This window comes from Gossypium raimondii, chromosome 8, assembly GCF_025698545.1.
Source record: "Gossypium raimondii isolate GPD5lz chromosome 8, ASM2569854v1, whole genome shotgun sequence".
Taxonomy (NCBI): domain Eukaryota; kingdom Viridiplantae; phylum Streptophyta; class Magnoliopsida; order Malvales; family Malvaceae; genus Gossypium; species Gossypium raimondii.
Window position 1 is genome coordinate 31527120 of NC_068572.1, and position 72089 is coordinate 31599208.

Genomic DNA, 72089 nt, shown 5'->3' on the forward strand with positions numbered 1-72089 from the left:
CCTTAAAAAAATTCTGAAAAATATATTTAATATTTCACAATTTAACTTATTTACTATGATAAAATGGTTTATTTTTATTTTCGGGCTTTAAAATAGCTCAAAAAAAAAACCCATTCTCCCAATCATTTTTAACTACAAATGAATCATTTCTCATTTTCATTTCAATTTCCATTTTCAGAAAACCACATTCATTTCCAAATGATTCCATTTCTCCATCTCAAATAAAACCATAATCATTCTTGAATGTTTCTCATTTCTCTATTTCTATTCATTTCGTTCATTTCAATTCAAACACGTAATTCATTTTTGGTTTCAACGAGCTAGTGGAGGGACTAATTGGACATATGCAATTAGGGCTTAAATAATTTATAATTAAGTTCCAGCTTTTCGCCTATTAATTCTAAACTTATTCAGTCACGAAGTCATTCCACTATAGTAGCATGAATGAGCTCTTCCTAATGACATACCATTACGAAAGCATCTATTTAGCACTCGTCCAATGACCTTTTCATAAGTGTGTTACGTTCATAGGATATCCTTAATCTCTTTAGGATAATATCCACTCCCCTAATAAGATCCTATTTTATCTTATGGTAACCGTTACATCTTCCTTCATGAAAAGTCAATTACTATCAAATAGTAATTAAAGTCATTCTCACAAAGACGAATGACTTGTGGTCACATTTACTTTTCATCAACCATGTAATGCCAATGAGAGGATATCATTTACCCACATCTCAGGTTATAAATTCCACTATTGTGAATGACGCTACATACTGTAGAAGTCGTACACCCAACGCACCAACTATCGGTTCCTTAACTATTCGAACTCAAGCTTTTACTTACATTAAAGTTTACGAGTCACACATACATATGTGACCTCATCAGAATGTTTGAAGTATAAAATGTGCAGAGGACCTCATTGATATAAACCCAATTATAATCTCATACTCTAATTCAATCACATGGCATACCAACTATACCCGACTCTACTCGAGATTGTTAATAGGGTAAGCAATATTTCAAACACATATATATTCATGATCTCATATTATAGTTCAATACAATATTGATTTATATCATGCTCAATCCAATTCAATTCATTTCATATCATCATATCTTTCACAAGTTACCAACCATGTAATACTTACCAAATTCACGAGACAAGTGGAGGCATTACTTCAATCAAGCTAGTTTGTAGCAAGTCATATGAATATATGTACATGTATTGAATTCAAATCATCAAAGCATAAACTGTATTAGCTACTCATCTACAACTTTTGGCTTTCCTTTCTCCCGAGACGACTCAATGTCGTCGTTAACTACATTTGATAATTCAATTATAAAAAATATAATTTTATTCATTTTGGTCCTTATATCCAAAATATTTATATTTTTCGATATTTAACATCATATCAAAATCCATTTTCATATCCTTTCATTAGTGACCTTGTACATTTAATCTATAACATAATTTCCTAATAATTTTCACTTTATTCAGCTTTTGTCCATAGTGTCAAAAACAACTTTAAAACTTAGTTAAATTTCTAATTAAATTACAACATTTTCCTTTACATTTCAACTTAATCCTAACATGCCCAAGTTCATACTGCTAATTCTCATCCAAATAAAGTCTAATTTCACATAATCATACCAATAGTAACTTAGCATGTACTTAACACTATATGGTACTCACCGTCGTGAGGTTTTCCCTTCATCGTATGGTACTCACCCAACCATCCTTTCCATATTCCATATGATGCCATGGCCCAACCATGGTCTTACACTATATGGTCTTCAGAGTGCCATGGCCATGGACTTGTCCTTATCAAAGATTCATGTTTTTAGTTCCGATGGACCCCTTTAGATGACTTCGGAGATAGACACATGCTCATCATGCAGACACATACTTGATAGTCTTACTCTTTTCAGACTTCTTCATGACAGATGCATTCATGCTTCAGATGCAATGCACTCCACATCAAACTCATTCAAAAAAGGACTAACTCATGATAGACATATTAATGCTTTTTGATATATATGCATGCATATCGTTCCTTTCCTTATCAGAGTCATCGATTCATGCTTTAGTCACTTAGCACGGAAATATCTATACTACAACATACATGTAAGAGTTAGTTTGGAGACTCACCTGTCAACCTTAATAGTAGCTTGGGCTCCAATTTCACATATCCACATGCGGACTTTTGAAGTTCATTTTTTGTAAGACATAGGAATACTATTAAAACTTTATTCGCATAACTCTTATTTTCATCTAAAACCTAAACAAACTCTATGCAAGACCTTACTTCTACATCTTTCTATTTACACTTAAGTAAGCTCACTTTCGCAGGAGAAACTCATGTGAGTCTAGAATACTTACCCTAGGTGAACAAACAACCTTATACATGAACTCAGATCCTTAGTTTCACCGTAGTAGGAAAATCCCCTAATTAACAACTATAGGAAGGTAGCAATTGTGCTCTTTTAAATAGAAGGGAGAGGATAAGTTTCCTTCCTTCAAAAGCTTTCTTAGTAAAAATCCTTGCTTTTCACCGTAAGACTTGAAATGTTTCGCTCAACTTTCAAATCTACCCTCATTGGTGGTGTAACACCTCTAACCTATATTAGTCGCCAGAATAGGGTTACAGAGCATTACTGGAATAAACAGATCAAATACAGAATTTTCATATTATTTAACATTCATGTTAGATATTATTCATAAAATCCCTTATATGAGCCCTCGAGACTCAATACATGCATTAGAATCAAGTTGTGACTAAACCCAGTACTCAGAGAATTTTTCGTAAAATTTCAAAATTTTCCAAGGTGCAGGGGACACACGCCCGTGTGGCCAGGCCATGTGATTCACACGGCCAAGAGACAGCATGTGTCTCAGGCCGTGTGGGCATTCAGAATAGGGCACACGGTCATGTCCCGACCCGTGTCTATCTCATGTAACTCTCTGACTTGGGTCACATGGCGAAGCCACACGCCCGTGTGCCAGGTCGTGTGATAATTTCTAAACACTCTATTTTAAAATTTTAGAGATGTAGGGGACACACGGCTAAAACACATGCCCATGTGCTAGGCCATGTGTCATAGACGACTGGGACACACGCCTGTTTCTCTACCTGTGTAGACGAAATAGGCCATTTTCAAGCCTCATTTCTCACTCAAATTCTATCATCACTCTAACTCAACCAATTTACATATCAACACTTCAAATCAATACATTCAATTCAAGCTAGGATCATGTTTTAATCCTATAATATTTTCATTTTTATTCTTATATCTGAACTTACCTATTTGATCAAATATTCATATGCATAATCCGTCCTCACTTCAACTTCAATCATTTTACCAAACACATTAACTAGATAAAGACACACATATATATACATCAAAATATATCAATCACAAGCCATTTCAAATGGCTAGTTACAACCAAACATTTATGTGCCAACATTGGCTAATTAACCTTTACATGCCATTATAACTAAAATTAGTTTACTATTTATACTGAATTGGGCCAATGGATAGTGTGAGTGATCTCCACCAAGCTTCCAACCCAACGAGCTTTTGAATTACTATAAAACAGGGGAAAAATAAAAAAAGTAAGCATGTAATACTTAGTAAGTTCATATAATGAGAATTTAACTTACCATTCATTTACATTTAAGGTAAGTATTCAAGGCACACTCAAATTAAATTGGCCAGATGCCCTAAACACATATTCTCATCAAGCATGTTATTCATGAGATTCATGTAACAAATCATTTTAATAAATGTATATAGTCATCAAACAAGTTTCATACACATGAATCTTTCATCCCATTTTTCAACATGTCAAATATTATCACTTTCATGTATTTCAGGCATATACGAGTAACAATTCATCTTATACTCATGTTGTTTCATATCAGGATTTTTCTTGTTAAATCATTTAAAATATCAATGGATAAGCAAGTAGTAAACAAAAGTGTACGAATTTTTAATCCGTCAAATCATATTCGGGAATGCTCATTAGAGCACATAATCGAGAAGCTCTCTCTTGAGCCATATAACGGGAAGCTCATGTGAGCCATGTAATGGGAAGCTTATTTGGGCTGTATAATGGGAAGCTCATAAGAGCCATAATTGGGAAGCTCATACTAGCCAATAACGGGTAGTTCTGAATAGCCATTAATAAGGAAGCTCCATATAACCATATATCGGGAAGTTCAAGCGAGCCATATCAGGGAGCTCTAGAGAGCCATTAATTATGAAGCTCACAAAGAGCCTTTAATCGGGAAGCTCACGAAGAGCCATATATTAGGACACTCATAAGAGCTGCAGTGTGTCCACAACACATGTAGGATCACCACCGATCGGATGCTCTGAAGAGCTATTAACGGGAAGCTCGAGAGGGCTAATAACGAAATGCTCATGAGAGCTAATAATGGGACGCTATTTCAAGCTGTGATGTGTTCGCAACATATGCAGTACCACAACCAATTCGGGAACCCTATATCTATCGAATCTCATTTATCCATATGAGACTTATTATTTATCAGGTATTATCGGATATGTGATTAATTTCATACATATGTCATTTATACAATTCACATATACAACATCCAATTCAAACATATAAATATACACAATTTAGTTACACCAACTTACCTCGATAATTGTTCGTGTACGAAAAATCTACTAATCTGACACTTTTTCTTTTCACGATCTGACTTTGTATTTGATATATCTAGATCTATACGAATGAATTTATCATTAATTTATATTCATTTCAATTCAATTCACATCTTTGGAAAAATTACTATTTTGCCCTTACGCTTTTAATTAATTACGATTTTGACCCTAAGCTTGAAAAATGAAATTCATGCAATTTAATCCTTATTTCAAGCCTAGTTGATTTTACATGTAACATTAGCATCCCATGTATTTCATAAAATTTATAATTTTTCCATGAATTTTACATCTTTACAATTTAGTCCCTAATTCACAATTTCATCAAAATTCACTTTGCAAAAGTTGTTTATCTATCAATAACCTTTCATTTTCTACCATAAAACTTCATAATTCATACAGATTCATCCATGGAAAAACCCTAGTACTGTGATAACTTTTCAAATTAATCCCCGACATAGTTAGATTAAGCTATTACGCTATCGAAAAAATGAAAATTATTAAAAACGAGAGTTGAATACTCACCTAATTGAGCCAAAATAACTTGCTATCTTCAAGCTCTTCTAACTAGGGTTTCCATGTAGTTTATTTGGGAAAGATGATATAAATGATGATATTTTTATATTTAATTAATTTATCATCTTTTATTTTTCATCTTTCCAATTTAGCCCTTTTCTTTATTTAATTTTCCATGGATGAATCATCATACTTATCTACAAACTCTTCTTAATGGTCTATTTTCCATATAAGGACCTCCAATTTTGAATTCCATAGCTATTTGATCCTTTTAGCTACTAGAATTCAACTTTTGCATTTTATGGAATTTGGTTCTTTTATCAGTTAATCATGTAATCGGTAAAATTTTCTTAACAAATTTTTATACGATATTGCTATCATACGGTAGGCCATAAAATAATATTAAAATAAATTTTCTTTCGAACTCTGATTTGTGGTCCCAAAACCATTGTTCTGATTTCACTGAAAATGGGTTGTTACAAGTGGCTTACAGTTGTGAGGAAACATGTATACGAGTCCAAAATATTTTCATATTTTTAATTTGACATATCGTTCATTCCTAACTATCTCACTAGTGTATAAACTACACATTAACTAAACTAACTGGGCGTGCCTTAATCTTGGCAACATCCCCTACCACTCACAAACCCTTGACATTTTTTTCCAATTTCTCATTCTACTCATACATATACTAAACAAAGGACATTCCTTGCTTTAAATTTCCATTATTGCCTATGTGCCCTACTAGCGCACCAAAACGTTAATTGGGTGAGTAGAATCGAGCCAACCAAATTTCCTTTGACCTACATGCCCAGACTCAATACTTCACTAAGTTTGGGTGTTACAACTCACCCCCACATAGGAAATTTCATCCTCAAAATTTCTTTAGTCTTGGTCACACGTGAGTTTTCAAATTTTATACTTCCTCTCGACAGACGTTTCACCTTAACAGAGAATGTAAATCGTCTGTATTGCCTTAACTTATCGTGTAATTTTTCTCTTATTTAATCCCGTTGTTTCACTCTCCTTTTTTTCTACATTTTTCAGTAAATACCTTAATTCCCTAAAAATTTTCATATCTACTCAACCTATTTTTTTCTCATTCATCTTCGTGAGTTCAAGGTAGTATTCTTCCTTCCTTTGCTTTTTCCCCATTTTTGTTTCTTATCATCACAATGGTTCGCACTACTATACGAGGGGGAAACCATAGCCAAACCAGTTGAACCCTTGTTCAGGATGGTTCCAATCCATTTGATCATCTGAATCTTGAAATTACTTTAAAGAGGGTGAAACCCTCTCGATTGCCTGTAGCTCAAGATGAGAGGACCTGTTACTTAGAGGATCGAGGCATCAAAACCCTAAAATTTGCCTACACCTACCAAATACCCAATCGTAGTCATTTGAGAAGTAATTCTAGAGGGTTTTTCTTACCCTTGATCCTTTTAGAAGTCGATTTCCATTTGCCATTAAATCCTTTCTTCTGTGCCGTTTTAAATGAATATTGTATCGCACCAGGGAAACTATCGGCTATGTCTTGGTGGACTTTGGTGGCCTATTTCATTGATTGTTTAATGCATAATGAACAACCATTGCTGGGGGTCTTCCAAATTTTTTATCAACTAAAAGTGACTAGACAGGGTGCTGGTAGCGTCCACTTTAGCATGTGCTCGGTGTGTGAGCCAATCATCCAAAACCATATCTCGAACCTTCATCAGCAAAAGGGCAAATACTTACGTGTTATCAATAATTTTGGGTCTGATTTCAGTTTTCTAACTAGGTGGTCTCTCCCTAAGAAGAGCACTTGTAAACAATTGCAGCCAGTCGATTCAAAACTCTCTGAGATTTAGATTGAGCGACTGAAAAAAGGGAGAGTACTAAACTTAGTGGAATTGGTTTCGGGGAGAAATGTGTTTTGGTACTACCTTTAAGAACTGAACCCAAATGGCTTTCAAGGGAATGAGCCTAGTGTAGAGTTGGATGGTCAGAGGTCGCTTTTTGCTTACGAAGCCTGGTCGTATAACTCAAATGATGACTTAGCAAAAATAGTGCTAGGGCACGAAAGAGAGCCACCTTCCTACTTTTACTGCATCTACGACTTCTCACCACGAAACGAGAATATTATCACTAATGTTACTTCTAGTTTTGCTTTTCCTTCTTATCGGGCCAAATCTCTTATTGATGGTATAGGGCCATCCTCTTCTTCCATTTCTTAGGAGATGAGTGTCACTTCAATCCTTAAGGGAGATCATGGTTCAGGGAAGACTACTCTTGATCCACCTAAGAACTCAGCAGTACAAAAATCAAAGAAGAGAATTAGATCGAATGAGAGCACCCAAGAGTCAAAAAGCAATAGGTGTGAGAACTCTTGAAAAAAATTATATTTCATGCCCTTAGACTTAGTTAATTTCCTACACTTAAGTGATTTTAGTTGCATTGTAGGATATTGCATTAGTATTTTTAGAGAATTGCATTAAAGAGCTTGGATTATGCTGAAGTGCTATTATATGTTGCTTTTAATTACCTATTTGAAAGACTTGTTTGGTGGTCAATTAGCAGTTGTAAAGTGTAGGAGAAGCAGTAGAGGGTTGAATGTTTGATGTGACAAATTTCGAGTAGTTTGCCAACACAAATGTTTTGGAAATACCTAGAAGATTCCTAGCAAACACTTAATGCGTATCGTTCTCAGTCCTAGTTGTAGTTGTACTAGAACAATCCAAATGAAAAAGAGAGAAAGGATTATGGGCTGATAGACCTACCCTAGAAGGTCAAACCTATAAAAGCAAAAGGGGGAACCCTAGAACTGATCAATTTTCGAATAGAAGAAAAAGATGAGCAAATTTTGACAGGAAAGGAGGGAAGGACCAAGAAGGAAGGCAACTGAAGAAGGAGAAGACGACTGCATCATTTTTGGCTGTTACAAGACATTGCTGCCGATGTTGAGAGCTGAATAAGTGAAAGCCAACATCTCAAAATTTCTCCTTTTATTCTTATCGTATTTCCCTTGGAACTTAATTGTAAAAGATGATGTTGATTACTACATTAAAATTGAACTCGATTTACCTAGCTATGAGCTAAATCTCTTAGGCTTGGGATTACTTTGTTGAAACCTTTATTTTCTATTAATTTTCACAACTTAAGTTGCAATTATTCTACTGATTTATTAAATGGTATTTTATGCTTAATATAGGCTGTGTATTGATGAATATGCAGCAAGTTATTAAGATAACTTAAACAGGGTTTGGTTATTTTGATAGACATTAGATAATATGAGTGAATGAAAAATTATTTATTTGCAACAACCTCTAGACATAGATCCTTGCCACATTCGAAAGAGGGTATAAAATATTAGTGGTAGCCAAACTTAAGTCTATAGACATAAAGTACCTTAGGGAAGGTAGCCCAAGGTTTGCTCTCGAGAGAAACAGACTATTGTAGGAACCTATCGAGTAGTAGAATGTTCAAGACTTTGCTGTGGCATTAATAGTTAGAGAAGGGAGATACATCAGTAATCCCAACTCTCCTAATCAATATTGCAATTACTTAATCTTCTTTTCTGTAGTTACTTGGTCGTGACATTCTTATTTTGTTTACTTGTTTGTGTTGCACATTTTATACACCATAATTCTCTCATTTTGCTAGTACAGTATTACTGTTATTTTGCTTCAGCATTAATCCAGCCTAACTCTAATAACTTGACCAAATTATACCGTTGTAATCCTTATGGAGGCAATTTCACTCATCACTTTGTTACTTGTTTGATGTGTATACTTGCACAATTCACACATCATATTTAGAAGTAACAAGTTTTTGGCGCTGTAGTCAGGGATTGACAATATGTGAAATTTGGTTTTGTTATTTTTTTTGTTTTCTTAGTTTTACCTAACTTAGTTGTATTTAATTACTATAGGGTTGCCATCAGTGCATGTGTAGAAGCATTCCTATTAACGAAGAGTATCCTTTTGACCTAGAGATTGAAAGAACTTTGCAAAGGAGAAGAAATGACTTATGTAATATGGCTAGGGAAGGGAAGGATCGTGGTCTCAATGATAATCCAAATGTTCGAGATGTTGATCTTCCTATTCATCGTGTGATAGATGACTGAGACAAACTAATTCAGGAACATGTTGTTCCAATTTTGGATGATTTGAATCCAAGGATGGTAAGACCACACATACAGGCTCAGCATTTTGAGTTGAAACAGGTAATGTTTCAAATGTTGCAAACATTATGGCAGTTCGGGGGATTGCCCATTGAAGATCCAATACTACATTTAAGGCTTTTTCTAGAGTTCTATGACTGGATTAGATAACAGGGTGTCCCTGAAGATGCCTTGCGGCTTAAATTGTTCCTATACTCTTTGAGAAATCATGCAATAGCATGGTTTAATGCATTGCCCTTGGGAACAATGGCATCATGGAATGACTTGTGCCATAGATTTTTGCTATGGTATAATTGGAACGATGAAGATGTGCAAGTGTACACAATCACGACAAGTAATAAAGTGACAAGTAAATGTCGAGTTATCGTACCCACAAGGACTGTAAAAAGGAATATTTATGAAATTAATGTTAAAACACTTTGGTGATGGAACATATTTTGGTTTAAAGATGATTAAAAACTAAAGGTTAAAAACTAAGTAAAAAAAATTTAAAAATAAAAAGGTTCTAATGCACGATTTCAAATAAGGTTTAATCAAGATGATATAATTGTGTTGGATTATTACATTCCTTTAACTTAGAATTATTAAACTTATGTTTATACTGCTACGAACAAATTCACGACAACTCGGTAATTTGCTAACTACTGCTCATACATATTTATTAAATTAATCAATCTCTTGAACATTTTTCAATGTCAATCTAAGCGATTAATCAATCTTCACAAGCATATAAAAGATCAAGTGAGGTAACAGAGTATTTCTACCTTGAAACAATTTAATCACAATAATCTTACAAGTTATGCAAGGCATATGTATCGCCAAATACAATGCTAAATTAACTTCAGCTTCCTTGGAAGAATAAACATGCACTGATTAAGTATTGTGTCGATTAATTACAATTTCAGTACTATTTAAGAATTAATTCATTAGTTATCTAACAATTAATATTGCAAGAATAACTTAGGCATGATTTTACTTAAACAAGCATCTTACCGAGGCCTATAACAACAAAAACACAATTTCAATAATTCAAGCAGGCAAAATATAATCAACCCAACACGGATTAAATTCAAGCTAGATTGATTAAAATAACCATTTCAATAGCATAAATATTCATAAACATGTTTGCTAAAACAACAACAAAATTTAAGGAGATAGGGAACAAGAAGCAAATCTGGTGTTTCTCCGTGGCTTGACTGGTTTCTCCATTCTTCGTTCTCCATTGTCCTCGGCTATCAAGGTGGCTTATGAACACTTTAATTGCTGCTCAAAAATGGCTGATGAGGACCTCTTTTCCAAGAGAAGAAATCGGCACTTGAACAAAAGGGAAAATGGGAAGGAAAAGTGGAGAGAAAGTAAGAGAGGAGAAGAGAGAATGAGAGTGTGAGGGATGAGTTGAATGATCAGCAAGGGGTGGCTTTTATAGCTGATTGTGGCTGATAAAAATAGAAAATTCAATCAGCTAAAGAGACCCCCCTTGGCTGGCCACACACATGGCAAAGTTGAGAGATTCAACTTTGTTAAAAATAGCCTGGGGCAAATCCATAAAGCCATATTTTTTGGAGGGGTTTGAATGCAAGGTTGAAAGTTCTTCAAGGGCTTCTTTGCAAGCTTATTTAGTCAGCTAAAATGCTAATTTGGGTCAGCATATGGACGGTACTGGGCAGCTAAATTGGTGACTGGTTCGGTTCACTAGATTCGGTTCAACCAATGCGGTTCAATTTGACCATTTTTTTCAATATTTAATTAATAATAATTTATTTAGCCAAAATTAAATTGGGAATAAATTAAAATTAATTATATTATGAATTAACACACATTTTTTGACCATCTTAGGCCGGAAATAAATTTTCCTTGACGCTTCAAATTGCTTGTTGGTTTTATTCTTCGAGCATTATCTGCCGAGCCAATTTTCGCCCTTTGTGCGAATCTGTCGAAAATAGTCAAAATTAATCAAAATTAACTATAGAATTAATTAAAATTCATCATGTTCATATTTTTAACATTATTTAATTATTTTATAATATTTAATTATTTTTTGACAAGAATTTAACCGAAATAGCATGATTTTAAGTTAAAAAGGGCATGTAAAAACACATAAATTTTCGTGTTTCCACACCCCCAAACTTAATTCATTTCTCGTCCTGAGTAATACACAAATTTGAAAAGAATTTTCTCAGAAACACATTGTGAAAAACTCCTTCAGAACAACATTCTTCCCAAAATCATGAAATCAATATACTTATGCTTAAAAACAAGAAATTTGATAAATATGCTACTCAAGTATATATATCGTTCAAATTAATCTCAACAATTACTACAATAGCAAAATTAGACTAAATGTTTCTTAATAAAGACATGTTAATCCCTACCAATTTGATTTTAATCCCTTATTCAAAATTAAATTGCACTCATTAAGCTTAACTGATGTCTTCATATGTTGAACAGAGCAATTTCTCTCCACTAATGTAGGTAACATTGGAACTTTGAATCAATAGGTCTTTAACAAGGTTGTAACGTGGTTGGGCTTAGGGGTAGGTAAAAGATAGATAATTTTATGTTTAAAAAAACCCTAGACTCAGCTTGTATCGGACCTTTCAAAATAATTACCTTCAATAGATCAACTTTTCTTTCCTATTCACATGCTCTTTAGTGAAATTTACTTCAAGTACATATGCTTTTTTTTTTTGAGTATTTTACTCATACTTCTTTGCAACTCCCCCAAACTTATTTTAAAAGAATACTCTGAATAGTAATGAGTCTAGTGTTTGGGACATTTTTAAGATAATTAAGAAAAGTGATGGCTAACTTTGTAAGGGTTCAAATAAAATTAGGCCATAAAGTCTCAAAGTTGGGTTTCAAAGGATAACAATTTCATCATGGTTGGCTTGAAAGGCTCAAATGGTCCAAACAAAAGTTGTCTAAATCATTTTCAACGTTCCATACTTCCTAGGATTTTGCCTCTAGAAACTACTAAGTCAATTCTAAAGACTTAAACTTTCACGCATGCCTAACTTTCCTAAAGAACTAAAATTTTATGGTATGATTTGCATGCTTTATTAGAAATACATTTCATGTCATTATTAAGATAACATAACAATTTATTAAAATAATCAAACTTTATTCATACTTAAATTTAGCATACTTAACAAAATTCAAATTTATTGAACAAAAATATATCATATTCATAATTAAAAGAAAAATTTTATTTTGACTGGAAATAATTTCAATTTTCGGTCCCCCAGCTTAAAATGAACAATGTCCTTATTGTTTAAAGTGAATAGATGCTATACACCAGGTAGGACTCCAGAAAAGAGGAGGTGAGTCAATTTGACTTCTTAAGTACCAAGCTCTTCCTAGATCCAATCCTAGACATGTATATACCTATTGCCACACTTTAGACTTTACTACTTGTTCATATTTACTTTTGATTCCCATCTCTTATTTTATTGTGCAGAAATAAAAAAAATCCTAATTAATCCTAATTTTAAGTTGAGTTGATAAAAATTAATATATAATTTATAAATAATATAATTATATATTAAAGTTTATCAAATTATTAATAATATTAAAAATATTTATTCTAGATGCTTTTTGAAAATATTCACAAAGAAAGGCACCTAGTTTTTTTATTATTTACGAAAAGAACGACTAAATTTTAAAAATAATTCAATTAAATCCCTAGACTTAATGAAAATTTAAAATTGAGTTGGAAATTAAAACTTAGATCAAACTTGACCCTTTTATTTGAAACTAAAAATTTAATTTTCCATTTAGGGGATAATTTCTTGGAAAATCATGTCAAAATAAATTCCCAAGAAAGATTGGATGGGTCACAAACGATCCCGCTTAAGTTCCAATCTCCTAAACATAATTTATTTAAACACACTTTACCCAAAAATATACTCTAAATCATTTATTCAAAAAGAAAAATGAAAATTTAAGTATCTGATAAAATGAACGAGATTTTATCCCGTTCAATTTTATCTCCCCAATAATGTTTCAGGCGCTAAGCATTAACTCGAAAATTACCTCCATTACCTTAGAGTTCAACAACTTCGTATGGATAGACTTGGTGAATTGTAAATGGACCGAACCAACGTGATTTTAGCTTACCTGGAAAGAACTTCAATCTGGATTTGAACAACAAGATTCTCAAACTCGAATGTGGTTGTCATGTCATTTCTTGAGCCTTTCTTTAAGTAATTTGACATTTTTAGATGAGAACATTTGAAACTCTTCTAACTCATTGAGTTGGAACATCCGTTTCTCTTTCGCGAGCTTAGGATCCAATTTAACCTGTTGAAGAGCCCAGTAAGCTTTATGCTCTAACTCCAATGGTAGATGGCAGACTTTCCCAAAGACCAATCTATAAGGTGACATCCTAACGGTGTCTTGTATGCTGTTCTTTAAGCCCATAAACCATCATCTAATCTTGTGGAATAATCTCAACGGTTCGGGCAGAATACCTTCTCAAGTATGCCTTTGATCTCCTTATTTGCTAGTTCAGCTTGCCCATTTGTTTGCAAATGGTAAGCTGTTGCAACCTTGTGTTTCACTACGTGCTTGTCTAATAACCATTTTAACCATTTGTTCACAAAGTGGGATCCTTTATCACTAATGATAGCTCTTGGGGTTCCAAAACTTGTGAACACATACTTCTGCAGAAACTTCATCACAACCTTAGCATCGTTTGTCAGATATGCCTCTGTAACAGCCTGATTTTAAGCCTAGTCAGAACAACGGTTTTGGGACCACAAATTCGATGAGGAAAAATTTATTTCTTATTATATTTTTATGGTATACAATTTCACAGAAAGATTTTGTGAAAATTTCGTTCGAAAATTTCGACGTTTGAGCACTCAATTTAATCAAAAGGGCTAAATTATAAAAAGTGCAAAAGTTGAGTTCTAGAAGCTAGAGGTGTCAAATTGCTATGAAATTTTAAATTGGAGGTCCTTAAATGGTAATTAGACCATTGGTTATGTTGTGGACAAAAATGGACATGAAATAGGTGAAATAGGATATTTTTAAGTTAAGGGCATTTTGGTAATTTGGTAATTAAAACAAATTAAAAAGACAAAATAAGGCCAAAATCATCATCTTCTCCATGAGTGCTGGCCGAATATCATGTGGACTCCATGTCCAGGGTTTGTTCATTCTTTCAAGCTTCATGGTAAATCCGTTCTAGCCCCGTTTTTCTTGTTCTTTATATTTTTAGAATCCCGGTAACTTGGTTAAGCTATTTCTATCATTAATTCGAGCTAGAAATTATGTTTGAAAAATTACCCATATATGAAAAGTGTGAATTTAGAAGGTTAGAATTATGTTAAATGATTTTTGCTAAACGATTTTCAGAGAAAACGAGTGAAACGATATAATTATTAAAAACTATTATTGTTCATTAATGCACTTTAGAGCAAGAATTTGATGTTGCTATAGAAGGAAACATTGTTCAGCATGTCCAGCATGTCATAAAACATAAGAAAAAGGAATAAAATTTAATTTCCGAGCCTAGGGGCAAAATTGCAATTTTGTGAAACTTTAGGGGAAAAAATGTATTTTTCCAAAATGTGATTTTTGGACTGGATTGAATAATGTGAGTGTAAAATAAGTTAAATATGTTATTATAAGTCAAGAAAGACAAGGAATTGACTTTGATTAGTGAAAAAGAAAAAAATGAGAAAAAGTGAGAAATTTCTCGATTGAATATTCGGAATAAAAAGGGATACGAATGAAGTGACAGAAATGGTCACATGTGCGACATGGACTGTGTGTAGGTCACCATGTGAAAGTGAAAGTGATGGTCACGTGTGTCATACTACGTGTACCGGAATGAAAGGTTGCATGTGTAGTACTATGTGCAGGCTACTATGCGTGCCGGATAGCTTTGATCACGTGTGTAGTACTATGTGCAGGCTAGTACATGTATCGGATATTAATGGTCACGTGTGTAGTACTATGTGCAGGCTACTACTTGAACCGGAAAGTTTGATCACATGTGTAGTACTATGTGAAGGCTACTACGTGTATCGAATGATAATAGTTAAATGAGTGGTACTATGTGCAAACCATTGAATGTTCACTGTTATACCGACATGTTTAACGGGATATGAGAAATTGCAAACCAATAAGAATATGTGATTGAAATGTGATGAGTTGCAAGAGAGTCACTGGAGTGATGAAGTTTTGTACCGTGCTTACAAAATAAATTGTTATAGTGTTATATGAATGAGTGAATTTGAAATGTAATGATTTTGGACAAAGGATGTTGATATTAGTTTGAAAAATCACAAAAAATTATAGGAATTGAGTTAGTGGTTGAGATATGGAATTAAAGCTTAATGAGTCTATTTTTACATAAAAGAAACAGAGCAAGCAAAAGAGTTATACATTTGGAGATATTTGAATTTTAGTGGGGCAGGGTCGGATTGGTTTTGGAATCCCCAGTTCTGACTTTGGAAAATAATTAAGAATTGTAAAAAAAAAAATTATGAGTTATAATTTATATTCTTAGAATTCTTAATGAGTCCATTTTCAAAGGAAACAAACAGAAATATCATCCAAAATCTGTACAATGAGATAATTCATTTTTAGTGAAGAGAGGTCAGAGATGTTGAGCAGTGAAATAGGGGAATCTTTAAAGAGTAAACTGTACTAATTGGCCAAGTAAAAAAATTTTAAAATTTTATGGTAAGAAGACATGTGAGTCTAGTTTCAGGGAAAATTAACAGAACTTAATTTGGAGCTCTGTGGCTTAGGATAAAAATTATTTAGTGACTCTGACCCAAATAGACAGCTTTGAATTTAAATATAAGTGAATAGTGAAATTATGTATAATGCTAATTAAGCATGTTTTATACATAAAGGATGTGGAATGGAGAGGAGGAGGAGGATAATAAAATGTATGATTGAATTGTGTATAAATGGTCATATGCCCGATTATAATCGGTAAATGTTAAATTGAGTGGTAAATATGTACTGATACTGAAGGACTATTGCAGTATTGAAAAGCAATTGATCAAATGTTGAAGAAATTTAGTCATGATATTTATATTTGTGAAAATAATGATATATGGATGATTATATCATTGAGGTTGCATTGATTAATTCAGTTTATGTGATAGAAATGTCAAGAACATTTGTCTTTGATATGTGATGATCATGTAATGCCATGAAAATTTGTTTATTTGTGTGGTTTAAAATGTATCTATATTTTGTTATATAACTTATTTTGTAATCTATTTGACAAATGATAAAAATTAATTCAATTACAATGTGAGGTGAATTATGATTTGTGAAGCACATCTATATTCAGCAATAATGGATAAAATATATTTATGTCATGGGTGAATGGTTAAACAGTTGGGTTAGTATAAAGTGTATATTTAGTAAGGTTTGTTGGAAAAGAAATAATAGGTTTTGGTTTATATCGAATAGAGAAAATTTGTACTATCTTTGTGGCTAATTTTGTTAGCTTTGTGGGAGATGAATGGATAATGTATATATATGTGACAATTAGCTTACTAGATAGTGAGTAATAGGCATATTACATTAGTTAAAAAGGAAAATTTGACAATATGAGAATATGTAATGATACGGATAAATTCAGGTACTCAGGACGAATTCAACAAGTAAGTGAAAATTTATAAATTCATACAACAAGGAAGTGAAAGATTGTGAGTATATTTAACCAAGAAAACCCTAATTAACGACTCGAGAATAACAACTTGAAAGTTTTAATTTAGATGAAATTTTACAACTTGGTTCACTACGGTTAAAAGTGTATATGTTCTGGTAATACCTTTTACCCTATTTCGGCATCGAATACGGGTAAGGGGTGTTACAGCCTCAGCCTCGACCTACTTAGACACATAGTCTACTACTACTAGTATGTACTTGTGATAGCAAGACGGAGGAAAAGGACCAAGAAAGTCAATACCCCATACATCGAAGAACTCTACCTCAATGATGTTTGTTCGAGGCATCTCATTTCTGTTGGTGACATTTCCAGCCCTTTGACTTCGATCACAGCTCCTCATGTAAGCATATGCATCCTTGAATAATGTTGACCAAAAGAACCCAGCTTACAATACTTTGGCCGCTGTACGTGTACCTCTGAAGTGTCCCCCATTTGGAGCTGAGTGATAGTGGTATAAAATCTTTGGTATTTCATCTTTTACCATGCATCTCCTGATCATCTGATCTGCACACTTTTTAAACACATATGGCTCTTCCTAGAAATAGTACTTCACACCGTGAAGAAACTTTTTCCTTTGTTGATACCTTTTATCAATTGGCATCAAACCACAAGTTAAATAGTTAGCAATATCAGCAAACCAAGGGGTATTATGGACATGATTTACCTTTAGGATATGTTCGTTTGGAAACGTCTCCTGAATTGGTATAAGAGGAGAATTCTCTTCTTGTGGCTCCAATCTGGACAAGTGATCTGCTAATTGATTTTCGACTCCCTGTCGGTCTTGAATTTCTAGATCGAACTCTTGAAGTAGAAGTACCCATTAGATCAGCCTCGACTTAGCGTCTTTCTTCGCAAGTAAATACTTATTTGCCGAGTGGTCCGTATAGACAGTCACCTTGGTACCTACCAGATAAGATTGAAACTTGTCGAAAGCAAACACAATAGCAAGTAACTCTTTTTTTGCTATCGTATAATTCAGTTGAGCTCCTGTTAGAGGTCGACTTGCATAGTAGATGGGATGAAAAGCTTTGTTCCTTCCCTGGCCCAAGATAGCTCCAATTGCGAAGCTACTTGCATCACACATCAATTCGAATGGCAAATCACAGTTTGGTGTGACGATTATGGGTACCGTGACTAATTGACTCTTCAAATCGTTGAAGGCTTCTAAGCATTCTTCATCAAACTTGAATATAGAGTCCTTCTCTAATAATTTTCATAAGGGTTTAGCAACTTTGGAGAAGTCCTTGATAAATCTTCGATAAAAACTGGCGTGGCTCAAAAAGCTCCTAACACCATTTACAGATGTTGGAGGTGGGAGTCTCTCAATACCGTCTACCTTTTCTTTGTCTACCTCGATCCCATGTCTCGTTATCCAATGCCCTAGAACAACTCCTTTTTGTACCATAAAATGGCACTTTTCCCAGTTGAGTACGAGATTCGTTTCTTCGCAACGCATTAGTACCTTAGTTAGCTTGGCTAAGCAATCATCATAAGAATCTCTGAATATTGAAAAATTGTCCATAAAAACTTCCAAATATTTCTCAACCATGTTAGTAAACATCATACATATTTGAAATGTAGCAGGTGCATTACATAAACCAAATGACATGCGTCTAAATGCAAATGTACCATACGGGCAGGTGAATGTCATTTGTTGATCTTCCAGTGCTACTATAATCTGATTATATCCTGAGTATCCATAGAGAAAATAGTAGTAATCTCGTCCTGCGAGTCTATCTAGGATCTGGTCCAAGAATGGCAAAGGAAAGTGATCTTTCCTAGTCGCCTTGTACAGCTTTCGGTAATCGATACAGATTCTCCATCCCGTCACTGTTCTAGTCGGTATCAACTCGTTGTTCTTGTTCTCTACGACTGTGATACCTATTTTTTTGGGTACGCACTGAACCGAGCTTACCCATGAACTGTCTGAGATGGGATAGATGATACTCATATCTAACCACTTGATGATCTCTTTTTTTACTACGTCCTTCATGATGGGGTTCAGTCTCCGTTGTCCATCGATCGTCCCTTTTTTGCCATCTTCCAGGATAATCTTGTGCATGCATACAGGTGGACTAATACGGCGAATATCGACTATGGTCCATCCGATGGCCTTCTTGAATTGTTTCAGAACTAAGATAAGTTTCATTTATTGCTTAGTGGTCAATTCTGCTGAAACAATCACAGGTAAAGTAAAAGTGTTACCTAAATAAACGTATTTTAAATGAGAAGGTAATACCTTGAGTTGTAATTTAGGTGGCTCCTCGATCGATGCTTTTGGTTGGGAATAGTCCCTCTTTTCTAACTCCAAAGATTTAAAACGAGATAGCGGATTAAATCCCCTTTGATTAGCTTCTGGCAAAGCTAAGTATTCATCCTCCTCTTTGTCATTTGGAGGATCCGATGTCAAAATTCTTTCCAGTGGGTCCTCAACACAGTTGAGTTCCTTCTCTACTATTAAATCCTCTAAATCGGACACTACAGAGCAATCATCCATTGTGTCAGGAAATCACATAGACTTAAAGACGTTAAATGTTACCTGATCATCCTGAACACGCATAGTGAGCTCGCCCTTCTGCACATCAATAAGGGTCCTTCTAGTTGCTAGGAACGACTTTCCTAGGATGATTGGTACTTTTTTGTCTGTTTCAAAATATAGAATTACAAAGTCAGCAGGAAAGATAAACTTATCTACACGTACCAATACGTCCTCGATTTTTCCTTCTGGATGTGCTAAGGATCGATCTGCTAGTTGAAGCATAACTGTAGTTGGTCTAACTTCTCCTATCCCCAAATTCCTAAATATTGACATAGGCATCAAGTTGATACTTGCACCTAAGTCACATAATGCCTTACCACAATATGTTGCTCCAATGTTGCACGGTATGGTAAAACATCCAGGATCCTTCAATTTTGGTGGTAGTTTGTCTTGAAGATATGCACTGCATTCCTTCGTTAGAGCTACTATCTCAAATTCTCCAAGTCTTCGTTTCTTAGACAAGATATCGTTCATGAACTTGATGTAGTTCGGCATTTGCTCAAGTGCTTCAACCAACGGGATGTTGATGTGAAGTTGCTTGAGTACATCAAAGAACTTCTTGAATTGAATCTTCTGCTTCTGTTTCTGAAGTCTTTGAGGGTAGGTTAATGGTGGTTTCATTACTGGGGCTGATTCTGGTTGATTCGTCTTCAGAAATTCTTCCTCTAACGACATTGTTAGTTGATCAGAATTAGTTGGTCCTAAAGTTACTTTGTCGGGTTTTGCAGATTCTGGTTCTGGTGAAACTGGAATTTCAACACTTGGTTGAACTTCTTCTGAATCTTGAGCATCAGCTGGCTTCTTTTCAACTTTGACAGTGTTGAGCTCTACTGTCTTTCCGGTCCTCAACGTCAACGCTTTACAATGTTCCTTCCCCAGATTTCTTGAATTTTCCGTGTCACTAGGTGTCGATTCCTAAGTTTAGTAGCAAGTTGGCCTACTTGATTCTCCAAATTCCTTAGTGTGGCGTCGTTTTTTGCCAATGTATGCCTTCAATAGATTCTCTAAGCTATTGGATAGTTCTGCTTGGGTTGGTTTCTGAACTTGTTGGGGGAAACTAGGCGGCTGAGTTGGTCTAGGTTGGGCGTAAGTGTTACTGGTTCCAGCCCCTTTCTTACTCTAGGAAAAATTCGTCTGATTTCGCCACGATGAGTTATAAAACTTGGATTGCAGTCCTTGCCTCTCTCGGTTTTGGTTTTGTTTACCCATGTAATATACGGATTCGGGGTTCGATGGACATTTTTCAAACAAATGTCCTTCCCCACAATACACACATGCTATATTCTCAAATTGGTTAGGTGGTTGGGCTACAAAACTGTTAGAACCATTAGTGGTAAGATTCTTAAGCATTAAGGATATTGAAGATACTTGAGATGCGAGTGAAGTGAGAGCATCCACTTCATGTATTCCAGCGACTTGTCTTCCTGATGCTGCTCAATTGGTTGGCCATTGATAATTGTTGCTGGCAATCCTCTCAATAATTTCGTAAGCCTCATTATAAGACTTAGAAATGAGAGCACCATTAGCAGAGGCATCCACTACCATCCTCGTGTGAGCGTTGAGACCATTATAGAATGTCTCAAGTTGAATGCAATGTGGGATTCCATGATGAGGGCACTTTCATAATAACTCTTTGTACCTTTCCTATGCCTCATACAAGGACTCATCATCCATTTTTTGAAAGGTAGTGATCTCATTCCTCAACTTGGCAATCTTGCTCGGCGAGAAATACTTCATGAGGAATCTCTCAGCTAACTCTTGCTATGTAGAAATGGAGTTCGGTGGCAATGAGTTCAACTAGGCACGAGCTCTGTCCCTTAGCGAATATGGGAATAGCTTCAGTCGTAATGCAACTTCGGGTACTCTAGCTAACTTGAAAGAATCGCTCACTTCCATAAATAGTCTTAAGTGAAGATGAAGATCTTCAGTAGGCATTCCACTGAATTGGCCCATAGTCTGAAGCATCTGGAACATGACTGGCTTCAGCTCTAATTGTTGTGCCTCGATTTTGGGTCTCCTAATACTCAGATTAAGATCATTAAATATTGGCATGACATACTGTCATAAAGCTCTATCCCTATCATCAGCAATAAGGATTGGATTCTGAGCAAGGTTTTCTCCATTTCCTTGATTCATATTCTAAAAGTTTATCTCTTCAGTCCTTCTCTGGTTCGCTTGTCTTCTTCGTTGTCGAAAAGTTTGTTCTATTTCATAGTCCACAAGGAGTAAGTCGATAATCTGGTCAATACTCATAAACACCTGAAATAATCACAGAAAGATTAAGTAAGTAAACATTTAAACAGGAAAATAAATAAACCAAAATGTAAAAACAGATTCACAAATAATGACTTTTTTTAAAACAATCTTCGGCAACGGCGCCAAAAACTTTCAACGACGAAAATGTGCAAGTGTACACAATCACAACAAGTAATAAAGTGACAATTAAATGTTGAGTTATCATACCCACAGGGACTATAAAAAGGAATATTTATGAAATTAATGTTAAAACACTTTGGTGATGGAAAATATTTTGGTTTAAAGATGATTAAAAACTAAGGGTTAAAAACTAAGTAAAAAAATTTAAAAATAAAAAGGTTCTAATGCACGATTTCAAATAAGGTTTAATCAAGATGATATAATTGTGTTGGATTAATTACAGTCCTTTAACTCAGAATTATTAAACTTATGTTTATACTGCTACGAACAAATTCACGACAACTCGGTAATTTGCTAACTACTGCTCATACATACTTATTAAATTAATCAAAATCTTGAATATTTTTCAATGTGAATCCAAGCGATTAATCAATCTTCACAAGCATATAAAAGATCAAGTGAGGTAACAGAGTATTTCTACCTTGAAACAGTTTAATCACAATAATCCTGCAAGTTATGCAAGGCATATGTATCGCCAAATATAATGCTAAATTAGCTTCAGCTACCTTAGAAGAAGAAACATGCACAGATTAAGTATTGTGTCAATTAATTATAATTTCAATATGATTTAATAAGTAATTCATTAGTTATCTAACAATTAACATTGCAAGAATAACTTAAGCATGATTTTACTTATTCAAGCATCTTACCGAGGCCTATAACAGCACAAACACAATTGCAATAATTTCAGCAGGAAAAATATAATCAACCCAACACAAATTAAATTCAAGCTAGATTGATTAAAATAACTATTTCAATAGCATAAATATTCATAAACATGTTTGTCAAAAAAAAAAACGAAATTTAAGGAGATAGAGAACAAGAAGCAAATCCAGTGTTTCTCCATGGCTTGACTAATTTCTTCGTTCTTCGTTCTCTGTTGTCCTCTGCTATCAAGGTGTCTTATGAACAATTTAATTGCTGGTCAACAATGGCTGATGAGGACATCTTTTCCAAGAGAAGAAATCGGCACTTGAACAAAAGGAAAAATGGGAAGGAAAAGTTGAGAGAAAGTGAGGGAGGAGAAAAGAGAATGAGAGTGTGAGGGACGAGTTGAATGATCAACAAGGGGTGGCTTTTGTAGCTGATTGTGGCTGCTAAAAATATAAAATTCCATCAGCCAAAGAGACCCCCCTTGGCTGGCCACACACACGGAAAAGTTGAGAGATTCAACTTTGCTAAAAATAGCCTGCGGCAAATCCATAAAGCCACATTTTTTGGAGGGGTTTGAATGCAAGGTTGAAAGTTCTTCAAGGGCTTCTTTGCAAGCTTATTTAGTCAGCTAAAATGCTGATTTAGGTTAGCATATAGACAGTTCTGGTCAGCCCAATTGGTGGCTGGCTCGGTTCACTAGATTCGGTTCAACCAATGCGGTTTAACTAGAAACTTTTTTTCCATAATTAATTAATAATAATTTATTTAGCCCAAATTAATTTGGGAATAAATTAAAATTAATTATATTATGAATTAACACACATTTTTGGACCATCTTAGGCTGGAAATAAATTTGCCTCGATGATTCAAATTGCTTCTCGGTTTTATTATTCGAGCATTGTCTACCGAGCCAATTTTCGCCCTTTGTGCGAATCTATCGAAAATAGTCAAAATTAATCAAAGTTAACTATAAAATTAATTAAAATTCATCATGTTCATATTTTTAACATAATTTAATTATTTTATAATATTTAATTATTTTCCGACAAGAATTTAACCGAAATAGCATGATTTTTAGTTAAAAAGGGCATGTAAAAACACATAAATTTTCGTGTTTCCAATAATCCTCCAAACATGAATGTCAATCTTAGAAATGACATCACATCTTTTTAGAAATCAGAGGATGAAATGCTTTACAAAGCCTCGGAAAGATTTAAGTAATTACTTAGAAAATGTCCTATGCATGGTTTTTAACACTGGACTCAGAAAGTGATGTTTTATAACGGGCCGAATGAACATACAAGGATGGTAGTCGATGCCTCTGCAAATGGTACTCTGTTGGATAAATCCTATAATGAAGCATATGAGATTTTAGAACGGATTGCCAACAATGATTATCAATATCCTACCACACGAGTTAGGACTGACAGGAGAGCTGCTAGCACCATTGAACTTGATGCAATCACTTCATTGACAGCTCAGGTATCATCTTTAGCTGATATGATCAAGACAATGAAGAGATCCACTGCAGTCTAGGAGATGAAATGAGCGTAACTATCGTGTGTTTATTGCATTGAAGACCATGTGTTTGATGAATGCCCATCAAACCCTAGATTTGCGTACTACATGGGTAATTTCAACCAGAATAACAATCCTTATTCTAACACCTAAAACCTAGGGTGGAAGCAACATCTAATCTTTGGTTGGTGTAATCAAGGTGCTTGGAATTCAAACAATTTTGTTAGATAGAATGCTGAGAGGGCACCACCTGCTTAGAATCAACCTATGCTTTGGCTAAATTTCCAACAAGGTCAAGCATCAGCTTTACCATCCTCATCCATTGAACCCTTGATGAAAGAATATATTGCCAAGGATGATGTCGTGATATAGAGTCAAGTTGTATCCCTTCGAGCTCTTGAGAATCAAGTGGGATAGATTGCAAATGCTTTAAATTTGAGACTGTAATGAGCTCTACCAAGTGATATTGATAATTCACAATCACAAGGGAAAGAGCATTAAAAGGAAATTATTCTTAGAAGTGGGACTCAGCTGAATGAAATTGTTAAGGATACAACTGCAGAAGAGGAAAAATCTGATTTCAACCATGGAAAGAATTTCTGAACAATCAAAACAACACATTGCGACTGAAAAGGCTAAGTAGAAGACTGTTGCAGCAAAATCAGACTGTGTTGCCAATAAAAATGCTAAACAACAAAAAAAATCAACAACCTGAAGGATGACCACCTCCACCTTTTCCTCAATGATTTCACAATTGTAAACAAGATGCCTAGTTCAAAACATTTCTAGATGTCTTGAAAGAACTCCACATCAACATGCCGTTGGTAGAAGCTTTGGATCAAATGCCCAATTATGTGAAATTCATAAAAGATATATTGTCAAAGAAGTACAGGTTGGGAGAATTTGAGACTATTTCTCTTATTGAAAGGTGCACAACAATGTTGATGAATAAATCACCTCCAAAGTTGAAGGACCTAGGGAGTTTTACTATCCCATGTTCAACTGGATATCATTATGTTGGTAAGACATTTTGAAATTTAGGAGCAAACATCAATTTAATTCCCCTGTCTATCTTTAGAAATCTGGGAACCGAAAAAGCAAGACCTACTACGGTCACGTTGTAGCTAGTTGATCGATCATACACCCATCTAGAAGGTAAAATTAAAGACATCCTAGTAAGAGTAGATCAATTTATTTTTCCTGTCGATTTCATTATTTTAGAATGTGAAGATGACAAAGATGTGTCAATTATCCTTGGAAGACCTTTTCTTACAACAGCCAGAACTTTGATTGATATGAAAAAAGGTGAATTGACCATAAGGATGAATGATCAGTAAATTACCTTCAATATATTTGATGCCCTGAAATGTGCTGATGATAATGAAGAATGCTACGCCATTGGTTTGATAGAAACAACAGTGCAGGAAAAGTTTGCAAAATTTTGCCACAACAATTCTGATAGTGATACAGATTCACTTGAGCCACATGAAATAGAAACTTTTAAATAATTTAGTGAACTATGGAGGCAAAGCAAATTGTGGACAGACAAGGGAGAAAGTTTGAGTACTTGGATCTTTCGGCTTAAACTTTCAATCCTCCTAAACCATCTATAGAGGAACCTCCTACACTAGAGTTGAAACCTTTGCCACTGCATTTAAAATATTCTTACTTGGAAGACAACAACACCTTGCCAGTAGTTATTTTTCAGAGTTAACACCCGATCAAGAGGCCAGGTTGTTAGAAGTTCTCCAATGATCTAAGAAGACATTAAGATGGACACTTGCAGACATTAAGGGAATCAACCCTATTCTATGCATGCATACAATTTTCTTGAAGGATTTCCATAGCAATTCTATTGAACACCAGAGAAGGTTAAATCTCATTATGAAAGAAGTTGTTAAAAAGGAAATTATCAAGTGGCTTGATGTTGGTATTATCTATCCTATCTTTGATAGTTCTTGGGTGAGTCCTGTACAAAGTGTGCCCAAGAAAAGATGTGTCACAATAGTGAGTATTGATAAAAATGAACTCATTTCGACTTGCACTATCCCAGGATGGGGAGTATGTATGGAGTATCGCAAGCTCAACAAGGCAACTAGGAAGTACCATTTTCCCTTACCATTTATTTATCAAATTTTGGACATATTAGTTGGGAAGGCATTCTACTATTTCTTGGACGGATATTCAGGGTATAATCAGATTGTTATAGCACTCAGGTACCAAGAGAAGGAAACTTTCACTTGTCCATATGGTGCTTTTACATTTAGACGAACACAATTCGGGTTATGTAATGCCCTGACAACCTTTCAGCGTTGTATGATGGCCATATTCTCGGATATGGTGGAAAACTTCCTTGAAGTCTTCATGGACGATTTCTCTGTGTTTGGCAATGATTTTGAGGATTGCTTAAAAAATATGGAATTGGTTCTATGCCGTTGTGAAGAAAAAAATTTGTCTTGAATTGGGAAAAATGCCATTCCATGGTCCATGAAGGCATTTTTCTGAGGCATAAAGTATCGCTACAAGGGATTGAAGTTGAAAAAGAAAAAAGTTAAAGTAATGGAAAAATTGTCGCCTCCTACTAGTGCCAAAGGTATTCAAATTTTCTTAGGCCATGCAAGTTTTTATAGAAGATTCATTAAGGAATTCTCGAAGATATCTAAACCTATAACACCCCTAACTTGTATCCATCTCCAGAATAGGGTTACAGATGATTACCACAAAAATGTAACTCAAATCATTTATTCTCAACATTTCATAATCATTGCAAAATCTAATCAAAGACATGTATAACGTCCCTAATTCGAACCCTCGAGGCCTTAGAAACACTTTAGAAACTATTCGAGACTAAATTGGAAACATTTAAAACTGCATTGAAAAAGATGGAAAAATTCACAATGTAGGGGTCACACAGCCATGTGGCCAAGCTGTGTGACTCATGGCTGAAACACACACCCGTAGCTCAGGCTGTGTGGACATTCGAAGTAGGGACACACGACTATGTCCCAGCCCATGTCAGTGCCCGTGTAACTCTCTGACTTGGGTCACACAGCCAAGCCACACGCCCGTGTGCTAGGCTGTGTAACTTTTGCTTAAACATTAAGAACTACTGATATAATCACTGGATAATGTGATAGATCTCTGATGAACTTCCAAACCGATCAAGCTTTCGATAATCTGAAAATTAAAGGAAAAATAACAATGTAAGCAATGAATGCTTAGTAAGCTATAAATTTTAAACATAACATTCCATTTCAATAATGAACTTTATAAGGTAAACATAAACCTATACCAATGCCACAAGATTCATCAACTCACAAATGAGTAAGTCCATCAACATTACATATATTTATCATTCCTAACATAGTAGGATTTTATAAGAAATTTTACACAATCATTAGCCCTTTTCATAAGACTTTGAAACCTTCCATTTACTTACTTTAGGTTAAAAGACATTATCAACTCGTAAATTAGTGTATTTATCCACCACCTAGATAAATTCATCCATAACTTAAGTAAATTTCTCACATATAAGCAAACCCTTTAACTCATCAATGCATTTACATTATCACATTACATCTCAATTATGAACTTACTGTTTTATTACATTTCCTTACTTGTGTCATTTGTATAACACAAGACATAAGCATAAACATAGACCAATTACACAAGTTAGTGCATATACTCATAATTCACTCGAAATATCATAAGGTAAGTCTTATACACGAATAACATCACTTGTAATCATCAATTTGGTGAGCATAAACATAGTTTTATTGAACATTACCTTTTTATTCTTTTTATAGATTCATGACATAAGTCTTTTGAAAACTTACCGATCCCTTCCTTTTCATACCCGTTGAATCAAATGAACATCGAATAATGAAAATAATATTTTTAGTACAACTTACTTGATACAATACATCGGCACGAAGACTGCTAAGCTCAAAGCCTGATTTAAAACACCGGCACGAAGCCTGATAAGCACAGAGCTCGATATAATACACCGGCATAACGCCTACTAGGCACGGGGCCTGAATATCACCGACACAAAGCTTGCTAGGCACAGAGCCTGAATATCACCGGTTCAAAGCCTTTTGGGAACGGAGCCCGAATATCACCGACACAAAGCTTGTTAGGCACAGAGCCTGAATATCACCGGCATAAAGCCTGCTAGGCACAGAGCCCGAATATCACCACATTTTAATTTCTTAAAACATAACTAAATGACATTCAAGTTTTATCCAATAATGTAATAGTATGAAATATTCAATACTATTAATAATAATCGTATAACGAAATTCCTGGCTAAATTGCAGAAATATCAAAGTATAAGGGTTTTTTGGTAATTTTCCATTCTTCTCGATTTTCCAGTCGATCTTGATCTAAATTAATAATTTCATTAAATTCATTAATTTAGACAATAAAAAAATGTATTTTATGTAATTTAGTCATTTTTGAAATTTTTACAAAATTGCCCCTAAAGTTTTACTTTTATTCAATTTAGTCGCTGAGCCTAAAACATGCAAATTAACCATTTTTACCCAAAATTGAGCCTAGATAAATACTTATGGCATCCAATACAGCCCATTATTGCAACAATTGCACATTAAATCCATGTATTTTTACTATTTTAACAATTTAGTCCCAAATCTATAAATTCATAAAAAATCACTTAACAAAATACTTTTAAATAAAAAATAATATCTCAAATTAATCATTTAACATAAAAAATCACTAGGTATATCAATGAAAACTTTTAAAATCTTTAACAGTTTCAAAATCGAAGGTATAGGCTAGTTGACCTAGTTGTAACGATCTCAAAAACATAAAAATTTATCAAAAATGAGACTCAAAACTTACCCATGCAAGGTTCAAACCAACTGAATGTTAAGCTTTCTCACATGGTATATTCGTCCGACCATTCAAATAAATGAAGAAGAAGATGATGTCTTTTTTTAATTAATTTGTTTTAAATTTTAGGTTAATTACCATTTTGCCATTAAAACATGTGTTCTTTTACTATTTTTACTTCCATTGCCGTCCAACTATATTAACTAAGACTTAATTACCACATAGATCATCCATTAATTATTAATGAATCCATTTAATCACCTAAATTAAATAGTGATTAAATTTTACATCTTTACAATTTAGTCCTTTTAATTAATTAACTATCGAAACGTTAAAATTTTCAACAAAATTTTAATACCACTTTAATGACACTCTGTAAACATTTATAAAAATATTTATGACTCGGTTTATAGAAAGAAGGTCCTGATACCTCATTTTCTAAACTACTTGACCTGAGGGTCTTATTACTTGAACTTAATAAATCACTTAAATAACTTAAATTATCAAAGAAAAAACCTTTTTAAAATCATATTTGGCTCGTAAATATTAAATACTAATATTTATGAACTTACTCGTCGAATTTGGTGGCACCGAAACTACTGTTTTTGACACCACTGAAAAATAGGTTGATACAAAACCCATGCGCATTGTCGTTTGTTTGAAAAAAATATCCTTCATGAACTTAACGTAATTTGGCATTTTCTCCAATGCTTCCACCAACAGTATGTTGATATGAAGTTGCTTTAGGACATCTAAAATTTTTTTGAATTGAAAATCTAACTTAGACTTTTGAAATCGCTGAGTAAAAGGTGGCAGTGGCCTTCCTTCAACTTGTTGTGGATGTTTTACTTTGGCATTGTTATTGGCAACACGAGCTGATTTTGCTTCAACATTATTTTTTTCAACCTTCTCAGTTGTAGACTGCTCCACGAATGGTTTTTGAATTCACCTTATGTGTGAAATTTGGGATATCTTCTTCAACAACAGTGTCATTAATAACTCCAGGTAGTTGAGTACCAGTTCTCAGCGTAATGGCCTTGCAATGCTCCTTCCTTTGAGATCTTAAATTTTCAGTATCACACGATAATGCTCCTTGTGTTCTTGAACTTAATGCCTGGTAATCTACCATACTTGATTTTTGAAAACTCTTAATGATGTAGCTTGACTCTATATTATATCATCGTTATTGGCCATGTATTCCTTCAATAGAGCTTCCATCGATGAAGAAGATGATGTTGAACTTTGATGAACATTTTACAATGGCATGTGTTGATTATGTCCAGGTGATGCACTTATGACATTTTGTCGAACAACATTATTGGAATTTCACAATCCTTGATTACTCCAGCTGAAGTTGGGATGCTGTTTCCACCCTGGATTTTACGTATTGGAATATGGATTATTGTTTAGATTGAAATTTCCCATGTAATATACTGAGGCTGGGCTCGACTGCTTTCATTTCCTGCACTATAGTTGGTCTCTTCAATGTTATAATCATATTAGTTAGGGATGATACCTTTGTCAATGATGTGATCGCGTCAAGCTCCATTGCTCTTATAGCTCTTCTGTTTGTACCCACTCTTGTAGTTGGATATTGATAATCATTGTTAGCTATCCGTTCTAGAATTTCATATGCCTCTTTGTATGATTTATCTAGCAAAGTGCCACTTGTAGATGCATAAACTACCATCCATGTATGTGCGTTTAGTCCATTGTAAAACATTTCCATCTGTGTCCAATTTTGGAAACCATGCATCGGGCATTTTTTAAGTAATCCATTGAATCTCTCCCAAGTCTTATACAGTCTCTCATCCTCGGATTGTCAAAAAGATGTAATATCGTTCCTTAACTAGGCATTCATGTTTGGAGGGTTGTATCACAATAAAAAACAATGACAAAGTTCATTCCAAGATGACACCGTTCCATATGGCAAAGCGTTTAACCATGCTCTGGCACGATCTCGCAATGAATAAGAAAATAACTTGAGTTTCAGGGCATCTTCAAGAACACCCTATTGCCTGGATGAATCATAGACCTCCAAAAGGAGTCTTAAGTGCAGTCGCGGATCCTTAGTAGGTAATCCACCGAACTGTCCTACTGTTTCTAGTATTTGAAATATCATTGGTTTTAACTCAAAGTGCTGAGCTTAAATTTGTGGCCTCAGAATCCCTGGGTTTAAATAATCCAAAATATGCACTACATGTTCTCTAATGGGTCTATCTCTATCATCTATCACACAAGGAATATCAAGATCTCTACTATTCAGACACAATAGATCTTCTTTGTTTGGATCATTTCCAATCCTTGCCATCTCTTACAATTCTTTTCTCCTTCTCCTCAAGGTTCCCTCAATTTTAGGATCAAAATAATAATCTTTATTCTCGAAAATAGCTCTACCCATAAACTAGCAGCAAACCTTAAAAAAGAATAAAAAAACAACTTAATAAGCTAAAACTAACAAAATTAAATCAGTAATAACAAACCAAAATTCACCAAATTGTCGATCCAGGGCAACGGCACAAAAAATAATTATTGCGTATGAAATAATATGCAAATGTACAAGTATACACGTTGAATTAAGTAATAGAGTAAGTAAGATTGTCTCTATAGGGATCAGTTATGATTAATTTGGTTAAGTTATCACTATGAATTATATGAATTAGGCTTATGACAAAAGAAAATAGAATAATAAATTTTGTAAAGGATAATCACATATACAATATTAAAATCAGATAACTAACTTAAAATGTTGTGGCAATGTAATGAAATAGAATTGAGAGGAAAACACTGTTGAATGTCAAGGTTGGAATTACTTAGATTACTCCATTTATAACACAATAATGCCATGGCAAAGGTTTAACCAGTCTACTATTCAGAATTTAACTACAGTAATCTGCTTCTATTGAAAGTTAGACTTCAAGCTACCATTCCTAAGTCTTTGTATGTCTACAAGCTTCAAGGATGATACCGAATATTATTTTTTCCTTACTCTGTACAGAGCACAGCTTTATTTCTAGAGTGCTATAAACATTTTGTCAAGTACGCATTTGTATCATTCGATCACAATTCAACAAATGCAACCTTTTTAGAATTAAATCAAGTTTGTGAACATACCAAACATTCATCTATGTCTAAAGATTGTAGGCATGCATTAAAAATAATGCAAGTCTAATAAAATAGTAAATCTAGTTAAGATATTGACTGATCATTAATGGAAATAAATATTAATCAAGTAATTTCAATCCGATGAGATTAGCTCATAAGTTGAAATTCAACATCAACCATAAAGGTATCATTCAACAACATCATTTAATAGTTAAAGAAAATCCCATAAATTAATCAAGATAAATCAATGAATAATTTTAGAAAGTTTTCGCCAAATCAGCTCCCAACTCCAGTGCTGCGATATGGTGCAAGACCCAGGGTTGAATGCTTTGTCCCCTTCCTCGCGTCTTTGCTCTGTGCTTTAGGTTCTACCTTCTCTTATTTTCTCTAGATTTTTCACATGTGCTTTGTTGGAGAGGAAGTATCGCCCCTGAATTCTTGTTTAAATCCTTTGTGTATATAATTCTCTTTTCTTTCCTCTTTTATAGTGTAGGTCCCCTATCTCACCACACACTTTTCTCCTTCATTTTTTGGTGGATCTATCTGGTACATGTCCAGCTTGTTGAGAGTGAGAATGATTGAGTGTTGTGTCAGCATCTTCTTGGAATTTCCATGGCATTTATGTTGGCAATCTGTCAAACCTTTTTCCATGAAAAAATTTCAATCTTCCATTTCTTTTCTTCCACAAAAAAAGTAGCATATATTATTATAGAAAGCACAGTCCAAGCTTCACGATGCAATATTATAAAAATATCCTAAAATTACAAATATAACCACTTAATTACAGTCAATTAATCAAGTTTAAAGGCCTACAATATAACTCATTTCAAGAGTTATCATGAACCTTGCTGGAGAAAAATAGACCTTTCAATTTTCATGAACATTGTTTGGTAGCTTTTGAGGAATTGAAGAAATGGCTGGTAGCAGCACCAATTGTAATAGCTCCAGAATGGACATTTCCTTTTGAACTCATGTGTGACTCTAGTGATTATGCTGTGGGAGCTGTGTTGGGGCAAAGGAAAGACAAAGTACTACGTGCAATATATTATGAAAGTAGAAGCCTAACCGATGCAAAACTTAACTATACGACCAAATGTGATAGCCTATACAGATCACTTTGCAATTAAGTATTTAGTGAGCAATAAAGATGCCAAGACAAGATTGATTAGTGGATACTCTTGTTGTAGGAGTTCGGTTTGGAAATTAGAGATCGAAAGGGGATAGAAAATCAATTGGCTGATCAATTGTTAAGGGTAGAATCTTGAAATGAAGATGGCAATGTCAAACTTATTAAAGAAGACTTTCCAAATGAGTAGCTTAAGTATACCCGTATGGAGATATTAGTATCAAAGACCTAAAAACGAAGGTCACATTCAAAGTTAATGGACAACGCTTGAAGTACTACTGGATCGTGACAAGCAATTCATTGACCTCTTAGATGTTTGAGTTAGCAGATTTATTTTTATTTTCCCTTTATTTAATTACTTTCATTAGATGTTTGACAAGCAATCTAGCCAATAACTTCTTGTGGTCTAGTGGTCTAGTGGCAAGGTGGCATATTATGTAAATGTGAGGTCTGAGGTTCAAGTCCTGGGTTGCGCAATGGAGTATTTATTTTGCTGCTTGAGCCATGTAGGTAGTGGAGTTGGATTGAAACACAGCTAAGGGGGAGTTTGGATGGAATTTGAATGGAGTTGTTGGGGGAGTTGAGGAGAAATTTGTGGAGTGATTCAAGGAGAGATAAGGGGAGTGATACGAGGAGAAAATGAAGGAGTTGTTTGAGAGGGAGTGTTGTGCCGAATTTAGGACTTTGGCATTGAAGAAATTCGGCCAGAGGGGTATACTGCACATTTTCAGTTTTGCTTCGGATTTGATCTTCTCTCAATTGCTTAAAAGGCCGAAAGTGGTAAGGGTTGTATTTCACCTCGTTCATTTTCTTTTCGATAACCATTCTTTAGCCGAACTTTGTCTATTGCAAATTGGCCCTTCTCATTTCTTTACTCTACTAATTCTACAATTGGTCGAATACACTTTCTTTTTTCCCCTCTCCTCTTTGATTGTCGAATACACCTTCTTCCCCTTCTGTCCCTTGAAATCTATCTTCCCTACCGCTCATTGTCTTGCTTCACTGCTGCCGATTTACTCTTCTGGCTTTCCCTTCTTTCATCTTTCCCTTTTATTTTCTAGTTGCCGAATCTTTCCTTTCTTTTGGGGGTAGACTGTGTGTCTCGCATTTCGTAGTTTGTTTCCCTCTCTCACGTTACTGGTAAGGGTAATAGTTTATTGTTACCTTATTACCTATTGATTAAGTGCTTACCCAGTTTCGGTTGGTGCCTAGGAACTTTTCAAAGGGTTGAAGGTTTGTGATTACATTTGGATAGGCGAACTTTCCTCTTCACTCAATCAAAAGTTCTGGTAAGTAACAATTGTAATAACTTGTGTTTATTCGATTGTTTAACTGCGTAAGTGATTAATTGGAGATTGTTGGTTAAGTGTAGGTTTCAAAGGCGTGGGAGGTTTTCTCAGCAAATAGAATCCAGGTGTGTAATCACACCCCCTTAACTACAAATCAGCAAAAGTCAAAAAGCCAGAAATGACGGCGTTCGAGGCTATATAAGCGTACGAACGCTCGTGTGGTAATCCGAGCCCATGAAACATGGTGTTGGACTGTAGAGGCCTTCATGAGCATTTTCATGGGCTTAGGCTGTAATGGACCATGTTGGGCCGAAATGGGCCGTGTGGGCTCAATGGGCTTATGGGCCCCACATTAATGAAATCCAAGAATTGTGGCAAGTACTGAACTGGGTGATATAGTAGTGGCGAGTTTTGGGATGCCCACTCGGGCTTAGTAACGGACCTTGGGCCCGTTTACACTATTTGACCATTTAGGTTACCTGAGTCGCTCGAGGCGACTGCGGACCTTTGAAGAGGTCAATAAATGATCGAAATACCCCCATAGGGTAAAATGATCGAAATTCCTCCATAGGGTAAAATGATCGAAATACCCCCATAGGGTAAAATGACCAAAATGCCCCCATAGGGTAAGCTGATCGAAATACCCTCATAGGGTAAAATGATCGAAATACCCCCATAGGGTAAAATGACCAAAATACCCCTATAGGTTAAAATGATCGAAATACCCTCATAGGATAAAATTACTGAAATACCCTCATAGCGTAAAATGACCGAAACACCTCCACAGGGTAAAATTACTATTATACCCCTAGGAGATGAAATGACTGATATGGCCTTATGTTATGTATAACTGATTTGCTTTATGATATGTATGACTATGATTGAGTATGACATTCTGCATCACGTATGATTTATGACATGACATACCGCATGGGGTTGGGATACTGTTATAGAGGAAGTATACTATTACTGGTAGCTTTATTTGCGATCATCATTATTGGTAGCTTTGTTTGCGATCTTGTTATGAGCGACTTTCTTTGCGATATTATTATTGGCGATTTCTTTGCGATATTGGTGTGTTGGCTGGGTGGGTCGATTTTATAGTGAGGTGTGTTGGCTAGATTGGGATAGGTTGCAGTAGTGCATTGTACTGATATTGTACTGGGCTAAGGGCCACACCATTACTATATCAGGCTCAGGCCCAGACTGTTACTGCATGTTGTGTGCTGACTGTTTGGTAGGAGATTACACACTGAGTTTTCATAAACCCACCCTTTCCTTTTTATTGTACAGGTAATCCTCAACCATAGGTGTTTTGGTGTTGTGAGAGACTCAGAGGTGGCCACACAACTGCAGCTGATCTACATTGCTTTTAAATAACATTACAATTTTATGTTGGGTTTTTTTTGTAATAAGGCCTTTTTATGTTTGTTTAAAATTTTTAATTGAGCTTTGGCTTACTTATTTTGAAGTGCTAGTTTAGTAGAAGACGAATTTTCAAAATAATAACTGTTTACAAAGCCATAAAACTTAAACATTAAAGTTTTCAAAAGCTTTCGCAGTTGAAGACCAACCTTTTATAACAATAGCAAATAACAAGGCACACGTTTTGACTAGATGTTTGTTAAACACTAACAAAGAGATTTTTAGATTCGGAAATGAATTTTATCAACGAGTTCTATTTACGAAAGACACTTCAATGTGACATGTCAGATTCGACCATAATGTCTAGGCTGGGTCTGGGGTGTTACAGATTTGGGGGTGTGTTGAGCATTTAGAACGCATTAGACATTTAGTTGAGCATGTTCATTTTTCCATGACACACGTGATTGCCAAGGATTGCTTAGACTATTATGAGTGTAATTTTTGTCTATGATGCTCGATGAGGAGATTCATTCTTCAATAAATCTAGAAAAATGTGGTAGTGGGTTAGGTGAATTTAGCTTAGGATAGTTTGCATGAGAATCAACCGTTAAAAAATGAGATTTCCTAACTTTTATTAGAATTGGTCTATAGTAAATTCTTTTAATAAACTTAGAGATTTTTGAAGATAAGCTAAGTAAAAAGGCAATACTCAATAATGAATAAAATGACAAAGTGCCATAAAACACTCCAATTCTTGGAATTCCTAGATAGGTCAACAACACTTTGTTTGCTACAATGTGTTGTTGGTTTTAAAAAGTGAGTTTAGGCAAGAGTGTGTAATAAAGAAAAAGAATTTTAGGGGTACTCCACTGTAGTAATAAGATGGATAGCTAGGGAGGTAGTTTTTTGCTCCATCCATCTTCGAAGTCAAAAGCCTTAGTTTCATGAGCGATTTTTATTCAAATTGTGACATGATTAAGTATTTGGCAATTCAGTGTATGCTCCGTTGTGATTATCAAGTTAAATAATTGTGTGACGAGTTGAGCCCCCTGTTCTAATACTATTAAAAAAAGAACAGCAAACTGAGTTTAGATGAAAGATGAACTAAGTAAATTAGGAGATATTTGCTCAAGTTTGGGGTGTGATAAATCTTGAAAAGAGTTATATTTCAAGGCTTTAGACGTAGTTAATTTCCTATACCTAAGTGATTTTAGTTGTATTTTAGGTTATTTCATTAGTATTTTTAGAGCTTTGCATTAAAGAGGTTGGATTGTGCTTAAGTGCTATTACATATTGCTTGTAATTGCCTATTGGAATGACTTCTTTGGTGCTTGATTGGTAGGTGTAAAGTGTAGGAGAAGGAGTAGAGGTTTGAAGGTTTGATGTGACAAATTTTGAATAGTTTGCCAAACACAAATGCTATGGCAGTACTTGGAAGATGCCTAGTCAGCACTTAATGCGTACCGTTCTCAATCCCAGCTATACTTGTACTGGGAAAATCCACCTAAAAAAAAGACAAATGATTATGGGCTGATGGACCTAGCATAGAAGGTCAAACCTATAAAAGCAAAAGGGGGAACCCTAGAAAGTTACAATTTTTGAATAGAAGAAAAGAGGAGAAGCTTTTGACAAGAAAGGAGGAACGGACCAAGAAAGAAAGCGACTAAATAAAGGACTAAGACATTATGCTGTAGGTGTTGAGAGCTAAATAGGAAAAGCCCAACATCTTGAAATCTCTCATTTGATTCTTATCACATTACCTCTAAAACTTAATTGTAAAAGATGATGTTGATTACTGTATTAAACTTGAACTCGATTGACCCAGCTATGAGTTAAATCTCTTAGGCTTGGGATTACTTTGCTTAACCTTTTAATTTCTATTAATGTTCACAATTTAAGTTGCAATTATTCTACTATTTTATTCAATGGTATTTCATGCTTATTACTGGTTGTGTATTGACGAATATGTAGTAGGTTATTAAGATAACTTAATGTCGACAGGGTTAGGTTAATGAAAAATTATTTATTTAGAACAACTTCTAGACATTGAGCCTTGCCTCATTTGAAATAAGGTAGAAAATATTAGTGGTAGCAGAACATAAGTCTATAGACATATAGTACCTTAGGGAGGTAGCCCAAGGTTTGCTCTCAAGAGAAGCAGACAACTGTAGAAACCTATCGAGCAGTAGAATGTTCAAGAATTTGCTGTGGAATTAATAGTTAGAGAAGGGAGATGCATCAGTAATACCAATCATCCTAGTTAACATTGCAATTACTTAGTCTTCTTTTTTATAGTTACTTGGTCGTGTCATTCTTGTTTTGTTTACTTGTTTTGTGTTGCACATTGTGTACATTATCATTCTCTCATTATTCCACTACATTATCATTATTATTTTGATTTGGCATTAATCAACCTAACTCTAATAACTCAACCAAATTATACCATTCTAATCCCTGTGGAGACGATCTCACTCATCACTTTATTACTTGTTCGACGTGTATGCTTAAAAAATTTGCAAATTATATTCACAAGCGATAGGATATCCCCCTTTAGTAAGGCATCAGATAGGTAGGGTGCCTTCAACTTAAGTTGCCCCCACATCGTAAGCTCTTGCTCTTCCTGAGGTCTCACCGATTCTAGGGGAATCTACTTATTGCCCTGGCTCTAATATACTTCCTTTAGATCCTTCCCAGTCACCAAGTCTTGTAGAAGCAACTCCTGTAGCTAACTTGCCGTGTCCTCTCTTCAAACCCCTAACGCTGCCCTTGTTGGGTCAAGTAGCATGTTCCATTGGTGTGCCATTCTGGAGTTTGTGCCAAGCTCCATGTGTTTCAACATTCTTACTCAACAATTATTGAGTCTATTGCCCTACAATTGAGGGAAGCTCTCTCCTCTTATCTCGCCTCTGTTTTAGAAGAGGATCCCTTCACGTCATGGCCCAAGTTTCTAAAATCTCATCCATTGAGCAAAGTCTTTGGGGTACAACATACAAAAGTGGTAGCCAACACTATAGGAATAAATAGTTTAACTTAGAAAAGGTGGTGAAAACTAGTAAAGACTCCTTAGCTAAACTACGCTAGAGGCATCGGGAGGCTAATACCCTAATTGGGAAAACAGATATGCAACTCTCTACCTTGATTGAGGAACACGAAGAGGCTTAGACTGAAATTGAGAATTTAAAGGAGGATGTCATTTCTTTTACAAATGAGAATGAGACTTTTGATTAAGCCCGAAAATCAACCCACAGATGGAGGATATGAGGATATTCTTTCATCTTGTTTTGTAATTCTATTTTTTGTAAGACATGTTTATTAAATGGAATGATCCTTTGTCCTTGCTCTGCTCTTTTATTTCATCTTTAGCCTTTTTATCATGTAACTATTACATACAACATCAAATTTAATGGTAAGAATAGTCTACCATACTTGAGGAACTAAGCCAGGCTTGGTGCACTATGCATACAAGGTTCCTTCATCCTTTAGAATTTGAGAATCGACTAAATCGTGCTCTGATACCAAACCTTGTAACGCCTTAAACTTGACCGGACTCACTGCATCCAGATCTTGGGTGTTACATTACTATTACAGACTTATACATGCTTAAGAAATACCAAATTTCAAAGGAATACATCTTATTTAGTAATGTTGCCCATCAGAGTTACATTTGGGCATATATTATGTACAGAACTTACAAGGGTAATTGTTCATCACATTTTCTTATACTGTCCCACTTATTTAACCTCTAAGTAATATTATAAACTTAGAGTGTTTGCCTAACACAAATTAGTCATCCTAAGGCTTATAAACAATTTTTCGAGACTTGTTCAAAATGTTTCTATTGGACTCGAACATGCCTGTGTAACCCCCACTCTGTATGAATAAGTGCCCACTTCGCCACCACTTTGGCATAGCCTTGGCATCCTCCCTCCTGGTTTCTCATTTACGTGAGACATAAAACACTGAGGGTTAAGTTTGATAGAACTTAGTGAGAGAATCTTCTTTTACCTCAGCCCTTATTTAAGGATTCCATGATTTGTTTCACATTTATAACTTTGACCCTATCGATTAAACAGACTTTGACATACCCTTCCATACTAGATTTTATTTCAAAGCTAATCCACACTTGGCATATTATAAGAATACCGTGTTTGCCATTCATCTAGAGTCTATCCATAGACATTGTCTTTGAATGGTCATCACGGGAAGCATTCTTTCTATTATGCCATGAAGACGTTCCTTTCCAAAGATAGCCACAAAGACTTTCCTTTCAGATTCTTGTCACAAATATGTCCTTTTAATAGAGTTTGCCACAAGACATTCATTTAATTGAGATAGCGACAAAAGCATCCAGTAACACCTTATACCCGGTCTGGTCATAGACTCGAGCTATACGATATTACAATTATAAAACTGTAACATTATTCATAACTTAATCAAACATAACAAAAACAACTCATATGCAATCATTTGCATGCTATTTAACCAAATCTGGACCTAAATCGAGCTTTCAAAACATGTAAAACAAACCAGGATAAATTTTAGGTGAAAGTGAAACTTTTACAAAATTTTGAGAACAAAGTGTTATTATGACCAGCCCGAGTGGCTACTCCACATGTTCGCGTTCTCAAATTGTGTAGAATTTGAATTTAGGGTCATATGACTGTGTCGCCAAGCCTTGTAACTCTCTGAGACCACGTGGACAATTCCTGCACCAAAAATTAAAGGATCACATGATTGATAACTCTTGAAAATAGTTATATTCAAGCCTTTAGACTTGGTTAATTTTTCTAACTTGAGTAAATTTAGTTGCATTTTAGGAAATTATATTAGTATTTTTATAACATTGCATCATGAAGCTTGGGTTGTCCTTTCAATGTCACTATATGTTACTTTTACTTGTGGGAGGAAAGAAAATGCGTGTTGATTACAATAGGTGCATAAAGGAGGAATAAAAGTGAAGGAGTGAAGTTTTGTCATGAAAAAAAGGTTGGATAGATTGCCAGAATAAATGTCAAGGTAATTCTAGGAAGATACCGACTCAGCTGTCAATCTGTGCCACTCTCAGCCATCTGTATTTGTATTATAAATATCCACCTAAAAAAGAGGGAGAAAAGAGTGTGTGCTGAGATGAGGACCTGCCGTATAAAAAGAAGAAAGAAGAAAGAGAAAGAGTGGAAAGAGGCAGTTTTTCTTCTCACACAAATTCTCATGGGAGATCCAGAGATGCAAGGAAAGAGGGTAGTAGTTAAGGAACAGAGCAACAGCAAAAGGAAGAAAGAAAAGAATTCAACCTTAGGCTTTGTATGATATTGCAACAGTAGAGTTAAGGGTTGGATTGGCGAAAGCTTCCTGAAGTTCTTCCTTTATTTTCTTAATTGATTTCGATGAATTTTAACTGTGGAAATATGTTGTTAAGTGATACTTTCATTTTGAATTTTAATTTCCAACTCATGAGCTAACCATATCGGGTTGAGATTATTGGATGAATCTTTTGTTCCTTTAATGACCAAGGCATTATCCTGATTAGATTTATTGTTTCATTTGATTTGTAATATTTTAAAATGTATGCATGCAGTCTTTAGACATATATGAATGTATAGTATGTCCATAAACTTGATTTAATTCTAAAAAGGTTAGATGAGTTGGATTGTGATCAAATGATACAAGTGAGTATTCGAAAAAATACCCGTAGCACTCTAGACATAGAGCTGCGCTTTGTACAGAAAAATGAAGAAAATGTGTTGGGTATCCTTCTTAAGGCTTGTAGACACGCAAAGCTTTAGGTAGGGTAATATGAGGTCTAACTTTCCATGACATTTTTGTGTTATGAGGAAAAAATCTTAGTAATCCCAGCCTTCCCATTCAATAGTGTAGATCCTCTCAACCTTGTCTCCATATCTTTGCCACAACATTTTAAGTTAGTTATTTGATTTTAATATTGCATACGTGATTATTCCTCTACAAATTGTTATTTTGTTTTACCGCAGCTTGATTCATATAGTTTATAGTAATAGCTTAACCGAATTAATCCTATCTGATCCTTGAGGAGACAGTCTTACTTACTACTTTATTACTTGATTCAACTTGTACACTTGTACATTAACATATTATATTTAACCGCGACAAGTTTTTGGCACGTTGTTGAGGATCGAGAATCTGGTGAAATTTTATTTTGTTATTTTCTTATATAATTCCATTAGTTTTATTTAAATTTGTTGTTTTTAAATTCTACAGGTTTGTTGTTAGGGGATGAGTAAAGGCATTCCTGCTAACGAAGAGTATCCTTTTGACCTAGAGATCGAGCGAATTTTGAAAAGGTTGCAAGATATGGGTAGGATTGGAAATGATCCAGGTAGGGAAGATGAATTACATCCATGTGCTCAGGATGTTGAGTTGCCTATCCCTCGTGGGATGGATGATAGAGACAGACCTATTCGAGAGCTTGTTGTGCCAAATTTGAATGATTTGAATCTAGGAATAGTCAGGCCACACATTCAAGCTCAGCATTTCGAGTTGAAATTGGTAATGTTTCAGATGCTGCAAACAGTAAGACAGTTTAGTGGATTGCCTACTGATGATCCACGATGCACTTAAGACATTTCTTGGAAGTCTGTAACTCATTCAGGCAACAGGGTGTTCCTGAAGACACCCTACGACTTAAATTGTTTCCATATTCATTAAGAGATCGTGCCAGTGAATGGTTGAATGCTTTGTTGTCAGGGACGGTGGCATCTTGGAATGATCTTTGTTAAAGGTTTTTGGTATGGTATAATCCTCCATATATGAATGCCATGTTAAGGATTGACATCACATCTTTTCGGCAATCAGAGGATCAAACATTATTTGAAGCTTGGGAGCGATTCAAGGAATTACTTAGGAAATGTTTGATGCATGGTTTCCAACATTGGACACAGATGGAAATGTTTTAAAATGGATTAAATGCGCATACAAGGATGGTAGTTGATGCATATTCCAATGGTACTTTCTAGGATAAATCATATAATGAAGCGTGTGAGATTTTGGTATGGGTTACCAATAATGATTATCAATACCCTACTACGAGTGTGAGGACTGGCAGAAGTGTTACTGGCATAATGGAGCTTGATGCAATCACTTCATTAACGACTCAGGTATCATCTTTAGCTAGTATGATCAAAACACTAAAGAGACTAGTTAGAGTTCAGGAGATGTAAACAACAGAGCTATCATGTGTATATTGTGGGGAAGATCATGTTTTTTTTATGAATGCCCTTCAAACCTAGCCTCTGTGTGTTACATGGGTAATTTCAACTGGAACAACAACCCATATCAGCTACAATCTATGGTGGAAGCAACATCCAAACTACGGTTAGAATAATCAAGGAATGGTGAAGTCCAATAATGTTGTTTGGCAGAATGCCACAAATGCACGACTTGGCTATAATCAACACATGCTACGAGAAAATGTTCAACAAAGTTTAGTATCATGTTCTTCATCTATGGAAGCTCTGTTGAAGAAATATATGGCCAAAAATGATCTCATGATCAAGAGTCAAGCTGTACCCCTAAGAGCTTTGGAAAATCAAGTAGGGCAGATTGCCAATGCGTTAAACTTGAGACCTCAAGGAGCATTGCCAAGTGGCACTGAAAATTCAATATCTAAAGGGAAGGAGCATTGCAAGACCATTACACTTAGAAGTGGTACTTAGTTAATTGGAGTTGTGATGGTCACTAAACTAACTATAATTATGACAAAGGCAAGCGCACCTACCGAACAATAGTATAGCTATGGTGAGTAGGGAATATCGTATCCACGAGGACTAAAAGTACTAGTAATTACCATCTTTTTATTATCTAGCCGACAAATTGGGGTGATGTGTTTTAATCTAAAATTACTAAACTAATTTATCTAAGAACGCAATAGGGAATGAAATAGGAAAATAATCGAAGATAACCAATGAGATAGATAATACCCAGGAAAGAATCCACCTAGACTTCACCTTTTATTATGAATCTGAATTAAACAATTTATTCACTTGTGTCCTGATCCATAAAAATCCCTAAATTATGTTAATATCTCTTTCGAGAGTAAGAAAAACTGACTCTATGTTGATTAATTGAAACCTCTTTATAATTAAAACCCCTTTCGTCACATTAACTTGATCTATGGATTACCTTATTAGATTTGACTCTAATCTGATAGATTTATGGCATCTTATTTCTAGGATTGCATGCCATTCCACTCAATTATGCTAGATCTACTCTTAAATAGGGACTTTTTCTCCACTGAATTAAGCACATTAAACATGAATTAATATCCTGGAAATATTAAAACAAGAAATAAGCATACATAATTGAGAACAAGAATCAAATATTTATCGCGTAAAAATATATATTACGTAATAGAATTCATCATAGGTTTCATCCTACCTAAGTATCTAAGCAGTTAGTTCATAACCCCAAGACATAGGAAACTCAATAAAACTTCAAGAAATTAAAAGGAGATCCTCGATCTTGATGGAGATCCACTTTTGAATTGATTCCAATGGTGTTCTTCGGGTGTTTTCTGCGATCTTCTCTGATTGCCCTTTTATGTCTTCTTCAAATTGGTATTTATAGACTTTAGAATGCTAAGAAAGCCTAAAAATTGGGGTTTTCTGCGTATTTGGGAAGCAGGGTGTGGATTTGACATGGGCTAGAACATGGGCATGTGCCCAGCCTGTGTGGCTCACACGAGCGTGTGGTTAACCTATGTGGAAATGCCTAGGCCGTGTAGATCCTGAAAACAACTCTATTTGTCTAATTTTTGCTCGTTTTCACTCATTTCACTCCCAAATGCTCTCCTAAGTATAGAAACATGAATTTAAAGGATTAGGAGCTTCAAATTCACTAATTTGCATAATTAATCATCCAAATATGCATTAATAATGAGATTAAATTATGTTACTTTTATTACTTATCAAGTTGTTAATGATGCCATTACAGATGAGGAAAACTCAGATCTCACACATAGAAAGAATTCATACCCATCTGTGGAGTAATTTACAACTGAGCGGACAAATCAAAAGAATTCAATGTATTTAATGCGTTGAAATGTGCTGATAAGAATGAAGAATGTCGTGCCATTGACTTGATAGGAGCAGCAGTGGAGGAAGATTTGATGAGATTTTGCCACAACAATTCTGATAGTGATGAAGATTTATTTAAGCGGAGACCCTTATGCACTTTGCTAGAGCAAAATAGATTTTTCAATTTTGATGAACAATGCTTGGTATCTCATGCATATCCGCATGGAGATGTTGATGTCAAGGACATGAAAACAAGTGACACATTTAAAGTTAATGGACAACGCTTGAAGCACTACTGGGTGCTCTTGTAGAGCGAGACAAACAATCCATTGATCTTAGAGATGTTTAACTTTAACATCTTGAAAATTCTTTTAAATTTTATTTCATTTTGTCGATTTAAATTTCTCTTAGCTATTTTATTTCCTTTGTTTAATAAACTGCAGGATGGGTGATAACTCTTGAAAAGAGTTATATTTCAGGCCTGTAGATTGAATTAATTGTTTGTAATTAAGTAAATATGTTTGCATTTTTAGGATATTTTTAGAATATTGCGTAACAAATCTTGGATTGTGCTATAAATGTCATTATTTGTTACTGGGGAAGAAAGATGTTGGTTATTGTTGGCAGAAGTGCAGGATGAAGAAGAGAAGAGAGAAAGGAGAAAGAAAATGAAGAAAATGTAAAATTGCCATGACAAAATGTTGGTTAGATTGCGAACAAGAATGTCATTGTAACACCTCTTACCCGAGACCGTTACCGGAGTCAAGCATGAGGCGTTACTTGACTTAACTTAAAAGTTCGGGGCATAAAATTTTACTTTTTAAATTAATTTCACTATTCAGAACAAAGCTGTCCACCTGCGCAGCAGTTACTAAATTAATTATAACTTGAGCTATGAAGCTCAAAATTTAGATCCGTAAATTTCCTTGAAACTAGACTCATATAAATTTTTACCATAAATTTTTTAGAATTTTTGGTTTAGGCAATTAGTACAGTTTATCAGTTAAAGTCTCCCCTGTTTCACTAATCGACTATCCTAACCTCTCATCACTAAAATTTAATTATCTCATTGTAAAGACTTCATATGGTGTTCTTACTTGTTTCTACAGCAAATAGACTCAATAATGAATCTATACATATAAATTACAACTCATAACTATTTTTGTACAATTTTCAATGATTTTCCAAAGTTAGAACAGAGGATTCCGAAAACCATTTTGCCCTTGTCTAACTAAAAGGAAAATATCTCAGAATACATAATTCCGTTGTCTACACTGTTATTTTTCTATGAAAGTAGACTTAATAAGCTTTAATTCTATATATCATTCACTCTCTAATTGATTTTATACTATCCTTGGTGATTTTTTCAAAGTAACGTCACTAATGTTGTCCCAAAACTGTTTCACTACCAATTTTTTTTTACTTTTTTATGATTTCTATGCATAATTTATCACCTAGACATTTATAACAACAAACACATTCATACTTAGCCATTTTAATAACTATTCATCATCAAGTATTTACATATCATCTTTTGGTCATAATTTAAGAATATACAATCGAAAAGACTAAGTCCCTATACATGCCATAGCTCGAAACATTTATATTCTTAAAATACCAAGTTGTGGTGGTTGATAGTGTGAACGCTCTCCGACGTCTTCAAGATCCCGACTATGCTTGATAATACTATATGATAGAAAAATAAATAAAAGAAGTATGCATAAAGCTTAGTAAGTTTACAAGTAAATAAATAACAACATTTAACACAAATAATGATATGCAAGTATCATGTTCTTAAGTTTCCTCTTTACTTACTCTCATTTACTTGTTTATTTACTTACCTATTTAGATAGCTTAAGATTACAACTTACTCTTCTCTTGCTGAAATATTTGTTCTCACTGATATCATAACATATTCTTAACTCTTATAACTCACTTGAAGTTGCTAATTATACTTTTACTTGAACTTCCATTGAACATAATCTGTTTTCTAGCCCGTTGAGCCACATTGGAATAATAAGGATACTTGGGTCCCTTTTCTGATAATAACATGCCAAAGCCATGTCCCAGACATGGTCTTACATGGGATGTTTCTTGTACTGCCAATGCCATATCCCAGATATGGTCTTACATGGGAGTTCTCATATCGGTGCCCATGCCATGTCCTAGACATGATCTTATGGGGGACCTCTCATCTCGGTGCCAACGCCATGTCCCAGACATGGTCTTACATGAGACCTCTCATAACCTCAAAGATGCCAATGTCATGTCCCAGACATGGTCTTACATGGGATCTCTTTACCCAAATGTCATGACATTTGTATCCAATACACTCCTAATGTTTCAACAGGGCTTTTATCACTGATTCTCTGTCATCTCATACTTAAGTCAACATTAAATAATTTCATGAAATAAATACATAATTGCTGGAAAATAGCAGCATTAATAATAATTATTGAAATATTTCATTTATTTACCGTAAACTTACCTCGGTACAAAAATGTGATCAAATCTAACACTTTAGTCCACAATCTTTTTCATTCCTCGGTCTAGCTCTGGATTTTGTTCTTCTTGATCTATAATAGAAAATTTAGCTTATTTAATACTCACATTCATCAAAATAGTCCTTGACTCAATTTTGACAAAATTACAGTTTTGCCCCTAAAGTTTTACATATTTACACTTTTGATCCAAAGCTCGGAAATTAAACTTCATCTCTTATTCTTATATTTTATAACATGCTAAACATTTTTCCCTTCTATGACAACATCAAATTGTTACTCTAACACTTATGAACATTAGATATTTCTACCGATTATGCAATATACTCGTTTTCACTTAAAATCGACTAGCAAAAGTTGTTTAACATAATTCCTAGCTTCATATTCTACCATAAAACATCAAAATAAACATATTTCACCCATGGTTATTTTCCAAATATGAACCCTAGGTTAAATTATTGCTAAAATAAGCTAAATTAAGCTATCGGGATTCCAAAAACATAAAGGACATAAAAAACGGGGCTTGGGATCAGTTACTATGAGCTTGAGAAAGTGAAGAAACCCTAGCTATGTCTTCCTTCAAGTTTTGGCAGTAAGCAAGGATGATGAAGACAATTTTTACATCTTTTTCGCTTTTAATTCTATTTATCTACTAAATGAATAAAATGCCCTTAAAAAAAATCTTATTTCACTTATCTCATGTCCATTTTTGTCCATCACTAACTAATGATCTAATTACCATATAAGGACCCCTAATTTATAGTTGCATAAAAATTAAATACCTTTAACATATAAAACTGAACTTTTGCACTTTTTACAATTTAGTCCTTTTGACTAAATTGAATGCCCAAACGTCCAATTTTTTGAACGAATTTTCACGAAATTTTTCTGTGAAATTGTAGGCCATAAAAATATAGTAAAAATAATTTTTTTCATTGAATTTGTGGTCTCAAAACCACTGTTCCGACTAGGCCCTAAATCGAGATGTGACAGTCATGAAAATTCTAGGAAGATGATGCAACACTCAGTCCACGTCACTCTCAGCCAGCAGTACTTGTACAAGATAAGCCACCCTAAATTAGAGGAAGCAAAAGGTATATGCTGAGAGGGAAGGACCTACCCTATAAAGGAGGAAAGAAAAAAAGACGCAAGGGGACGAGGATTTTAGGGAGAGAGGAATTGGAGAGCAGTTTTTCTTTGCATCGAATTCTCGTGGAAAATTTTAGAGAAAAAATAGGAAAGGGGAGAAGCTTACAAAGTAAAAAATCACAGATGTAAGGAAGGGAAGAGAAATCTGCCCTAGGTTTTGAATCAAAATTCAATATTAAAGTGAAAGTTGGAGTAGGGAGAGCTTCCTTTAGTTTTGCCTTTACTTTTTTATTTGAACTTAGTGATTCATTAACTTAAATGATGATGTTGAATAGTTTTATTTTGGTTTTGAATGTCCAATCCATGATATAAATATCATTGGGTGGGAGTTATTTAGGTGAATTTTCACTATCTTTAATGCCCATGGTCTGATTTTGAGTAGATTATTGTTTCATTTGATTTGTGATTATTTTTAATGTATGCATGCAAGCTCTAGTCATAGATGATTGTATGGTATGTTGTTAGATCTAATTTAATTCTGAAAAGATTAGATAAATTGGATTATTATCGGTTGATACAGGAGAGTATCCGAAAGAATATTCGCAACACTCAAGACGTAGAGGTTGCAATATGTACAGGGAAAGGAAGAACAATCTGGATATCAATCTTAAGTTCTGTAGACATACAAAAACTAAAATTAATAGCTTAAAGTTTGAATCTCAAAAGCAGCAGACCGTAATAGTTAATCATTGAGCAATGGTCAAGATTTTTCTACGACATTTTAATGATATAAAAATAAAACCTGAGTAATTCCAACCTTTATCATTCAACAATACAAATCCTCCTCGCTTATTCTTTGAGAATTGCCACAACATTTCAATTTCCTTAGCATTTTTTCATTCATAATTGATTTTATTAATCCATTCATTAATTCTCTTCATCAATTTGTCATTTGTTTATTTTGCACAGTTTAATTAGTCAAATTCATAGTAATAGCATAACCATTTTTTAATCAATTCTGATCCTTGTGGAGACGATACTCACTCTTCACTTTATTACTTAATTCAACGTGTATACTTGCACATTTGCATTACACATTCACACACGACAATGGGAAGGGGTCGGTGACACAAAGCCTATTGAGACGAGTCTTACCAATGAAGAGAATGCACCCAAAGTACCGGAGGAAGAACCATAGAAAATAGAGTATGTTAGCATTGAAACTAACCATGATGATGAAGAGGAAGCAAATCCTATAGTTGCACCACTAGTGGACAACACTGCGATAGTTCCATCTCCTTCTATTGAACCGACGATTGAATGAGATCGTGAGATCGACCGCATTATTGATGAACTCACCATATTTGAGAATGAAGAGGAGGATGTACAACTGAATTTACTTAAAAGGCCAATGCATTATAAGATGAGTGCATGGAAGACCACTCACCGCAATTAATGTACCACCACTTAGTTCCAAGCTCGGGAAGTTTTTCTCCCTTTATTACATCTCAATTTGTACATATATATGTTCTTGCATTCATGAGTCATATCTATACATGCATTGAAGACAATGCATCCCTTAGGTTTGGACTGTGACGAGTATATATTTTCCTATGATGTTCAATGAAGAATCTAATTCTTTGAAATTTCTAGAATTAGGTAAGTTTAGCTTAGGATAGTTGCTTGAAAGTTAACCCCTAAAATTAGGATGTCCTAATTCCAATTACAATTGATCTATAGTAAGTTTCTTTTAATAAACTTAGAGTTCTTGAAGCTAAATTCAGTACAATGACAATACTCAATAATGAATAAAGTGGCAATGTTTAAGTAAATTCAAGAAAAAAATGTCATCAAATACACCAATGCTTAGAATTGCCTATTAAGTCAACATCATTTTGTTTGTTCCATTGTGTTGTTGATTAGAAAAGTAAGTTTAAGTAAGAGTGATTTAATAAAAGAATCAGTTTAGGGACACTCTATTGTAGTGCTAAGTTGAGTAGCTAAAGGGGTAGTTGTTTGCTCCATCCATCTTCTAAGTTAATAGCCTTAACTTCATTAGTGAGTATTCAAATTGCGAGATGATGGAATACTTGGAAATTTAGTGTATGCTCCACTAAGATTATCAAGTAAAGAAAATCATGTGACAAGATGAATCCCCTAGTAAAAATACTTGTAACTGAGTTATACAAGGCTAGATTGTTAAAAAGAAACTGAGCTTAGATAACTGATACACTAAGTACATTAGGAAGTGCTTGCTATAGTCGAAATTGCAGGAGCAGTTACAAATTTTTATTTTTCGGGCAACGTTTTCTGCGCTTTTGTTTTTGCTAAACAAGCTTATGACACTTGAGAAAATTTTTGGAAACAAAAGATTGCTGAGAACTGAAGGATAAAATAGGCTCTACATAGTCTAACATTACAAAAGGTAATAATATTGTTGTGGCAATTCATTCATTGATTCATGCATATTTTACTTAAGGATAAGCAATAACTCAAGTTGGGGGTGTGATAACTCTTGGAAAGAGTTATATTTCAGGCCTCAAGTACTTGAGTAAATTTAGTTGCATTTTAGGAAATTATATTAGTATTTTTATAACATCACATCATGAAGCTTGGAATGTGCTTTCAATGTCACTATATATTACCTTTACTTGTGGGAGGAAAGGAATTGCGTGTTATTTATAGCAGCCGCAGAAAGGAAGAAAAGAAGTGAAGGAGTAAAGTTTGTCATGACAAAAGGTTGGATAGATTGCCAGCACAAATGCCATGGAAATTCTAAAAAGATGCTAACTCAGTTGTCAATTCATGCCACACTCAGCCAGCTATACTTGTACTAGAAATATCCACCTAAAAAAGAGGGAGAAAAGAGTGTGTGCTGAAAGGGAGACCTAGCCTATAAAATAAGAAAGAGAAAGAGAGGAATGAGGCAATATTTCCTCTCACAAAAATTCTCGTGGGAGACCCAGAGATGCAAGGAAAGTAGGTTGTAGATAAGGAACAAAGTAGCAACATTAGAAAGAAGGGAAAGCATTCAACCTTAGGCTTCGCAAGATATTGCAGTACTGGAGTTGAGAGCTGGATTGGCGAAAGCTTCCTGAAATTCCTGTTTCATTATCTTAATTAATATCTATGAATTTTAACTATGGAAATATGTTGTTGAATGATACTTTCATTTTGGATTTTAATTTCCAACTCATGAGCTAATCTCATTGGGCTGGGCTTACTAAATGAATCTTTTGTGCCTTTAATGACCAAGGCAATATCTTGATTAGATTACTGTTTCATTTGATTTGTGCTATTTTAAAATGTATGCATGCAATCTATAAACATAGATGAATGTATGGTATATCCATAAACTTGATTTAATTCTGAAAAGGTTAGATGAGTTAGATTGTGATCGAATGATATAAGTGAGTACAGGACAGAATACTCATAGCACTCTAGACATAGAGTTGCACTTTGTACAGAGAATGGAAGAAACTGTGTTGCGTATCCTTTTTAAGGCTTGTAGACATGCGAAGCCTTGGGTAGGGTAGCTTGAAGTCTAACCCTCGAAAAAAGCATATTTAATCTAAATAACAAATTGATTAAGATTTTGCCATGGCAATATTGTGCTATTAGGAAAGAATCTTAGTAATCCCAACCTTTCCATTCAACAGTGTAGATCCTCTCAACTTTGTCTTCGTATGTTTGCCACAACATTCTAAGTTAGTTATTTGATATTAGTATTGCTTAAGTGGTTATTCCTCTACAAATTGTTATTCTATTTTTCTATAGCTTGATTCATATAGTTTATAGTAATAGCTTAACTGAATTAATCCTATTCAATCCTTGAGGAGACAATCTTACTTACTATTTTATTACTTGATTCGACGTGTACACTTGCACATTCGTATATTATATTCACACAGTGTCATGTGGTGGCGTAGAGGGACTGCCTTCAGTTTCCTCTTTTCGTCTCTACTCAGCCGCTACCCTCTATTTCTGCCTCTAGATCTCCACACCTTTTAGAGATTCGACCTTTGGCATTTTATAAGTTTTTCTTCCTAGGATAGCTCCAATAGCCTATGGTAACCTCTCTTCTTTTTGGGCAGATTTTTCTAATATAAGTAGAGTTGGATTTAGACTGGTATGCGTTGAGTGTTTTCTCAGTCATCTTCCTAAAATTATCATGGCATACAAGGTGGCAAACTATCCAACTATTTTCCCTGACAAACCTTCACTCCTTTATTTCTTTCTCTAGATCCTGCACCTGCCAAACCACCGAACACAACCTTTCCACATGCAATAAAAGTATCTAACATGTAAACACCGTCTAAGCTTCTAATGCAATTGATAAAAATACTAATAAAATGCCCTAAAATGCCTCTAAATGTACCCAAGTACAAGCCATTAGCTAGGTCTAAAGTCATGAAATATAACTCCCTTCATGCTTATAGATGTATTCATGCTTATAGATGCAATGCAGTTCACCTCAGACTCGTTCAAACAGTGACTAACTCATGACAGACATATTCATGCTTTCAGACATATAGGCATGCATACTGTTCCTTTCCTAATCAGATCCATAAAGTCGTGCTTTAGTCATTAGCACAGAAATATCTAGACGATAACATACATGTAAGAGTCAATTTGGAGACTCACCTGTTAACCTTAATAGCAATTTAGGCTCCAAGGTCGCACATCTACATGTGAACTCTTGAAGGTCACTGTTTGTAAGACATAGGAATACTGTCAAAACTTTATTCGCATAACTCTTATTTTCATCTAAAACTGAAACAAACTATATGCAAGGCCTTACTTCTACATCTTTTTATTGACACACAAGAAAGCTCATTTTCGAAGGAGAAACTTATGTGAGTTTAGAATACTTACCTCAGGTGGACAAACAACCCTATACTTGAACTCCAATCCTTAGTCTTACTGTAGCAGGAAAATCCCCTAATCAACAACTATAAAAAGGTAGCAATCATGCTCTTTTAAATAAAAGGGAGAGGAAGCTCCTTACATGTGAAAACTAGTTTTATTTGCTACACCAAATTACGACAGATCATCTAACTTTGGATGAATGTCCTCACCAACGTCTTGCTAAGCTCGTGCCAACCTTTGTGATGAGATGGGTGCAGCTATTGTTTCTTGCTATCGCTTTTTCCCATCTTTGATCTGTTTCTCTAGCAGCTCGATGTATTGCTGGAAAAAGGTGTCTCCGATAATTCTTCATGATTATTTCAATGACTGTTCAATTGATGCCATAGGGACACCTACTTTTTTGCATAAAGCCTTCACTAGTTGGGGAAAGAACACCCTCAGCTTCTAGTTACTAATGCATCTTCCCATGTTTTGGTGGATCCATTTGCCAACACACACTTGCTCTAACGTTAAAAACATTTAAAGTAGGTAAAGTTCATGTATAAATGAATTGAATCTACATATTAGCCACAGGAAACATAATAGCTAGATGAAAATATCCTGGGATATTAGTACCTGCGCAATACTTCCAATTACCCCTTCCTTTAGTTAAAAATTTTATAATACTATCCATATATATGTCTCTAAAATATTCTAAGTCAGTTTCATCGATGAAATCATTTTCATAATATGGAGCATTAGAAAATTCAAAATTTATTCGAGTGGTTACTCTCACCTCTTTCCCTTGCACAAGTATTGTATCCCATCTATGTCCTTCAATATTTTTAGACTCGTGGTCCCGTAAAGATACGTAAAATTCTTGAACAACAAGGACCACGGCATTACCTTTTAGGATCGTCCAAAAATGCTCTCATCAATGATATCTGACCAAAGGTTATATTTATTTACATGAAGTAATCGATGGATCAAATCCCCTCTCTTGAATAAATGTTTTTCCCTGAAGTTCAGTAAAATTCTTTTCAACATTTTTACTCAGAAAAGTAGAGGGATTTTCAACCATCTATGGCTTTTTTTCCATTGTTCGCCTAACTTTTCTAGGAGGCAAAATGTTTCTACCCTAATGAATTACAAAATAAATAATTCAATGGAACAATAAAAATTTTGAGTTGAGGAACCCTTAACCTTGAATGTATAGTTGAAGTTCGTTTAAATTCCTTGCTTGCCTGTGATGTCCCCGTTCCTTGTTGCACCAAGTTTATGAAATGAAATTTGGGAAATTGTGGGTTTAAGGTTTAGGGGATGTTGATAGATTTGAGAGAGTTTGAGGGGGTAATGGTTTAAGCAGTGTTTTAATCATGAGTAAATAAGAGTTTAACTTGTAAAATAGGGTTTTAAAGGTTTAAAAATCGGGTAAAATTAATGTTTGAGCCATTGGGTTGTGAAATTGGTCGGTCAACCCTGTAGAAAATTACAGCGAAGTCATGAAATCCCTAGCATGATATGGATGTTGTGACACAGGGGTTTTGTGTCGCGACATACCCGTCAGTCTGAAGATTCTCAAGGTTTGTCTGCTACGTCACGACTTGTTGTTGTGTTGTCACGACAACGACTCTGTTTTGGCCCAAAACTCCATCTTAAGGATGTTTCGATCTAAAGATAAACCTACATAAAAAGAAAGTTAAGATCTAAACTATGTCGTTAGTTAAGTATACAGTAATTTACAAATATCATACAAAATTTGACAAATTTTAAGTTACATTGCCAGATTTATCCAGCAGTATTATCAATTTACTCATGAAAGATTTTTTTATTGTATCAATATTGGTCCACCATTTGTCGTGCTATTCTGCCCTTGCTCATTTGTCTCGTTCCTTGAACCTGTTTATTCTTTCTGTATTCATAAAAGGAAACATTTCCCTTGATTTGGGAATGTCAAAAATAGATATGTTTTTGCAAAGCTCCCCTAATTTCCTCCTCCTTTCCTCGTTCGGCTGATAGCCACATTTGAAAGTTTCAGTCTCACCATTAGTTTTCATTGTCAACTCATTTTTCTCTAAATCAATGGTGGATCTAGAACTGGCCAGGAAAGGTCTTCCTAGTAAGATTGGTACCTTAGGATCTTCCTCATAGTCAAGTATTAAAAAATCTAAAAAGCTTTGCACCTTGACTAACACATGTTTTAGTACCCCCTTCGAGTGTACTGAAGACCTATCAACCAATTATAATGTTTTTTGAGTTGCTTTAAGATTCCTTAACACGATTTTTCCAAAAATTGATAAGGGAAGTAAATTAATACTAGCTCTTAAATCCTATAAGACACTATTAAAGTGAATACTCCCTATTTCTATAGGAATTGGAAAATTTCTTGGGTCTTTCACTTTTTGTGGTACTTGTCTGGAAATAATTACACTACAGGAAACACTTAAATTAATCTGCTCTCCTACCTAGATTTTCGTAGCCCTTGGCATCATGTCCATTAAAAACTTGACATACTTGTGAACCATCTCAATTATCTCGATCAAGGTTAGGTTAACATTTAAGGTTTTGAAAAAATTCAAAAAACTTACAACTTTATCCTCATCTCACTTTTTTCTTTCTTCTAATCTTGATAGAAATGGGACTTTTTGTGATTTTGGCATCTTTAAGTGTCTCGTTTCCCATCTCAGATGCTAGTGCATTCTCCTCAACTGGTTCAGGTTCGTCTTCCACTTCCAGGGAATTGTCTTGAGGTTCATCAATATTATCCCTAATTACCTTTGTGATAGGTATTTTTGGGCTACTCAGTACCTTTCCCGATCAGAGTGATATAGCTTTCACATGCTCTTTACCTTCCCTCTATGGATTATCTTCCATGTTACTAGGAATGCCTGAGCCAATTTGTCTTTTGATATTGCCCATGATGCTCATTAATTTACTCATTTGATCCTTGAGCTTAGTCAATGTTCTTATTAAGTTGGTGACTTCAGAAAACACCTGCTTGACATCTATTTTCATTGATTGCATCTCTCCCTCAATTCTATCAAGACATTGACCACATGCCATATGGTCACTTAGGTTGGCTCTATCCTAGGGTTTTTGCAAGTAAGGAGGTTGGTAATTAGTATTTTTAACTTGACTTGAATTGTTACCTCCTCATTGTTTCCTCCCCATCTCAAGTTCGGGTGATCTTTCTAGCTAGGATTGTATGTGTTTGAGTAAAAGGTTTCCACCCTTATTCCTGATGTAATTTATATCCTCAACAGGATTATTCATATAATGGAAGAGCGTATTGTCTCCTTCATGCATAAACGGTGTAGAAGCAGATTCAATAAGGTTGAGTCTATCCACTAGTTGTTGATATTTATCATCCTCCTGAATAGCTTTGACCATAGCAGGTTTCTAGCCGTATGTGAATCGTTCGGTTGGACACTAACAGTAGTTAAATACCATATTTTCAATAATTTCGTATACGTCCTCGTACGTCCTACTCATATGGGCTCCTTCTACTTCTTCGTCTAATTCAGATTGTGCATTTCTATCCAAACCATTATAACATATTTGAAATCTCATCCATTCAAGAAATTCATGGTACGAGCATTTTTGAATTAACATCTTGAAGCATTTCCAGACCTTATATAAACTTTCTCCCATCTGTCTAAAAACAACGATCTCTCTTCTTAGTTGGACTGCTTTACTAATTGGGAGAAAATTTTGTAATAACTTTCCAGCGAGTTCATCCCATGTCATGATAGACCCTAGTGCCTGTGAGTCTAACCAAGAAAAAACATTATAAATCAAAGAAAATGGGACCAAATGAAGATGAATAGCGTCACCAGTGACCCCGTTATACTTAAATGTATCACAGAGTTGAAGAAACAATTTCTAATGTTGATTAGGGTCCTCTGTCATAGTGCCTTAAATTGTAGATTTATGTAGGATCATTTGCATCATCGTCAGTTAGATTTCAAAATTATTAGTTGTAATTGCTAACCTTGCTATATTTTCCAAAACAATATCTAAACTTGGTAGGGCATAGTCCCGTAAAGTTCTCATTCTGAGCCATATGCACGTTTTTCGGTAACAATGGTGCTAGTGGGTCTTCTAGGGCACCATCGTCAGCGTTGTGGAACAATGGATTGTCACATGGTACGTTAACTACAGCTTGTGGTGGTGGATCTTGCATTTGTTACTGCTGTTGTTGTCGGTCATTTTTCAGATTACTCTTCTTCATTCTGTGGCTACTACAATAGGTGTGCCTCTACTACGAGTCATACACCAAACCCAGAAAGAAAAGGTTAGTAACACTAAAATAAAATAGAATCGTATCTACAGCTGAAAAATTTCCTAATTTTTATTTTAAGATGCAAACATTAAAATTAAGATAGTGACGTTGCCTCCCCAACAACAGCGCCAACAACTTGACCGCCTCCGGACTTACTAACACCCAGAGTGTGAATACTGCAATAAAATAGAGAATTATGAGGCTATATTTGAAAGTATATGAGTCGAGTTGTAATATAGATTTTACAATGAAGTAGGTGAGTACTCAGAGGATCGTACCCAAGGGAGGCAAGTACTAAATCAATTATAACCTAAACAATTAAATATCTAATTAGTACTCTTTAATTAGTTATAGTATAAGAGTAAAACAAGATGTATTTTTAGGGTTTGTAAACTAATAAAGTAAAATCACATAAAAGAATTAAAACTGTAAAACATAGGGATAAATAAAGTGAATCAAATATGAATATGGGTGATTAACTCGCTACGGCAACCCCAATTAATTGTCTTCTCGAGTTCCTCGTCAACCAACTAGTCCCTACCCTAGCAGGATCTTCCAATCTTCCACTAACATAATGAGTCAATAAGAACTACTTATCTTCTAACCTCAAAATCCAACCTGACTAAGGGTAAAGGTGATCACGAATGGGAAATACCAATTTTGGCTTAATTCCTACCTTGATGAATTCCCAGGGTTGTTAGGCCTAGGGTTTGTTTCACATTGTTCCTATCCCAAACAGTTGATTCATTGAGTAGCCTTACAAAATAGTTAAGAGATCATGCCTCCATTCACTAATCCCCCATAGAAGGATTAGTTCCTCATGGCATTTGTAAACAATATAGAGTAAATGGAAGAATTAATCATAAAGAATGAAGTGGAATAGAGAGTTTAAAAAAGCATGATTGATATTGATGAGTAGTGCGAATCCAAAGAAGTTGATCTCCTTTACAATCATATATCTTGAAGAAAAAAAATAACTAAAACTATGAAAACTTAAGAATGAAAGGAAACAATTCTTAAACCTAAAGAGACAATCTAAGCTAATGGAATGATGTCTATAATGTGTGCCAGAGAGGTCAATTTATAGCCTTCATGTAGTCATCTTCCTTAACCCCAGGGTAGTTGACGTTCCAAAGTTTGATTGTGCAGACTAAAACACCCGTACTTCTTGTTTTAGTCTTGCCATAGAGTCAATTTAACGACACAACAGGACCTGTGTCGCAATTTTAGCAACTATCATGTTCTTTTATAGCCATCTTCAGGGGTATGTCGCGACACTCTCTGCCTGTGTCTCAACATTAAAGGTAGTTTCTCACTTTCCCAATTCTGCTCTCTATGTTGCGACATCAGATCCTCCATGTTGCCACATAGCATCCAGTATTTACCCCAAATGTCCTCTAATGGTCTCCTGCACACTCAAAAAATGCGTTAGTTCTCCCTTAGGTCTCATTCAACCTTTAGGTTTATAAAAGACTCAATGTGCACATTTTATTGAATCTAAACAAAACTGAATTAAAACATAATGAAAATGCTTGTATTCAAGCTCTTCAAATGTGAAAACTAGTTTAATCTGCTACACCGAATTACGTCATATCAGGTACTAATGCCTAACCTCCTAAAGGTATATGACAAATAAATGCCATGGAGAAGGGTGACGTTTGTATTCATCGCCCTCCTAATAGCCTTAGTTATGTCAATGAACATAATTAGGGCTAGGTCGAGACGCCTATCAGAATGGACAAAATTGAGCCACCAATAATCGGTGTTACGAAGCTTGGCATGTTTCTTGATAGGACACCAATTATAAGTGATAATCAAATGAAGAACATGATCTTGGATATTAAGTTCATATGCTAATCCATACTCAGTGTAGATGGTGGGATTGTAATGACCTTTTCATCAAAGTTACCTCCGAGGGGAAAGTGAAGCAAATTACCAAACTCTTCCAAAGTTAGACGAATGGGGGTTTTCATTAAAAATGATGTGATGGTAATAATGGCATCCCCAGACTCATCTTGTTCAAGTTTGGCATTAGAAAAAAAGGCTCAAATAAGATTATAAAAAGCCGGTAAGAAAATTTTGAGAAAATTCATCCAACCCCAATTTTCAAAAATTGAAAGATAAGCAAAATTTATCCCTTTTAACATGGTCATATCAACCTTTCTAGACTCCCATACTCATTTTGAGGCAAAATTCCTATCAAAACGTTCACGAAACTTATTGGAATGAAAACACTTATTGAAAGATGGTCTAAAACCATTAGGAGGATTTGACTATGAAGCACCGATTCTAGGACGTTTCATAGGGACCATACTAGAGATTTAAGCACTAAATATGCACTAAGACACTAAAAATCTCGTTTAGGAATTCTGTCAAACACTTGGTGTGGTAAGGGTTGAAAATAAAAAGTTGAGAAAATGTTTAGAAATAGGATACCCTCTACAACAAAACACAATAAATATAGTTCAAATCAACCCAGTAATTTATATAAAATCAATATTTCAACCTACATTGCATAAAATCAAAAGATTGAAAAATTTAGGTTATACCTCAAAATTGTTGAAATATTGAAAACCTTAAAACAATGTTGTTAAAATCTTGATGCTAAAATGTTAGGAAGGCTTTAAATGTAAAAAATTCATGAAAAAATTGAAGCTTTTTACAAGATTTGAGGCTTGGTAAAAAGAATTTTGAGATAAAATAGAAATAAGGGAAAATGTTTTTTTTTAATGTTTTTGAAAACACACAGTGCAGATGGCTTGAAAAACTAGTAGGTATCGATATTTTTTAAATGGTACCGATACCAAACCACTATTCTATTTTCTAAGTATAGAAAAATTTCAAATACGTAATTTTTAAGTCCTAATGTGTTTTAATTATCCTAAAATGGCTTCTAGGATAAATCCTAATGATTTCATATGCATGTAAATGCACAAAGTAAACGTGAGGCATATGGTTCATGAAGCACAATAGGTTCAATAAAAAAAATCACCAAGTTAACCAAACAAAGTCTATTCTAACAAGTTGAAAAGCATCAAAGATAAGTCATATTAAATAGAATAAAGTCAAAATAGATTAGTTAACCACTTAAAACCCCCTATCTTATTGCATTCAAAAGCCATGAACACCATACTATCATGCTTTTCGTAAACACAAAAAAATCAATAAAAGTGCATGGAAAAGATTCAACATAAAGTCAAGGCAAGGTGATCAAACCTAGTTCTCTCCTAAGTTTCCAAAATATCTCATTGTCTAAAGGTTTTGTAAAAATTCAGGTAATTAATGCAAAGTATCTGCATACTCTAGAACTATTTCTCCTCATTGGACCTGATCTCTAATAAAATGATGCCTTATTTAATGTGTTTAGTCCTAGAATGTTGGATGAGATTTTTAGTGAGACAAATAACACTACTATTGTAACATTTTATGTGAATCGTATCTATATCAATTCCATAGTCCTTAAGTTGTTTTTGCATCCGTAAAACATGAGCACAACAACTACCGACAGAAATATATTCAACTTTGGTGGTCGTTAATGCAACACTATTTTGTTTCTTTAAAAACCATGATATAAGCATGTTGCCGAGGAATTGAAAAATACCGAAGGTACTCTTCCTATATATTTTGTAACCTCCAAAATCTTCATCTGTGAAAGCATGCAAGCTAAATGAAGATTCACTAGGATACCACATGCCTAAATTAAGAGTGTCTCTAAGGTACCACATGCCTAAATTAAGAGTGTCTCTAAGGTACATAAAAATTTTCTTAATGGCTTGTAAATGTGATTCCTTAGTACATGATTGATGTCTAGCATACAAGGAAATACTAAACATGATATTTGATCTACTTGAGGTAAGATAAAACAAAGAACCAATTATAGACCTGTAATAGCCCGATTTTGGGCCTAGTCGGAATAGTGGTTTTGGGACCACAAATTCGACGAGAATAAAATTTAATTTTATTATTTTTATGGTCTAAGATTTCACAAAATGATATTGTGAAAATTTCGTTCGAAAATTTCGACGTTTGGGCACTCAATTTAGTCAAAAGGACTAAATTATAAAAAGTACAAAAGTTGAGATCTACATGTTAGGGGTGTCAAATTTTTATGAAATTTTAAATTGGAGGTCATTATATGGTAATTAGACCATTGGCTAAGTTGGTGGACAAAAATGGACATGGTTAGGCATGTTTCATTAAGGGTATTTTGGTCATTTAGTTATTAAAATGAATTAAAAACAAAATTAAAAGCCAATTTTCGTCCATCTTCAACCCTTAGGTCAAAAATTGCATGGAGAAACCATGGCTAGGGTTTTTCAAGCTTCCAAGCTCGATTGTAAGTCTGTTCTAGCCCCGTTTTTAATGATTTTTACATTTTTGAAATCCTCGTAACAAGATCTAGCTATTTCTACCATTATTTTGAACTAGGGTTTGTGTTTAAAAATTTACTCATGAATGATATGCATGTATTTTGATGTTTTATGGAAGAATATGAATGTTTGGAGTGTGTTGAACGTCTTATACTAAGTGATTTTAGATTAAAATGCCTAAACGGATTAATTTGTAAAAGTTATAAAATATGTCACAAGTGTGTTAATAAGTGAGAATTGTGGAATGCTATAGTTATGAAAATGGTTTGGCTAGGCCTAAAATGCAAGGAAATTGAATAAAAATTATTTTACGAGCCTAGGGACAAAATTATAATTTTGTGAAACTTTAGGGGTAAAAATGTAATTTTTGCCAAAGTGTGATTTTTGGAATAAATTGAATAATGTGAATGTTAAATAAGTTAAATGAGTTATTATAAATCAAGAAAGACGAGAAATTAACTTTGATCGGTGAAAAAGAAAAGTGAGATTTCCCGGTTGAACCTCCGGAATAGAAAAGATACGAATGAAGTGGCAATAATGATCACATGTGTGGCACGAGCTGTGTGCAGGCCACTATGTGAAAGTGATAGTAATTGTCACATGTGTAGGCTACTACGTGTAGGCTACTACGTGTACTGGGTACCATTGATTATAAAGGTGGTTGCTGTGTGCTGATTCCACCGGGTATCATTGATTATAAAGGTGGTTGATGTGTGCTGATTCCACCGGGTACTATTGATTATGAAGGTGGTTGCTATGTGCTGATTCCACCGAGTATCATTGACTATAAGGGTGGTGCTATGAGTTGATCCACCATGTATCTGTTATTATTCCGAAGTGTTCATCGGGAAATTAACTAAGTGAAAATACATGAGATCATGTAACGACTAAGTGTAATTGAATATGACTATGTGATGAATGAGTGCAAGTATAAGTGTGAAAATTTATGAACAATGTGCTTGATATTTGATCAAACCATCGATAAGATGCAATGGAGTAAGTGAAATTATGAAAGAGTAAATTTAGCAACAAAACAGTTTTGGACAACAACAGTTGTGTGACTTTGAAAAATCACCAAAAATGGTGGAAATTGAATTAGAGAGTGAATAAGATTTGAGATTAAATCTAAATTAGTATATTTTCACATAAAAGAGACAAATCAAGCAAACGAGTTTTATATTATGAAATATTTGAATTTTAGTGAGACACGGCTAGAATGATTTTGGAATCCCCTATTCTGAATTTAGAAAATCATTTAAAATTGTACCCAAATAATTATGGGATAGACTTTATATGTTTAGAATCTTGAATGAGTCTATTTTCAAAATAAACAAACGAGAACATTATCCGAATTCTGTACTATGAAATAATTAATTTTTAGTGAAGGAAGGATAGAACTGTCGAGCAGTGAAACAGGGGAAACTGTAAAGAATAAAATGTATTTATTGGCTAAGCCAAAAATTCTAATAATTTTATGGTAGAAGATATGTGATTCTAGTTTTGGGGAAAATTAATGGATCTTAATTTGGAGCTTGGTAGCTTGAGATATAAATAAATTAGGGACTCTCACTCAGACATATAGTTTGAATTTACATACAGGAAAGTGTGGATAATGTTGTTTAAGTGTGTTATACACATTAAGGATGTGGAATAGAGAGGATGAGGAGGAAAATTGGGAAATATATGAATGATTTGTGTATAATTGGTAATATGCTTGATTATAATTGATAAACGATGAAATAGAAATGATGCTTATATTTGCGCATTATTGGTCATGATTTAAGCTCATGTGGGAAAATAAAGTTTCATAGTATGTGTGTATGGTATATTTGGAATATGATTTAGCTTGAATTAATGTCATGAATGGTTTATGAATTAACACATGTTGGTAAGTTTGATACATTAATAAATGTTGTGCTCATCCATGCTCAGAATGCTTATGCTATATGTTTATTTGGTTAACATATTTGATTTATATGCTTAGGCTTTGACCAAGTTGTGGCTGGATTATGCCACGTTAAACTTATAAGTTATGCATTGAAATGTTAACTGCCTAAATGGAAATATGCTTGTGATTATTGCAGGGGTGGTAAGGTTTAAATTATGTAATCTCTAGTGAAATGGTTTACCATGTGGTTAGTTCCAAAAAGAATTATGCTTAAATGCACTAGCTTGCGACTATGGTTGAACGATATGTTTATGTCTTGTGTGATATGCATAGAAAATGAGTGTGGAAAGTTAATGAAATAGTAAGTTCATATTTGAAGTGAAAAATGACGAAAAAGGGGTTGATGAGTTGAATTGATGTTGTTATTTAAGATAAAGTGATATTTTCATTGCAAAATTGAGAATTTCATAAATGTGTTAATGAATGGTATAATCGAAAAACGTTGAGTTCAATGGAAAATACGTATTAGTATTGAACTTACTAATATTGAATTGTACGTGAATTAAATGGAAATTGCTAGTGATATGATTTGAATTGTGAGCATAAGAAATTGTGAAATGAATGAAATGGAAATGAAGCATTGAATTGCATGGGTATGTATCGAGTCTCGTAGGCCCTATTTATTATGAATATAATATTTTGAGGATATATTGTGAAAAATTATAAAATCATGTAAAATAATTTAAAAGTTTTATTTTTTATGAAATTTTGTAATACGGTTAAATACGTTTACAAGCGTTTGTGTTCTGGTAATGCATCGTACCCTATTCTGGTGTCAAATACGGGTAAGGGGTGTTACAAGACCAATATAGTTTTAAATCAACACATTTACCTTCTTCATCTTTGCCAAGCTTTGTAGAAGAACTCATATGTGTAGCTTGTGGTTTGAGATTGTCCATCCCAAAATTTTTGAGCATTTCCTATAAAGCCCTCAACTAAAACGATTCTCTGGGTCTAGATCTTGGGTGGTACTACACAATACTTAACAAAATATTGAAATAGTTAACAAATACTCTTAAATGAAAACATTTTTCTTATTATTTTAACTGAAAGACTTAATATCTAAAAACAAAGGAAAGTATTAAAATTAAATAAATATTATGTCAGACCTTTTTCTAAAATTTTACAGTACAACATTTATTAAAGATAGACTCTTAGGGTGAAAGCCCACAATACGCCACTTTTCCATTGTATGCATAATAGCCTACTTCACCGCTACCCTAGCGCACTCCCAGTGTCATCCCTTCTGGCTCCTTCTCTTACCACAATACCTAAAAAAATAACAGACATTGTAAGTTCAAGAGAACTTAGTGAGCTTTACTACAAAAATACCTTGTCCGATACTTTATAATGTTCGTAGAACATTAATGTGCCATCTATCCTTATGAACTACTTACTTCTGTATTGGACGGATACTATTTAAGTTTCGGCTTACTCATACTCACCAACTACCATACTCTTAGATTACCAATTCTCTCTTAACTGACCAACTTAGGGTCTTTCCATACATTTCATTAATCTCTTTTTTCACTTAACCATAAAAATACAGTTTCAAAGAGTATATTAACCCAGTACAGTTATTCGCATGTATTACACACCGGCGGATACATACACTCTTAGTGAATACTTACCAGATTTGAATACCATTAGTTGACTGATCAAATCATATTTCTATTTAATACCCTACATGCCCACACTGATAATGAGCTTTACAGATCCTTCAGATGAATCCCACAACTTTATTATAGAACCCAGATACTCAAATATACGATGACCTGGATTACCTAAGATTTCATAAAAAGATATGGTACTGTTCAGATGGCGGATACCAAATACTCAAATTTGTGCACTATAACGTGGGTGAACTCAATCTGACAATTTGTTACATCTTACATAACTATGAATACATGCAACTTTCAACACTACCAGATCATCATGGAAGATACTCTTTTTAACATACAAATACACACTACTTTTTAGAACATTTTTTATCTAATTCAACAAAATTATCCCTAGACATTTCATAACCTTATCATAGCAGTATTTATCATAGAATAATCAAAATTTATCCATAACCTACCAGAAGGATGGATAAGCACATCTTACCAGACAAACTTAGCAGAGTACGCCACAAAGGGCCAAACAAAATATGCCATAAAAGTATTATATAGAATTATGTGTTTACTGTCTCGGCGGACTCTTAGAAAAAGTGCCATCGATTTCTCCCTAACTGTCTCTGAACATACCAACATCAAGAGTAAAATCCTACACAAAATATGTCAAATAAGAGGGTGTTCTCATGTATGCTGCTTAGGTTGTAATATAGTTACAACGAAGTAGGTGAGTACTCTGAGGATCATACCCAAGGAAGGCAAACACTAACTTGATCCTAACCTAAGCACAAATAAAGCTAATTAGTACTTTAAATAAATTATATTACGAATAAGAATAAATAAATATTTTTGGTGTTTTTATAAATAGATAATAAAATAATATAAAGAAAAAGACTTTGGGAAATTTGATATGGAAATTGAATTAGATTTGAGCATAGGTGATTATCTCGCTTTGGAAATCATAACTAATTGTTGCTTTGGGTTTCATGTTCAATCAACTAGTCGTTACCCTGGTAGGATCTCTCGATCTTCCACTAAAATAACGAGTCAACAAGAACGACTTAGCTCTCGACCTTAAAGTCCAGGCCAGTTCAGGGTTAAGGTTTTCACAGATAGCCCATACCAATTTTGGGTTAATCTCACCTAGATGACTTCTTAAGGTTGTCAAGACTAGGGTTTAAGTTCTTCCTCTCCTGAATAGCTAATCCGCTAAGAAAACCTTACACAATAATCAATTAATCGTACCTCCACTCGCTAATCCCCCATAAGAGGATTAGTTCCTCATGGACCTCAAAAACATAATAAACTTGATGTGAAAGATGAACATTAATAACAAATGAAGAGACAAAAGTTTAAGAGAATCCTAAATCGTATTTAATTGAAGCACAAAAATTATATAGTATGAAAAGCTTCCAGTAACAAGTGTTAAATAAGCCTATTTATAGAGTTAGGGTTGTCGTCATCCTCAACCTTAGGTCAGCTGAATCTCTTGTGTTTAATATTAGATTGTGCAGACCAAAATGTCCTTGGCTCGTAGGTATTTCTAGTAAAGGACTGATGTCGAGACACTCTATTGCCTATGTCCCAACATCGAAGGAAGTATGCTTGTATTTACGGTAGCCTTAAGGGTGTGTCACGACATCCTTTGGTTTTGTCGCGACACTGAAGGCAATATTGGAATTCTTTCTCTCTGCTCCTTATGTTGCGACATCACACTCCCCGTGTTGCAACACAACGATTGATTGTAAATGACTCAAATTACACATTTTATTGATTTTAAATCAAACTAAGAAAACTTAATTAAAACATAATAAAAGTGCTTGTTTTCAAGCTCCTCAAGTGCAAAAACTAGTTTAATCTGCTACACCAAATTACGACAGATCAAACTCCCCCACACTTAATTCATTGCTTGTCTTCAAGAAAATAAAATAAAAATAGTAATTAAAAGATGACCTCTGAGAAAATATGGTACAATTGTTAGTTTTGGAGCACATGACTAGGCATTTCATATTTACACATGATCTTGGTATGATATATAACTAACTTACAACTTTTGATATCAAACACCTAAGTTTAGTATATTAAAAACCATTCAAACATTAAGGGTTTCAAATGTAGGGATCCATCAAGAATTTATACACGTAATTTGATTATCCTAGCAAAATACAAACAGTCATAAATGCAATTATTTAGTATGATGTCAATTCATAAATAAGTCTACCTATATCACATAGGGCTTTTCGGCTTGTATTGTTCTGAGGCTTAGGATAGGTGTGGAATTCAATAAAAGTAAGAATAAAATAGTTTCAAGCATGAAAATAGTTTGGCACATCATATTGTTCCCTATTCTCCCCCCTTAGCACCCGTTACCTACTCACCGCCTTATTTCTCCTTCTTTCACCTTTTTTATTTCTCCATAGGAAATCACAGCATAGTATAACAACTATGGCTAGCTTACAAGTTTCTGTGCACTAATGAACGAGTCTATTTTTGGTGACTTTGTCACTATTCTTTCTTTTTGTCAATACATTTCTCATTCACGAATGCATTTATTCTCAAGAAATTTTTCTACTCATTTTTTTTATATTTTTTTGAAATTTTATGTTGTTGCACATATTGACTAACCTATAATTACTCTATCCCACTGATCTTTCCTATTTCACTCTATTTTTACAAAATTCACCGTAATGTATCGATTTAACCCTCAATACGTATGGTCAGATGTCTATACTCGTGTAGTTTAGGACCAAAGAAAAATGGTGAATACAAATTAACATTTTTGGCTTAGGTTTTGCATGAAGGTTCATCAAGAAGTGTTGTTTTGGCTCAAATATAGGTACTAAGGATAAATAAATAGGGTTAGCTTTTTGGCTCTAGGTGTATACGAAACAATGCCTCAATTCATCCTTACATATCTCAAAATTCACAAATTTAGTCAACCAAACAATCACAAATTCAACAATTTATCATACGTACTAGCATGCTCGTTTCCCTATATTTCCTATATCATATGGTACATTCAATTACTTAATTCCTCTTCATAGTGTAAGACATAGAACCTAGCACTCTAATATTAAAAATTTGAAATCATCTACTATCATGTCAAACTTATAATAAATAAAATCAACCTATATACATGCTCCTAACCAACCACTTGTATTTCTACAAGCTCAAGCACACAATTGACAATAAAATTAAATGACAAACATAAAAATTGAAAAAAAATTCTATTTTACCCCCCGCACATTAGAAAACACATTGTCCTCAATGTGTAGCATTGAAAAGATGAGGAACAAAGTTACCCGATTGATCGTGGTAGTTACGTAAGCTGTTGGTGGGCGCTTCCTCCTTTGATTGTTGTGAGTTCTAAATTGTTGTGGTTCTTCCATGTGGAGTTCCTACATAGTAAACTTTAAATAGAAAAATAAAACATATAAAAATATACTCGTACAAATAAAAGTTAACACAAATTATCCCCATAGTTACAATCTTTAAAAATAAAATTTCAATCATCCTCCTCTCCTTCCTCATGTTTGCTTTCTTCTTCACTTTCATGATCCTCTTCTTTTTGTTCAGGATGCGTTAGCCCGAACATATCTGGCGTATAATTAGGTACATTAATGTTGTTTTGTTATGCAAATTCTTGAAAAATTGGGCTTGATTCTTGCATACAATGTATCATCCAATCCAACTTTGGATGATTGCTCTCGCCAATTTCCTTTCAGGTTGTCAATTTTTCTTTCTTTTGAGACGAGGCTAGAGTAGCCATCTTTTCTTGTTGGCATTTTTTCCACTCTTTTATTTATTTTGCTCGAAGCTCTATGTACTATGTATACAGTGTGTCTCCAATAATGCTTCGGGATGGCTTTATGGACTGCTCAGGGGACACCATCAGAATGCCTGCTCTTTTGCATAAAGTCGTCACTAAGTGGGAAAAGAAGACTTTTACTTTCTGGCCACTAATACATTGTTTCATATTTTGGTATATCCATGTTCCGTTGCATATCTATTTCTTATGCAAAATATCGTAAAGGGAAATCGCTCGAAAAGAATTAAAATTATAAACATTCAACGCAGGAGTAATTTGAGTGCATAGAAATTGAATCCACATTTTTACTTGAGGAAATATTGTTCCTTGATTAAAAAAAGTTGGGATATCAGTACTTAAGTGACATTTCAATTTGCCCCTTCCTTCTATCAAATAGTTTATAACATTGCCCATATTTATGTCTCTAAAGTAATCTAAATTAGATTCTTGTACAAAGTGTTTCTCATAAAATGGAGCGTTATAAAATTAGAAAATAATTTGAGGGGTAATTTTTACTTCTTTCCCTCGCACTGGTTTTGTTTCCCTAGTGGAGCCTTTAGTCCTTTTATGATTCTTGGTCCCATAAAGATGCATAAAATTCTTGAACTACAGGGACCACAATGGAGTCTTTTGGGATCACACAGAAGTGTTCCCATCTATGTTATCAAACTAAAGGCTAAACCTTCTGAAAGAGAACCATTGACGGTTCAAATCCCATCTCTTGAATAACTATTTTTCCCTGAAGTTTTAGAAAATATTTCTCAACATTTTGATTCAAGAAATAAGAGGGATTTGAAATCGTTGATGGTTTCGGTTCATTAGTTCTCCTAGCTTTGCTTGGAGGCATATTCAATGGTGTTTTCGGCTAATACTAATAAACTAATAGCAAAATTTTCAATGGAGCAGTAAAAAAATGAGTAAGGAACCCTTAACCTTGTATAATTTCTTTAGAATTCCTTGAAAAGTTTGATTGTTGTCGTTCCTTTGATTTCTTTCCACTTGCTTTTGCACCAAACCAGCTTAATAGAAAAAATAATTTGCAACAAAATAAGTATGAGAAGTGAAAAAGGTGTTTAAGGTTTAGTAGGTTTTAAGAAAATATGAAGTTGTTCACAGATAGGCCATACCAATTTTGCGTTAATTTCACCTGGATGACTTCCTAGGGTTGTCAAGCTTAGGGTTTAAGTTCTTCCTCTATCAAACAGCTGATCCACTAAGAAAACCCTGCACAACAATCAATTAATCATACCGCCACTTGCTAAACCCCCATAGGAGGATTAGTTCTTCATGGATCTCAAAAACACAATAAACTTGATGTGGAAGATGAACATTAATAACAAATCAAGAGACGAAAGTTTAAGAGAATCCTGAATTGTATTTAATTGAAGTATGAAATCCATAAAGAGTTTATCAAGTTCCCCAAATCAAATCTCCTAACAATTGCAAAAAATAAAAATAACCTAATGCCTAAGAAAAGGGAAAAACTAAAAACTAAAACTCTAAAGAAAATTATACAGTAAGCCCATAATAAGTGTTAAATGAGCCTATTTATAAAGTTAGTGTTGTCGTCATCCTCAACCATAGGTCAACTAACGCTCTTGTGTTTAGTATTTGATTATGCAGACCAAAATGCCCTTGGCTCGTAGGTATTTCCTGTACAAGACTGATATCGTGGCACCCTATTGCTTGTGTCGCGAAATCAAAAGTAGTATGTTCGTTCTGAGGGTAGCTTTAGGAGTGTGTCACGACACTAAACGCAGTCTTGGAATTCTTGCTCTCTGCTCCCTATGTTTTGACATCACACTCTCATATTGCAACACAACTACCAGTATTGAGTTGGTATGCCCTCTAATGGTCTCCTGCACACTCACAAAGTATATTAGCTCACCCTTAGGCCTAATTCAGCCCCTAAGGTCAATAAAAAACTCAAATTATACTTTTTATTATGTGCAAACGAAACAAAGAAAACTTAATTAAAACATAATAAAAGTGCTTGTATTCAAGTTCCTCAAGTGCGAAAATTAGTTTAATCTGCTACGCCGAATTACGATAGATCACTCCCTCATGGACTTATATATAATTTCACATATTGTGATCTACCAATTTGATTTATACATTATCGAAGGCTATACCATAATATACATACTATCAAATTTTTTCGTGGGTCTCAGCCACACGGAATTATACACATTAATGTATCGTGATCTGTCAATCCAATCTTCAACTTACTCGAGGCTGCACCATAAGTGTGCTCATATTATACGATGCCATAAGTCTTAACCTCATGGTCTAAAAATTGATTTCATATCATGACCTGCCAATCTGGTTAGCAACATAACTCCCTATGAAAGGCTTCAGAGAGAAACATTGCTCAACATTCACTTGCCCAAAAACGTTTGCATTCCTAACTGATTCATACTTTATCTATATCAAACTTTTTACCAATCAACATCCTTTTGAACAGAACTTAATACATATAGCACATATCTCATCTTTACTTTACTCATACACTTACCAATTATTATAAATACCATCATCCTTTATATATATACTTCTACTTGAATAGTCCACATATCAGAGTCAGGATAAAGACTCACCTTAAACGCACCTACAGTAGTTTTAAGCTCCAGACTT

At 34.4% G+C, this 72089-nt stretch overlaps 1 non-coding gene across 1 annotated transcript; it reads left to right on the forward strand.

Moving 5' to 3' along the window:
• The first annotated feature begins 21202 nt into the window (after positions 1-21202).
• LOC128032351 (small nucleolar RNA R71) lies at positions 21203-21309 on the forward strand. Its single transcript, XR_008188478.1, has one exon. It is a non-coding gene; the product is annotated as a small nucleolar RNA R71 (small nucleolar RNA).
• The last annotated feature ends 50780 nt before the right edge of the window (positions 21310-72089 follow it).